The sequence below is a fragment of the Lissotriton vulgaris genome, unplaced genomic scaffold (genome assembly GCF_964263255.1).
Source record: "Lissotriton vulgaris unplaced genomic scaffold, aLisVul1.2 SCAFFOLD_5109, whole genome shotgun sequence".
Classification (NCBI taxonomy): domain Eukaryota; kingdom Metazoa; phylum Chordata; class Amphibia; order Caudata; family Salamandridae; genus Lissotriton; species Lissotriton vulgaris.
In genome coordinates this window covers 1,403-73,491 of record NW_028243774.1, presented here as the reverse complement: position 1 = coordinate 73,491, position 72,089 = coordinate 1,403, and the positions used below count along the sequence as shown (strand labels likewise).

Here is a 72,089-nt window from a genome sequence, read left to right as displayed (position 1 = left end):
TTCTTGATTATCTACAGTTTATAAAATGTTTCACCAAAACAAGACCTAAAACATGCTCCTAAACCCTGCATCTTTAGACCAAAAACCACCAAAAAAGCAGAAGAAAGAAGCAACAATAATTCAGTGACATTCCTAAACAACTAAACTCAAGAAGATAATGTTATACTATTATTCAGGGCCTTTGTGTTTGCCAAAAATGTGTTTGGATCAATAGTAATCTCCATTTAATTGAAATCGTGTTGGAGCATTGTTTTTGTTATATAACGTAAGCCCAGGCTCTGCTAGATCAAAGGCAGCCATTTTTTATTCAATACGAAATGAAAGGAAGCATATTGAATGATATAGAAGTGGCCTACTGCCAAAGATTTGGGGCAAAACTGGAATTGAAAATAGCATTGATTGTCCTTCCACCAATACATGGGACACCTTGCTAAATGCCATTTAGGTTGACGCTCTATCATTCCCATGGGTAATCAGGATCTTCTACTTAAGGTGGAATGATGCACTACCATATTGTAATTGCTGTGCATCTTAGGCAACTTGAGCTGTCAGTTTTTCCTGCTGCTACTCATTTGCTGCTGAGCCTATAGTTACTAAAGATTATGTTACCATTTAGTTTTATAAATACGAAACTTCTTATCCCACACATGAGCTGTTAGGCACCTTGCACTCAACAACACTAGTTGCAATCTCCTTCATTACCACAAAATACAGTACACAGGAATCATTACTATTTGTCTATTCTGTGCACTTTCTATCTCTTCTCTCGGACTGAAGTAGGTGTATTATTTGGCACTCTATCGTTCCCATGTGTGGCCATGGTCTCAACTACTTAAGGTGGACTGGAGAGTAGCAGTGTGCCTTGCAGGCATGCCATAGGTAAGTCTGTCTGTGCCTGTCCACGTACTGTGACAGCTATGCAAACAGTATACCCAGCCATCAACTTGCCTGGAATGGGAAGCTTTGTATTCTTTGGATCCAGTTATAAACTGGGTGGCAAAATGTTTAATGTTTTTGAGCATCAAGTGAAACACTGATTTTGTACAAATTATAGGACAATTGCACTAACGGTTCTATGTAGCCTCTTCCTCTTCAGGGAGGTAGCAATGAAGCAGAGGGTTAGTTTGAAACCTCTAACTGGTAATGGTTCTGGAACTCTACCAAAACCTGTACTTCCAAAAATGTCAAAATGCACAGTCATGGATAGAATATGTTAATGTGAGCTTCACTTAATGCATGATCCTTAGTCAAGCATGCATTCAACATTTCCTCAGGATCACTACTGGACCTTATTCCCACCGGCATCATTTGGCAGCTATGAAAGAACCACTTTCTGTCATTTGTAATCACGCCCTTTCAGAGGGTGTGGTTTCCCCGATTGATAAAAAGTGATCATAGATCATTTCTTAAAGAAGGTCCTGCTAACACTTCTCCCATAGGCAATGTTAGCTCCCCCTTTTCAGGCCACTATCTGGAGAAATTTGAGTAACGGGTACTTCAGGAGATGTGACGATGTTGAACCTGGCCTGAAATCCAAGTTTGGCCCGCTGAAGCGCCATAACTTTTCATCATCGCAGAGACTTTCAGAAATGCACTGAGACCTCCAGCTGGACCAAGCCGCCATCATGGAACCCAAACCAAGCCTGCTCAAGAGACCCTCATGTTGCCAAGAGAATAAGCTAAAACAAGTGACTAAGTCAGTAGGTATAAACTTGACTGGGGCCTACAATACACTGTATCTGATCCACGCTCAATCGCGTCAGCCTGAATCTTTGACTTTGTCACAGTTAAGCACGACCAGATGTCTCAAACTTGCACATTTCTAAAAATTTATATCTCTAATTCCCTACATTGGATGTTTGTTGTCTTGGTGTCATTTTAATCATAAAAATATTTCCTATTTGTATAATTTGGTGTTGGATTTTTATTTTTTTATTGTGTCTTACCTATTTAATGTATTAGTTTTTTTACATGCTGTACTCGCCTTTCTCCTAAGTTAAGCCAGCTGGCTCACAGCCAGCTACTAAGGGTTGTGCAATGGAAACATTTTATTGAGATATTGACTGTACCTTATATTGTGATTGTAGATGTATAACTAGAGGAATGCCCCTACTTAATCCCACTAATAAACCACCTTCCATCATTGCAGGTACCCAAAAGGATTATTTTTTAATCCTTATGTCCAGTGCATAAAAGCTTTAAAGGGGTTTGACCTCTGTACTTAAAGAAGACAAAAGTGCAGCGGTATTGTAAATGTAATGTAAATGTGTAAATGTCAAATGAGCAAATTACACTCTTCAGATGGCAATATTTTAGTGGTATCAAAGTTTACTCATACCTGAAATGGTGGCAGGGCCTTTTCGATCTAGGTGGAATATCTCAGGATCAAGCTGCCTATCTCCCTTTATTTCAGTTCTGGCCTAATCAATTTCAGAAAAGTTTAAAACCTGGCTCTATAAACTATATTTAGGCTGCATATTATCTAATTCTGACAATTATCATTACTAGGACACATTCCTAGGTAACGGTGTTCTCTAGAACTATACTAATAATAATAATAATAGTAATAATAATAATAAAGATCACTAAAATAGTTATTTTCTAGATGTAGACAAATTCAGATTTCTACTAATGTTGTGTGAACCACAGTAAATTTATTTTTTCTTGCTGTGTGAAAAAAGATGCCAACTACTACTTATTTATGAGTCTAAAATCATGTTCAAATGAGTTGCATGTGATTTCAAAGAGGTCATTGCTGAATGATGTCACAGTATGTCTCAAAACCCCACTGACATCATCAATCAAAACAACATTCTACAGTGTCTATTGCTGGCGATTATTTTTCAAGACTGGGCAAAGAGAACTGGTTTTCTCTAAACTAGATGAACCCTTGAAAATGCAGTGCAGTCCCAGGCACAATACATTTAGGGAATCACAATAGCTCTGGAATGTGGATTTTAGTTGTACAGGTGAATACAGCGACAGAACATTATTTGTGGAGAATTCTGAGAAAGGGGGTCACGCCCCTTTGAAGAAAGTCCAGGAACCCCATCATTCCATTTATATTTTTATTGTAAAGTTCATCCTATCACCCAAAACTGGGCATCAATATATAGGGAAAAATTCAAAACAGATTACAGATTATAATTTTCATATTTTTTAAAATGAACATCAAGGAGTCAGACAAACAGGTGTGTTGTGTCACTATTTAGAGCAGCTCTGTGTTCCAGAAGTGTTCCATTACTAGATATTACAGTAGCAAATAAACCATGCCCATTGCTGCATTATTGTCTTCTAGGTTCATCAGGTCAGCTCATCTGTGGATTGCCAGGTAAAAGAGGCTCAAGCCCAAAGGACTAAATAACAATAAAAACATCCTTTTGCATGTCACAGTACAAAGCAGACCTGTTATGACTTTTACAAAATAGCAACCTATTTTTCAAAGTTAGTGTTTGATCGTACTGCATCTTGGTCTGCTAGTTTTGCCAGAGCCTTCACTCCAAGGGAGATGATGGACTTTTCAAACCTAATATAACTAGACCAACTTGCCAGTCAGTATTGAGGCATCACCTTCCTTATACATTTGCACACCCACCCGGTGTGGAAAGCATTTAAATACGCCAGACAGTGAACTTTGTGGACAATGTGAGTTTCTGGCCAACTCCACTCTGTAAGTTAGATTGAAAGGAATATTCATTTCAAATATATTTGAATAACTTCATTTAAATTGTATTTGAATTCCCAAATCATTCAGACTGACAGCTGCCAATATGCATCTATGAATCCCAAATAAAAGTGTGTGAGCAAATTGAAGATGTAAACTTGAAAAGCATGGCTCCAAAGCTTGATTGAACCCTTAGTTTCATGGAATATGTGCTGCAATGGTGGATTCATCCTCCCATCACAAATGATGGGGCATTCTGCTGTTAGTACAAACAGTTGACTTTCCGTCACTTATTCCCTGCTTGAAATCTACATCCCTTCAACTCTGTATGACACATGTCCTCATGTGTGCAGTGCATCCATTTCTAATCAATACTAACTTCACATGTCTTCGTGAAGGCAGCACATCATGTGGAAACACATACATTGATATTATATGCCCTGGTAAATTTATCACAGAAAATATATGATAAAAGTGTGACAATCACTGACCATTTCTTCCAAACCAATCATTAGTAGCATGTTGTAATTGACGACCATGGCTGTACTAAGATGCAATGATGTTGGCAGATTGTGCTAAAATCAATGTGTGTAAAATGGCCTGATACAAGAGGTCAATGGCTGGTTGACCAAGAGACAATACTTCTAGAAGAGCATACTCAATAGATTCAGAAGTCTTAGGCGGAAAGTTCTTGCTGTGGAAAGGAAACCAATTGCTGATCTGGAGATGTTGACCTGCCGTTGCTTTAGGAATATTTCTCACCATCAGAACAGCTAAAGTGCTCAATCTCTACTGCTGGACCATCTGAACAATACATTATTGGTTGTTTACAAGGGTCTTCACTGACACAGGTCTTGGAGGCGACTATCAAGATCTGGTCTGTAAAGAAAAAAAGAGATGGGTCAAGAGAAGGGCTGGAGGTGCGGCTTACCATGCCTAACATCAAGGACATTGGCTTGGCCACGTCACTGAATCCACTAAACCTTAGCCAATGAATATGGATTGTGAAAGAGGTATTCTCAATGAAAGGATACTAGAATATAAGGGGCAGATTTATGATGCCCTTGTGCCTCTTTGCGCCGCAATTGCGTCACTTTATTTGATGCAACGGCGGCGCAAACAATGCGCCCTATTTACAATGTGAAGCATCTAGGAGATGTGTCACGTTGTAAAGCCCTGCGCCATAAGGAGGCGTTCCTGCGCAGGGGGTGGGGGGGACGTTCCTGTGCAGGAACGCCTCGCCTCCTGAAAGTGGCTGAGTGAAATCTATGACATTTCACTCAGTCACTTTCAGGCCAATGCTGCGTCAAAACCCTGCGCCTGCTTGAAGTAGGTCTTGACGCAGCATTGTGTAGAGGGGGCACCCCCGAGTCTTGGTGGAGCTGCGACGCAACTCCAGCAATGCGCCACACTTCCTGCCGTGCCGTTTTTGCACCATGGTGCGCCGCATTGTAAATGTGGCGCAACATGGGTGGCGTAGCTGTGGCGCACTGTGGCGCACATTAACTTGCCGCATCCCTGGGGATGCACCAGTTAATATAAATCTGCCCCTAAGTCTTTTCCACATATATTTCCAGATACACAATGTTTAATATTTACATGCTTCTCTCGAATTTGTTTAATATTTCTCTGGAATTTACAAGATAACATTAGACTAGAAAAGGACGTGTAACACAATTCTGCGCATGCAACAAAAAACACACACTGATTGTCCACATGCATACCAGCATTTATTCTTCTTACATCTCTATGATTCCATGCACTGGCTACAACCCTCCGCTTTCTTCATAAACTTCTCAATATTACAAAAACTAAGTGTAGAAATGTAAATGTCCCCAGAGTTTGGGATACCAGGTAGATGTTCTTCTTCTACTTTGCGCTATAATCAGACATCATTCCTCCCCATTTTTACCTGACGCTTAGCTCTTATAATGCAGACTTCCACTATAACCATGGGTGATGTGGAGGGGACTTGATAAAGTGATAAAAGGTACAACCCCTCTGTTCCAGGGAAGCCAGAGTGCTGAACATTTTTTACTCTTATAGAACCTATATTTTCCAATTTTATTCTGCCACAGTCTTCCATGAGCAAAAAACACTGGTGTGATTCAGAATGAGCAGGAACTTAATAGGAATAATTTAGATCTTCTACAGAATGGAAAGAAGTGATTATATGTAGGAAGAAATGTAAAAAGCAGCACGAGGTAGGCAATATTGAACGTTGGCAAATGGCCTCTAAGGTGTTGGGTGATAAAAAGAGTTAGGTAGTCTGCCTTACTGAGAGAAAGAATGATCTGACTCTATTTAGGAGTATCCATATGAGGGGGAGGAACATGTTCTCAAAAGAATAAAAGGTACAGATGTGAATCAATAAATATATCTCTGAGAGGTAATCATGTTCCTGCCACACAGTGCTTTTAAGGAAGGTCCTTGCCTGTGGGCCCACACTAATGGGCCAATCTTTCAGGGCACTGTTCAACATCAAAGCACAGCATTTTTCATTGTGAACCATGTGTTTGAGTAGATAGAGCCTTTCTGTGGCAAAACCTGTGGGTTCTGGGAAGAAGGTAATGTTCTTTGCCACCTGTCTGCTTCTTTCATAAGGAAAACCAGACTCAGACTCTTTAATGTAGTTCCCTATGTGACTTCCTGTATTTCATCTCACTTTAAATCACGCACTTTGATCACACGCCTGTCTGACTAACAGACTGTAGGTGATCCCTTCTCATACAAAGCCCCTTCTTAGTCAAATACCCCTAAAATCAGGATGGATTAGCATACCATATTGGCGTATCTTTCCTCCAAAATCCATGCATTTGGTCTCTAGGCCGGTGCATTCCATGGTTTCATTAGCCTGGCAGGTAGTGGCGTTTTCAGCATGACACACGGGGCATCGGACTCCGTTGGGCGTATTGTTCCTGGGTGGTACTGTGAAGCCAGAGAAAAGGAAAATTAAAATTTGTTTGGGTAAACCTGACTTTATTCTGTGCATTGCTGGGTGGGATGGATACTTACTCAGGTCACTTACAATATGGTACTAAGGCCTATATTTGATCTACTCCATTTTATATACCATGAACACCAAGCAGAATATCAGGCAACCACCCCTCACATAAAAGTGTGTGTGTGGGAAATGTTCATTTGTCAATTCTTTGCATACCTGTTTGTTTCTACGTGTACAGACACAGATGAGTGTGCCTGAATGTGAACACCGCTTTTATGTAAATACACATGTAAGCATTCTAATCTGTAAGGGGAAAGGGAAGTGCATTTCTCAAATGCATAACCACTCCAAAACCTCTGGGCAGCCAATTATAGGTTACTACCAATGTTCCCTCTGATTTTTTTCCTCTGTGTGCGGCACTGGAGGGTCTCTGTGCACTGTAACCATGGCTATGTGCGCCAGGAACCAAACCGCGCGTGTCTGCGGCACCAAATGGCACTCAAAGCGTTTACTTTAAAAAGTGAAAAGATGATGCATTTTCACACATACAGAGCCACAATAAGGGTCTTAAGAGCAGTTTGCAAATTTATTGTATTGCCTGTATTTTCATTGTGCCTCTGACTGCTGTTGTCTGTCTTCCCCGCTGCCTGTACGTGGTCCATGCCCCGTTTTCTTCCCGCTGTTCCCCTCGCTATCCCCATGCTCTCTCTGCACAGTCTTTCCTTCTGTACTCCTCGCTGCCCAGTTTTCCCTTCTGTTTCCCTCGCTGCACCCGGGCCTCTCTGCCCGCTCTGCCTTCTGTTCTTAGCTGCCCCTATATTTCTGTATTATGCCTCTATGCCATTAGTTTTTTGTGCCCGTCTGCCCTCTGTGCCACTCGTTTTTGTGCCCTTCTGCCCTCTGTTCCACTCGTTTTTCTGTGCCTTTCTGCCCTCTGTCCCACTCGTTTTTGTGCTTTTATGCTCTGTCCCACTCGTTTTTTGTGCCTTTATGCCCTCTGTCCCAGTCTTTCTGCCCTCTGTCCCAATCGTTTTTTGTGCCTTTATGCTCTCTGTCCCACTAGTTTTTTGTGCCTTTCTGCCCTCTGTCCCAGTCTTTCTGCCCTCTGTCCCAATCGTTTTTTGTGCATTTATGTCCTCTGTCCCACTCGTTTTTTGTGACTTTCTGCCCTCTGTCCCACTCGTTATTTTGTGCCTTTATGTACTCTGTCTGTGTCCCACTCGTTTTCTTGTACCTTTCTGTCCTCTGTCTGTGTCCCACTCGTTTTTGTGTGCCTTTCTGTCCTCTGTCAGTGTCCCACTCGTTTTTTGTGCCTTTCTGTCCTCTGCAGCCCTGCCAAGTATCACGCATCATGCGTTAGATTAACGCATTCCAGTGTGGTGATCTGCATCACCGCACTGAAATGCATTGTCACGCATATCTGATGTATCAACTGTCATTAGTGTGCTGGAAGTAAATAGGTGTGTGGCAGCTACCAGCACCCTACCTGTGACTGCCTCCGCTCTTCCCTCAGGCTTGGGGCACTCCCGTCGACTAACGCTGTGCTACAATGTATCTTAAATTTTGTGGCGCAGCGCCGCTCTTAGCGAGACAGCCTGACGTCACGGGCGCCCCTGGTAGTGCCCAATAGCAACTACTGAGACAGCCTGCAGGGCCCAGACTGTTTTATAATTTGTCCATGGTGCCGCGGGGAATTTGGGAGTAAGGCAGGCGTGGCGTCTCACACAGCGCTGCTATTGTGGGTATTTTAATAGGGCCCATGCAGTGTCAAATTAATTATTGCCGAGCGGCGGGATGAGGGATAATTACGTGCAGGGTAGGTCGCCGGAGTGATGGCTGACCGAACATCAAACTGACACTGACCGTACACTCCAGTTGCAGCTGCCTCCAGGACAGTCGCAGGACTCGCAGCAACAGGCAAAGCCTGGACAGCGGGCGGCATTGCAAGCTCACCCAAAACGATTGACGCAGGGGTGGTTTGGGCATGAACCTGGAGCCGGTTTCAGGAGAGTGACAGTCGCCACAGTCACGCACCTAACCGATTTGTATTGATGTTCTTGCTTTTCTGCATTCAGCAAAATGGGCTTGGTAAGTTTTCCATGTTTGTAACCCACCGGTGAACCCCCGCGGCGGCTGCTAGAGTGGTTCAGCAGCCCAGGGCACACCAGTCCACAATCGGATGCTAGACGGCCCGTGCAAATAGCTGCTTGCCTCAAACCAATTAAGTGAGTGCTGGGGTGTACTCTCACCCTACTTGAGCTATTTACTTTAAATTAATAGCGCTAGCAAGCGGTGATATTAAAGAGTCACACACGGGGATCTGAAACCTTGGCAGCTATGCCTCTGCCTGTGTCCCACTCGTGCCTTTATGCCCTCTTGCCTCCTGTTCCGCTCGTTCCCCAGCGCCTGTGGCCTTTTGTTTAAATATTGCTGATAATCAGAGCCCCTTCACGGGCTCCGATTAACAGCAATACTTAAACAAAATGCCACAGTCTGCCCCGAGCTTTACTAACAAAAGCGTAGATTCTTTCCAAACACAGCGCGAGCACACGCTGTGTTTGGAAAGTGTCTACGCTTTTGTTAGTAAAGCGCGGGGCAGACTGTGGCATTTTGTTTAAGTATTGCTGTTAATCGGAGCCTGTGAAGGGGCTCCGATTAACAGCAATATTTAAACAAAAGGCCACAGTCTGCCCCGCTCCCATACAGCCGCAAGCTCTATAATCAACATCATCCCCCCGCCTCCTTACCTGCATTCCTCACGCCAGCTCCACCGCAACCACTGAAAAAGTGCTCATGTTTGCGCCGCTCGCGTTTTAAAAGCAGCGAGCGGCGCAACCCTCTAGCAACGGCCTGTGTGCGCGCTCCACGCTAGGTGGTGCGCGCTGACTTGGGGGGAGGTGCGCGAGCGTACGCGCTCGCGGCCTAGAGGGAACGGTGGTTACTACCTACTAAATGTTATACATTTGAAGTAGTGAAATATTTCCATGACTCTGCCTCTCTAACCCAATTATATGTTCACATGCAGTGTGAATCAAATAGAGTTAGGGACACATTCCAATAAAAGCACCACACATTCTGTTAAACTACGTGAGTTTAGCTAGAACAGAGAAGCAAATTGTCACATTGAGATCTACCGTCCCTCAATTAATGGTGCTGAACTTTGTTGATGGTATAATGAAAGAAAACTTAGATATTGTAGGAGATACTACAGCAGTTGTACAGAACACATTTTTGGGAAAGTATGATGGGTCTTCTTAGTGCTTAATTTGAACCTGTGGTTTCCGGTAGCTGACATCGGTATTAAATTGTCAACATCAGCACGTTTGCCTTTCAGCCACATGGTGGTGCTCTTTGCCTAATTTTGTGATGAAGACAACAACAGTTGTTTAATAATTCTATAAACATTGAAAATGACTAAGGCCTATCATCCAGATGATAAAAGATTACCTTTAGGGGCAGACATTAGTAATTTTTATGTTTAAAATTCTGAATTGTTATTTGCAGCTCTGACACTTCCATTGGGTGGTAGAAACTGCAGTGGTCTCCAGACAAGAATCCTGGCACTTATTGTTTTACAAAATAAGTACTGGGTCTTCGATAAAGGTGATCTCCGCCAATGTTTGAGTAGTACTGTACCCATTACATTAGACATGTCCAGACTCATGGACAGACACAACACAAAGAAACAGAGGAGGATGGGTGCATGCTACTGATGAGAGTGATGAATACACAGAGGCCGTGGTGGAACAGGAGTTACACATTGTCTTGCTCCCTTTAGCCACTGAAATTAAAATGTGTGTCATTGAAACCTCCTGGCTAAGACCAGCACTTGAATGATGGTCATTTGTGATGAACTAGCTCAGAGTTGTCTTTTGATGAGGTCACCAGACCCTTTAGGTTTTGAATTGTGGATTCAGCTAGACCTTATGTAACACGAGGACACTTACTCCTTACACTCTTACTCCTGTTTCTTCTGGATCAGCCTCAAAGGCTCAATGTTTTACAGGTATGAGCTCTTCAAATAATTTGAAATGAAAAAGAGAATGTTTTGAGGCATTACCCTTAAAGCTAAGTACAGTATAATATTTGATGTCCACTTACCAACAAGATCTCTTGTGTTGCAGTTTTCCTGCTCACAGTAGTTCTTCTGCATCCGGAACTTGAAGCCTCTGATGCTCTCACTCATGAAGTAGTTGCTGCAGTTCTGGTTCTCTGCACAGCCCTTGAAGGTCATGGATGTTGTTTCGCCATCTGTGGAAACACAAAGTCAATAAGGTCACTCGGCTTAAAAAGCCAACAAAACACATTTCCATGATGAAGAATGCCCAGCAAATCAATGCTCGATCAAAACAAACAGGCTGTGATGCTCTCTCCTACAGAGACAGCTTTTAGCCACCACTTTGCAACTTTCTGCAGATACCATAGCCTGTGTTTGTAAAGCACACATTCACTCCTTGGGGTCATCTTGCATTTGTATAAGAGACATTTATTACTGCCCAACTCAACGGTACTCCCTTTATCTATCTTAAAAGATAACAGGCTGAGTAGACCTGTTCAAATGTGACCCTGCATCAGGAGGACAAACAAAGATTCATAGAGTAGATGCATTAGTCCACTGAAGCACCTTACATAGCTTGTCAGATGAGCCTTCTTGTGACAATTGAGGGTGCTAAGGTATTAACATCAGCAATGTGTATAGATGTTTGTTAATACGCAGCACGAATGTCATACAAGGGGTCTAAAGTGTGCAACACAGGGTGCTGTTAGTCTTCCTAGTTTGGAAAGTGCCACAAACTCGTACATTTATGGATATTCCAAATTCTAACCAAACCCTTTTTAGCCCTTGAAATGGTCAAAGCATTCATTACTCACCTTCCAAAATGTTGTAGATCAGTTTATCACCCCCAGATATGATAGGGATGTAGGCAAAGGGCCTTATGAATGGTGAACATATTTTCCCAAAAGAGAAACAAAGGGTAAATTTCTAAAGCAGGCTGAATTATCCATTTGCATAATTCTATGCTCTGTAGAACACCCATAAAGAATGCTTGTGTCTTGTTTCGGCCCCAGCACGGCCAAAGAGATGGGCAGCTCTAACACTGCTCTTACCTACCCCATGAAATTGGAAGTTTTTTTTTCTCATCACACAAATCACAATTTGTTTTACTGCAAATTTAAAAATGGCAAATAAAAACTTCAAATGTGATTCATAGGACACGCAATTACATATATCTGACTTTTAAAACAGCTTCAGCTGTCTTACTAGACTATTGTTTCTTCCAAAACCATAATGCAAAATATGCCCATCCACATTTGCCTGCTAGTGTCATCCATTGACCTGCTAAATAGTCATTTCCATTTTGCTTCCACCCAACACAGCATACAGCATGGGCCACCGGGACAGCCTTCATTTTGAGTCACTGCACAAACCCTGTGGACATTATTCACATCCACCTCTAAATAGTTCATTTTTCTTCAGCGATAAACGTGCTTCTAGGTGTGAGTTTTCACTGAAGTTATTTGTTCTATTGATTTAAAATATCTTCTATTTTCTTGCTTGTAATCCTAAATACATTTGGCCAGGAGCAAGTACATTTCTGCGGTTATGTGTATGCCTGAAACGTTGTGCTGGCACCTCTGTGTATGTCAAGAGTGTATGCACATGTAGTGTATAATTAAGCTAGTGGGATCCATGTTGGATACCCTTTTCCTGGCATAGGACAGATAAAGGGTAAAGGATGCATTGTAGTGCCTGAATTCTTTTGCTTGTTGAGTGGTGATCCAGACCCAGAAGTGAGTAGGTTGGAGACAGGCCTACCTTCAAAAATGTCATAAAGCCTTTTGATATTAAGGGACTGCTGATTACGTTTCCTGAACACTACCATTTGTTTGATGGCAGAAGGGAGGTGTGGGAGTAGAGTTTTGTTGTGTGGGGTGAGGGCATTTCTAGGTCAGTCCTGCCCCTTTGTCTGTCCTTTAATACTAATTCTCATGAATGCTCTTTCAATTTACATATCACTGGATGAAGTTCTGACTGCTGGGAGACAAGCACACACACACTTAATTTTAGTCTTAGAGAAAAAGCAAAGAGACAAGAACATGTAGGAATCCCTCGTGTATATAATCTTGTAAGATGATATTTGTTTTACTATTGTGTACCCATTTGTCCTGGGTGCCCTGACATGTACCTATCCACCCCACATCTGTTCTTAAACTAGCCGTAAATTGCCAAATGCTGCTCTTTCAAAATCCATACACATCTTCTAAATGTTCAGAACTTGTTTCATTGTAGGATATTTTTCCATTAGCTCACTGCTGTCTGTCACTGGGTCCTGTGATTACAACCCTAATGTTATATTGTAAACCAGGGACTCGTGAGGTGGACCATGCATTTAATATTTGTAGCCTCTGGGAATTGTTTGGACCTGCAATTCCCTATTAACTGTCAAGTATCCTTTCAGTTGAGCTCATGGATCTTTTAGAAGACTGGTCCCTGTTGTGGTCCCGCGATTAGATCAGCATCATTCATGAAGTCCTTTCAATGAATGAGTCTCTTCCACTAATTTGTAACAGAGACATGCCATTGGCTCTCGGTATTTCCTATCTGAAAATAGAGATTACTGAGTGAGCAGGTCAGTGACTGGTTATGCACTTTCCCACTGGCTACCTTTGAATTTATGAAAGCCTCTGATCAGTCCTTTAATGTGGTCCTGTGATTGAATGGTTCTTCTCCATTGGACCCTGAGATTAGGGCGTCATCTTCTCATTATCTGTTCATGAGTCCTGGTTTTGTTTCTTCCTTGTGTTGAATCTAGGGTAAAGTTCTTGGACCTTCGCCTTCTCACAGAATATCACTGGGGCATCAAAGTGAAGCTATCCCATCCCATTGTCTATACTGAGAAACGTTTCATTGGACCTTCTTATTATTATTTTCTATGGGAAATGATTCTATAATTTTCTCTGGAGGGCTGAGATTGGAAATGTATCATCTCATTGTCTATACCAAGATTTGAAGTAGGACCCTCTTCTTGTTATATTGCATAAACGGTTGTGATTGGACCTTTGTCTTCAGGTAGTGTATCACTGGAGAATACACAGGTTCCAATATAATGCACTTCTCTGTCCTGAGACACTTGCTAGGTCTGTCATTGTATTACTTTCTGTGAATAGCAGTGAATGGGGATGCATCTCATGGTAGTGGCCTCATCGTATTATTTTCTGCTGAGTGCTGGGATTGGCCCTGTGCCATGCCAAGGTCTACACCAAGGAACTTTGATAGGCTATTCATCTTATTATATCAATGGAGGATTGTGATTGGACCTGCACCTTCCCATCTTTAACCATTGCTCCCTCTCATTGGAGCTTCATTTGACTTCTGTATACCAGTATCCTATGGTTTGACCCTACCATCCATTAGCCTTCCATAAACCCTCAGAATATATCTGTCAACAGGTTTGGCTTCCTGGACTACATTTCCCTGTCCTAAAGAAGACCAAAGCATCCAGTTTCTCCCTCACTGGCCTCTCACGTGCCACACCCCTACCTCATCAGACAGGCCCATTGATACCCCTGGATCCCTTTCAAAGAAGCACCCCATACTGCTGTGTTGCACCTGTTATCCACACAAGAGGAACCCTTTACCGCAGCCCTGGCACGCGTCCCCGTGACACCTACCGTATGTAAACTCCAGGTAGGTGTTGTCGCACCTGGTCGCGTAGCCTTCACAGACGGTCTGGTTGCCGGAACATGTTGTGCCGTTGAGGTTCGAACAAACTTCGCAGCTCAGTGACTCTCCTGCAAGAAAAAGTCCTAATTCATTAATGTATTAGGACGAGGGAGGAAATGCACAACAGATAAAAGTACCAAATGCCCACCCACCAAAAAATATATCGTATTGCTACTTGAACAGAAGAGAAGCATAGCCTAGCAGTGGGATAGCCAATAGGATTGGATTTGTATCAGCTTAAGTGCTGCTGTATCGATGGGTGAGGTAGTGAATATAATGTAATGGTTCAATAGTTAGGTGAACACAGCAATGTTTGAGTTGGTGAATTATCGAATGCATGAGTGGTCGAGTACATGGATTAAATGTTAATAGCCAATGCCGCTGGAAAAAGCTTGATTTTGCTGTGCAGATTTATTTCAGCATAACTGTGGATCAACCCACATAATATACCCTCTGCTGCTGAATAAGTATATTTAAAATAACATTATAAAATGTGTTTAAAATAAAGCTGCAACTTGTGGTAACTAAGCTTAGATGCAGAAACTTTGTTGAGTTGTTAATTGCTGTATTAATGTCTCTCCTACTAAAAATGTGAAACCATTGTCCAGACAGTGGCAATTTATTGGCCTCGGTGCTGCCTTTTGTCAGGAGCCTGAAATAACTCCTAATGCATTTAGGATACATTTCAAACAGGTTAGAAATCAAGATTCTTTCTATGTCAATGAGGAAAATGTAAAGCACTCAAAGTAAAAAAAGCACAGAAAGTTAAGAAAAGTCAAAGACGTATTCATTATTCATTGGGCCGCTTCATGGGCGTCCGAGCTTCTGCAGGGGGCAAACATGGGATCTTGTGTATCTAAGCACATGAAGGAAAACAAGAGAACCTTTTCTCCACATTGTGCTTTGTGCATTGTTTGGGATGGTCCACTGTGCATTGTTTGGGATGGTGTGCAACCATCCCAAACAATGCACAGCACTACGTTATTCTGCAGGGCTATTTAAATACCAAATCATACATGTGTGTAAAGACACCCAAGGGCTGAAAACTGGGCACAGGGGTTGACGCACTGTGACATCGATCATGAAAACACGAACAGCAGGGGGCCTGGAGGAAAACAATAACATTGAGACAATATTTTTTTACAGGAGAGTCAGAAATAAATATGTATCTCAGACAATATTTCTGTTGATGATATTTTGAAATACAACAACAGGTTCACCAGAAACCAGGGTAAAGCTTGGAGGGAGTATTTTGGAAACAGAATACTCATTTTGAAGAAGTTGATGGAGTTACAAACAAAATGTCATTAAAAGAGTTCATCTCAGGCTAGTGAGAGGAGGCAGTGGAATTTGTAGGCTGGATGGCCCTATCTGTCGTTCAAAAAAACAGATACTAAAGTGCCTATAATCTGGAAGAATTCAGCTTTTTATGCAAGATGGCAGAATTCCTCTGGGCAGTGTCAGTTGACGCGTTTGTGTTGCCAGTGACCGGAACCTAAAACGTGCCTGAAAATCCAAAAAGCCCTGGAGGTGTCCAGGAGTTTGTTGTAAACAATCTGCATTTCTCCTTCAAGGACCTCTCAAGTTAACAAATTAAAGATTTGTTAGTCAAATAATCAAGAAATGAATATCTCTAAGTGCATCAATCAATGATCCTGTAATTGAACCTAGAAAACATCATATCCATATCAAAATCTCCCCTGGTCAATTCTTACCATGACACACATACCAAGAAAATCATGGAAGAAACCACTGCAGACTACATGCAATATCACATCTCTGTATTGCAGTGGTTCAAAATCTGAGGGATTTAACTGACCTCTAGATAGGAAAGCAAAGAGGATGCTGAGGCTTGCAAGGAGTGCCTTCATGGCGATGAAGAGTTTGAAGATTGATGTGACGCGGCTGAGGATCTGATCGTCGTCTTCTACAGGGTGCTGTAGAGCAGGCTATTTATTCCCTGGTGTATATGTTGGAATATCCCCAGTTTGCATAATGAGATTGAGAAATGCTTTTCCTGGCACACCCTGCCCTCATCTTCCACCTCCTCGCCCTCCTCGCAGATGAAACTACCTGTTCTCGATTGCCAAAATCCGTCCTTTAATCATGACCATTATACTGTGCACTGTTAGTAAATTTACACCATGTGCTAATCAAAAGGTAAAATTACCTCCGGAGAAAGAGGAGCCCATTAAATAGTCGGACACGCTAGCCCCAACTTGTCCATTCCCTCAGCACAGGTACCGTTCATCTTCTCTGTGCTGGGAAAGGACCAAGAGTTCATATGAAGAATTCAATGAAGAAAGAACCTGCAGAGTAGGTTGGATTGTGAAGGCAGCTGTAGTCTGCTGAGGCCAGCTCGCCCTACAGTGTGAGTTCTACACACAGGGATGCCCATTCCTATTTCTACAAAGAAGACAGACTCAATTCTTAACCAGCATTTCACTGGCTACCACTGTGTGGAGTCCATGAATACAAAAAATTATTATTATGGTCTTGTTTTTCACTTTGTTATGTACTTTACAAGGGACCTGTGATGCCTTGTTTCCTAAGCCAGGTAGCTGTAGATGGTTCAGTGCCTGAGGGCAGCCACGTGGGCCAAATACAGGTTCTTTGTTGTGAAGCCAACAGTGAGTCACCTTTGGTCCAAGCCCATCTGCCGGGAAGCCTTGCTACATATGGAGGAAGCTGAGTGGCACCGGTGATTACCTCATCCCTTTCCGATCACATGATAAGTGGGAAAGGATAGGAAAAAGAAGGATCTCTGTGATGCAAACACTGTGTCCAGTCATTTGAGAAATAAATATTCTCTTATTCATGGATGACATTACTAATATTAATCTGTCTCCTCCAGAAAATTTAACTTCTTGCCATGATTTGCATCTTTAAAGATTGCAGTTACAGAAGACTGCTTAAAGGTAAGAAGGGTGGTTTAAGAGCACGGAGATCGAAAAAAGCGCTTTCGTCAGCGAAATCATCTTAGCAACTCCTGTATCTAGGTTTAATTGTCACACTAAACAATGCATCTAATGAGTTACAAATCTCAATACTAACCCAGAGCAGATGGAGTTAGTCGTTTCCCTGCTTGTAACATGGAAGAGCAAATCCTAGAAAGAGTCTGACATCAGTTAGTGAGCAACCTCTAATAAAGGGCCTGAAGCGGTATACACCCGTTACAACGCATCTTTTACTCCGCACTACCATTACAACGTGACTTTTACTCCGCATACCATTACAACGCATTGCGCTGGGGGGCGCTCTAGGATAGGGAATAAGTATAATTTACTATCCAACACCTTCCCTAGGGTCCACGGGGACTGGAGATAGAATAGTAAATTATACTTACCACTATCCAGCACCTCAAAGCGCTATGCGTTGTAATGGTATGCGTTGTAAAAGTCGCGTTGTAACGGTATGCGGAGTAAAAGTATGCGGAGTAACGTCATACATCCGCCTGAAGCTCATACCGGTAACCTCTCACCAGGTGTGCAACCATCGCTGAAAGAGGTGACCTCGGTGAGCCACTGATCTGGTAAGCATGGTACTTTTGTCTTGTTAGGTGGCTTAGTAGTAATATCTGAGGACAACAAAAAAATCGGGCAGCTATTTCTGTGTGAATCTTCCTGGCGTAACCACAGATTTGGCTTGAATATCACTACTTTTGTAGATGACATGAATTGACCTAGCTGGTCCCGCTATCGCACAGTTTAGGGTATACAATTGTAACCCACAAAAATAGGATTAGATGTATCCTCCCATGGATGAAACTGCTGCTAAGAAACTATGTTAAAAGTGAGACATGAAGAAAGTTCTAATATGAGAACGTGAGCCCTTACTGGGCTTTCACCGGAATATACTGAGTTAATATCCTGCAGCTATATTAACATTACAACAAGATATTAGCTTGGTATTTAGTGGTTCAACGGTGAGCACAGCGAAAATCCAAAGGTAAACTGGTGCTTCCTTAGTTCTGGTGGTATTTGTGGCACTTTAGACTCTCTTTGATAATTTCTTCTCAGATTCCTTACCTTCAGGTATAGGGTAATCTGTAGGCGCTACCAGGAAGGCTTGGAATTGTGAATATTTCGGGACGTTTGCAGTAGAAATGAGTGAGTTAGATTCATTTCATTAATTGTGACATTTCCATACCCAACTCTTCTGTAACCTCTTGACCTGTGGAAGAGTCAGGAATGCTGTGCTGCTTTGCGGCAAGTCAGACGGCTTCCTAAGTGGGAGGGACTGGAGCTTCAGCCTGAAGCCAGGACCACCATGTTGTTTCCAAGGGCTTGTTTGCTAGCCTCCTGATCAGAGCCTCAGGGACAGCAAAGGCTCCAACCACTTAGAACACAGTATCTGAACTCTGGCTACTGTAAGTCTTACCCACCCCTCCTGGACTCTCAGAAGTGGGCCGGAAAGGGCTCTGACAGCCCAGATATGGACTTTTGGGCAGAACCAATGCAGTGTGGTGCGTTTCCTTGTAGCGCCGCTTCCAAAACTGCTGCTGCACTATGCATCTCCGACACAGGTCCTCGTATCACAGCATACTGCTCCTCTGAACCATCGCTGCATGATGCATCCCTGACGCAGGACCTCATATCGCACTTCTATGTCGACAGTATATTCAACGATGATGCAGGACCTCACATCATAAGCAGAATTTGACAGCTTCATCATGATAAAACTCCAACACAGCACCTCACATTGCAGCCCGCGGCTTCTTTGAAACTGCTGCCTGAAGAGGTATCCTTGATGCAGGATCTTGCAGCACTTTGCAACTAGGATTTTAGGTACTTTGTTCAGCACGCACAACTTGGTCCATGTACCCGGCCCGTGCTTTATCACGGTTCGGCCTGAACATGAGACTTTGTCCTGGTCCAGTGCTAAGATAATCACAGTTGGCTCATTGTGCTTTTAGGCACTATTCTCACTTAAATCTTCAAAATGTCATTTTGGTGTCAAATAATTTATTAAATGCTAATCTATTTGTTTAAAATTGGTGTGGAATTTGTCTTGTGTTGTGTTTTCACTTTATTACTGGAAGAAGTGCTGCATGAGTACTTTATACATTGCCTCTAAGTTAAGTCTGACTGCTTTTGTGTCTAGGTACCAGAGGATTGAGCATAGGATATTTTGGGGTTTGCTTGTGTTTCACTTTGACAAGAGAATTGGCAATTGACAAGAATTGTGGGTGCTGCTTGAGTAGAGTCCCCTCAGCCACTAATCCATATTCCTAAATGTCCATTTGCAAAGCAAGATTTTTTGAAACTTAGGAGCAGTCTATGCTGTTCCATTATGGGATATGCATAAATACCAACCATTAAATAAAAAATAAATGTGTTTACCTTTTATTTAACAACTGTATGGCATGTTCCCACTGGAAAAAAACAAAAAGAGAGATGTTAAACAGAATAAAGAGAAGCATGTAGATCTATATATTCACTGAAGAAAGCAAACGTTAAAGTAACATTATAGTTAGGTACATTTCTAAGTGACAACTAAAAAAACACACAGAAATTCAGCAGTTAGAGTTAGTAGCACTAATTATTGCTAAATCCCCCACCATGCACTGCTTAAGAACTCACATATGACATCACTCATGGCATGTTCTATGACATCAGGTATTACATCACTGAGGACATCGCAAATGACATCATTGATGACATCACTGATGACATCATCCACGCTTAATTTTTCCACATATTGCTATATAAATTGCTATGGATTAACACAAAGCATATTTCACAATAACAATCAAACCTAGATGGAAGGGAAACCCTCATTGAGTACAATGTACTCTGTACACAACTATTCAGAGAAAGCCAAAATAGTGAATACCAAATGCAATACAAATAGCCTACTACGGACAGCATTTAACTCTATCAAACAGTGCTTCATTTATGTTGGTGGTTCCCGGTGCTCAGCACAGGCATTTATTTGAGAAGGCTGGGATTCTAAGGGGGTCAGTAGGATGACGGGCAGACTTAGTCCCCCCGCCATCCTATCGGATTACAGGACCGCCCGATATAAGGGCGGGGTCCTGTGGGGGGTATTAGGATGCGCTCGCCACACTGGCTGGCACATCCTGTATTTTTAACATTGTGGCGGGTGGTGCTCTCTGCACCGCCCGTCACAATGCTAAAAATGCATGTAATGCATTTGCATACACAAAGCGGCAGGCACCGCCCGGTGCCTGCCATATTGTGTATGCAAATGCAGGGGTGAATCACAGGTACCCCCCATGTGCACCCCCCACCTCGCCTTCACCATGGGGGCCCACAGGGGAACCCTAAAGTGAAGACCGCCTGCCTTTCCGTGGCTACATTGCCGCCACGGAAAGGCATCTCCCAAGTTCCATACTAATATGGATGGTGGGTCTGATAGACACTGCCACCATATTAAACCTTTTCTGTCCTGGTTGCAAGGCGGCCGGGGCGGAAAAGCATTTCCGTCCGCCGCGGTCCCCCCCGCCATAGTAATATGGCAAGGGGAAATGGGTGGCGGGCAAGGATGTCTGGCAGATCGCCAATGCCCATATGGCGGTGGCGATCTGCAAGACATACTAATGGGCCCCTAAATCTCTTCTCCCTTCTCCCAGTCAGAATGTCTGTTAATTTTCCAAAATGAATATGTCTGACTGGATAACTGCCTGATATGTCTTCACAGCTTGTCCATGCCTGATTCAGGTTTGATGAAAGTGTATTCTTCATCAAATCAGTGATGCCATCACACCTTATTTTCATGACCTTTCAATCACTGAATAAACAGTACAGTGCTCTTTCATACAAAAATCACAGCACCAGCTTGATGCAAGCCTGTCTTAGTCTCCATTTGGATAGTATCAGGTGGGGGCTGGCTCATCCCCAAACCAGTAAAGATAAGCTGTGAAAGTAAAGGCAAACAAGGGCATGTCAGTAATAAATTAAAGCACAAACTTTGCACATTGTTTGCTGTTTAGCCCAGTGCTCATTAATGGACACAAATCTGCTGTGGACTTGTCATGCTCGTGGCCCTCTAGCACCCCCACTCCACTTAATAGTAGCGTGACTGCCCATCCCCACACATCAATTGGTGAGCTGCATACAGGGGAAACTACTGTGCAGGGCAAGGTGAACAGTGGACACAAGGCTGCCATATCTGGATTGATTAATGGCATCATCAGTGCCCAAGTGACCTGTGATGACCCGGCATCATCCCGATGTTCCGCATGCAGTGGGAACCAGTGTTGACACCATTGGGAACCATTGTTGGCACTGAGTCTTCAAATCTGAGCCTACTGTAGTGAAGTGATTCCTCCACACTGTATCAGCAGCAGTAACATGTGTGCAACCCTTGCCTGTATGACATCCAGACATTAGAAGCTATCCGTAGAGCCACAGCAAGGAGATTAGTAGATGCTTTCCAAGGTTGGTGTAAGCTAGGAGTAGTTGACAATGTCAGATGTCATGGAGGTTGGCCACAGCTGCCAGTGATACAGAGCTGTCAAGAGTAATACATTCACTTCAGGAGTTGTGCATACATTCTAGTATTTGTAGGCCTGTTGATCCATATTATGAACACAGCATTATAAGTGTGTAACTGTTGCATGCTGTGATATACGTTCTGAGATGCTGTTGTATGCTGTACATGTTGGCATTTGTGAGATGTTCCCAGTTACTCTTTGTGGCGAGTAGGTGTTACTACAACAGGATGAGGAGAAGGTCCAGCAGGGGCATAACCCAGTCCCCACTTTGCGGGGGGCTCCCAAGCTCCAGGGGGCCCCCTCACTGCCCAGTGATGTATGCCACCTGACATCAGAACACAGCACATGCAAAGGAAACAATTGATGGACGGAATGCTAGACAATGCAAACATTCACCCCCAGTCACAAGGATCTTGGTTTAATCCATCATTCTTTTGCTCACCACTCCACCTCACTTTGGATATCACCCTTCATCAGCCAGGCTACCTTGAATCCAGTGGTGTATTGAGCAAGGGACCCACGTCTGGGCATACATTACCCACTTAGGGCGGCATATGCAAAAGAAACAATTGATGGACAGAATGCTGGACAATGCAATCATTCATCCCCAGTCACAAGGATCTGGGTTTAATCAGAACAAAACACAACACAATTGGTAGAAGACTCGTCCCAGCAGTCTGCTTGTGCAGTGCTTTGCTGGCTGGTGCAGACTAGAATTTAACATGAAAGCAACGCAGTGGGTTGCGCCGTCCTGGGTGATCTGGTGCGCAGGTGGCATATTCAACATTCGCAGTCAGCTGGTGCTTAGACTGACCCAGCTAGAGCCAGCTGCGTCGGCCTCACGTTACGTGGCGTCACCAGGAAGAGCCACTAGTAGAAAGGCGGCCATTAAACGCGGGCAGTAATGATTCTTGGGCGCCCTACTTCTAGCCTGTGTGCCACCAGTAGTTTGCTGCCCCATCATCATGCGGGACCACAGGGTGAGCACTCAGCAGAGGTCGCACAGTCATCTGTGCAGAGGGAAGATCCCTAGAAATCTGAGCTCCTCCAAAATGCAGTGCTGAAAGAAGAGAGCACTATCGCCCCATCCGCAACTCGAATCTCACAATTCATATTGCTTTCTGATATTATGATGTCGATTTACAAGATTAATAATAATGTAAGTTTAGCAGGCTGCCCGAGCCTGCAAGTTAAGTCGAACTGTGAGCTGGAGACGCTGCAGATTGGGCGCAGAGCTGAGCTAAGTGACATTGATGAAGATCAACTGAGACCCTGCAGAGCCCCGTCATGGGGCGTCTGTACCTGGGACCCTTTGCATATGTACATTAATCGGCTGGGGTGGCACCGTCCCTGATGCCAGCAGCTGATCTACAGCATGCAGCGCTCACTATCCCTACTACTTTGGGACAGTTTAGAAGAGAACAGGAGAACAGGGGCCCTGAATGAACTATTGCTACCAAAGTACTGGTGAGGAAACATTACGACAACAAAAAATACTATGAAAAATGCAGAGGTTTTTATTGTGGGAATTGCAGCTAATGTAATGTAAATAGCAATGCACTCGAAAACTGGATCCATTAACACTGAGATACTATCAAATGCAATGTATTTTTTGTATTATAGAAATCACTAAATTTACTCAATGCCTTCAACTTCAAATACAGAACGCCATTTCATTTTCAAGTGAGTGTTAGGGAGAGACCAAAAAGTCCTCTCAGTATAGGTTCGATTATTATTTTTAATTGAAATTAAAACATTCTTGAGTCAAAGGTTAGTGGTTATGGCAGTGGTGTTTTTTGTTTATTTGTGCCTCTGCCGTTTGTTGCTGGGTGCATGAACCAACCAAAGCACTAGACCACCACAGATTATAGTGGGCAATGCCATCACTGCCGCAGAAGTAGACTAAAGGACTGAGAAAGAAAAGATGCAGGAGGAATCAAGGGAGAGGGGAGAGGACAGAACTAGGTAAGAGAGCATGGGAGAAAGACAGTGAGGATAGAGGAGGGAGAGAGAGAAAGGAACATGCATGGAAGAGGAGGAAAAGCAAACAGTGAGAGAAGATTGAGAAAGAAAGAGCGGATGAAAGAGCAAGGGAAGAGAGTGCAAGTGAGAAAATGGGTGAGGAAATCGGACAGAACGAGTGGGGAGAACTAGACCAGCTTCAGTGCATCCAGCTCGTTCCAGTTAGCAAGTGTGCTGATCTCTGAAGGTGGCATTTATTTACATTATCTGCACTCTATAAAGCACTGCTCTTTTACCCTGTTAACTAAGGCTGAACCATTACCTTGCAATGCTAGGACAGAACTAATGGGCAGAATAGCACATAATTAGTGATTGTGCTGGCCTGTGTTAGACCTGGCACCTTGGCGTGAGTCTCCCTTCCACTTTTTTCTGATGTGCCTCAGATGTTTTTGCTGGTGTTCGATGCTCAGGGCACTGCGCCACAGCCAACCCGTGCGGCACTGCAAGTGCTCCCTATATAAAGTGTATCCGTAATTGATTTCCATGATTGGCTTATTTGGTTTACTCTCAGTCCCCAGTAAGGTGCACCGGGAGTGCCTGGGCTTGTAGATACAAATGCCGTTAGTGGGCCTGCAGCGCTGGTTGCGCCACCCACCGAAGCGGCCTCGCCATTGCAGACCCTGCGTACAGTCTGGTACTGTCACTGTGCCCACACTTGCCAGTCCCTAAACCTTCCCTAACCTTCATATCAGTCACCCCCATGGTAGGCCCACGGGCAGGGTGCATTGTAAGCGTAAGGTAGGACAAGCCTGATGTGTGTGGCATATCCTAGTAGTGAATTACCGCCTTTTTTGTTCTTCACTATTGAAGGGCTGCCGGTTCTCTTAGGCCAAGGTGAGTGGCTGGAACTATTAGACGCGATAGTCCCGGCCGGCTCAGGGAACGCGGTGGCATGTCGAGTTTGGTATGCCTGAACTCAGAATAATAAAATACTTCCTTTAGCAAGGTTTATTTTAATATCCTGTGTTTGCAAATGCTACTTTTAGAAAGTTAGCATTTGCTCACCTGACTATTTCAGCCGGCCTCTTCCAGGATGTGTATCTGCTGTCTGGGTTTGTTTGAGTGACCGGGCTGAAGAATTCCCGGGGACAGTCGGGGTGACCAGGTGGTGAATAGAGTGCTTACACCAGGATGGGTGGGCGGAGTAGTCCTTGACTCTGAATAGAGTTGTCCTCCACCACCACAATGCTGTCTCCACCGTCTGATGTCCCTGCCCTGCACCCTGAAATAAGACAGCAGCGTCCTGTCAACAGAGTACTCCAAAACCGAGTTGAACCAGGCTCAGGCCCCCTGGCCTTCCAAGACAAAGGAAACCGAGTATAAAGGTAGGAGCCCTGCTCCTAAGAAATTAGATTTGACCAGTTTTGACCATGACAAACCTCTGCCTGACTAGAAGGACCAAGAGAAGCTGAGGAGAAGGAATCCTGCAGTGGTGCCTTGCTGAGGACGGAGAGGAAAAGACCAGAAAGGATGTTGAAGACTTGTGCCTGGAACTATCTCCAAGGGCTTGATCACAAGCTTGCCCCTGAACTGAACCCCAGGATCATTGGGTTCTATTCTGCCTGTGGTACAAAAGGGGGTGGTGATGGACGGAGCATCTGAATCAATCAAACACTCACACCCAGTCAAAAGATCTGGGTTTAATCCATCACCGTTCTTTAGCCCACTCTGCCACCCCAGTTCAGACATGGCTATATGGAAATCAGTCTGACCCTGTGCCTCATGGGAACAGTCCAGCCCGAACTGCCAAACCATGTCTTCCCTGGACCGGAAACAAGCTTCCGAGGACCGGTTTCTGGCATTCCAGCCATCTTCAGCCTGGCCTGCTTGAATCCAGTGGCAAAGTGAGCAAGGGACTCACGTCTGAGCATACCCTGCCACACTTATGGCAGCCAAAAGCGGTACAAAAGGGGGAGGTGATGGACGGAGCATCAGAATCAATCAAACACTCATACCCAGTCAAAAGATCTGGGTTTAATCCATCACCGTTCTTTAGCCCACTCTGCCACCCCAGTTTAGACATAGCTACATGCAAATCAGTTCGACCCTGTGCCTCATGAAAACAGTCCAGCCCGAACTGCCAAACCATGTCTTCCCTGGACCGGAAACAAGCTTCCGAGGACCGGTTTCTGGCATTCCAGCCGTCTTCAGCCCGGCTTGCTTGAATCCAGTGGCAAAGTGAGCAAGGGACTCACGTCTGAGCATACCCTGCCACACTTATGGCGGCCAAAAGTGGTACAAAAGGGGGTGGTGATGGACAGAGCATCTGAATCAATCAAGCACTCACACCCAGTCAAAAGATCTGGGTTTAATCCATCACCATTCTTTAGCCCACTCTGCCACCCCAGTTCAGACATGGCTATATGCAAATCAGTCTGACCCTGTGCCTCATGGGAACAGTCCAGCCCGAACTGCCAAACCATGTCTTCCCTGGACCGGAAACAAGCTTCTGAGGACCGGTTTCTGGCATTCCAGCCATCTTCAGCCTGGCTTGCTTGACTCCAGTGGCAAAGTGAGCAAGTAACTCACGTCTGAGCATACCCTGCCACACTTATGGCGGCCAAAAGCGGTACAAAAGGGGGTGTGATGGACGGAGCATCTGAATCAATGAAACACTCACACCCAGTCAAAAGATCTGGGTTTTATCCATCACCGTTCTTTAGCCCACTCTGCCACCCCAGTTCAGACATGGCTATATGCAAATCAGTCGGACCCTGTGCCTCATGGGAACAGTCCAGCCCGAACTGCTAAACCATGTCTTCCCTGGAACGGAAATAAGCTTCCGAGGACCGGTTTCTGGCATTCCAGCCGTCTTCAGCCCGGCTTGCTTGAATCCAGTGGCAATGTGAGCAAGGGACTCACGTCTGAGCATACCCTGCCACACTTAAGGCAGCCAAAAGCGGTACAAAAGGGGGTGGTGATGGACGGAGCATCTGAATCAATCAAACACTCACACCCAGTCAAAATATCTGGGTTTAATCCATCACCGTTCTTTAGCCCACTTTGGGGTCAAGCAGGAGAGCACTCCTTTCCAGTGAGGTGCAATGCTATTTGGCCACTGCCTACAAAGTCTGGCATAATCTTCTTCCAGAAAGTGCTATTCCTTCAAAGTTTAACACAGCTGAAATCTCAGCACAGTAATAATGAAATAAATAAACCTTCAGTATGATTCATTTCCATAGCTCTCCTCCCCCTAACACCAGCAGATTCCTTCCTTAAGACTGCAGTCTGACTGGGTCAGAGGGGATGATGGTAGGCGGACCTTGCATTGCATGCCTGTCCTGTTCTTACTTTGAAACTTTATCAAAGCAGCCTGGCTAAGCCTGTTAACTCTGGCCAATCGGCGACGACTACAGCAAGGCTGAATTTTAGCTTTATTGACAATAAAGAGTTATAACATATTTTCTGTACATTTTAGGATAAACCCAATAATAGCATTTTGTTTGATTTGTCAATAGCATTCTACTGAGTCTTTAAATTATATTTATGTAATTCTTATCAATATTTATTTATTCATAAACTATTGCAATGTTATCCTATGTTGCTTGAATCTACAATGGGAACATGAAAAAATATAATGTAGATCCACATTCCACAGTGCTCCTAGCACCAAAGTATATTTTGGGAGACACTTTACCACAATGGAGATAATGAAATGTGCAATTTCTATATCCCCAGGACAAATGCAACATCTTTTTTAAGGGCCCTCCTTATTACATTACTTCCCACACCTGGGACATCTAGGGGAAACTCTGGGGAAACCTAATATGCAACAATATTGTAGATATTACCACCAAAGTTGAGTGTGTAGTGAATTTACTTTTAAAAGCAGGGCTGCAGCACAGAGCTGGGTTTAAAATGACAACAGGAACTCATCAGTGCACACATTCAAGTGCAGGATAGTCTGCTGGCCCCTAAACCCCCCATGTCCTGTTATTAACTAGGGACTAATAGGTAGTTTTAATCCTTCTGCCCAATTATCTACTATGGATGAATAGGGTAGGTTGTGCCAATTGTAATAGTACCCAAATATATAGTGTACCCTAATGCCTGAATAGAAATAGCCCAGGGAAAGTCAGTTACCACAAGTACCAGGGGGTTAACGGGATTCACATGATGACTTTGCAATACCTCTTTTATGCCCTCGGGCATCTTAAGATTGGCAGCCTGCTCATTTGTATTATGAAGTACATTCTAGTCATTGCAATAAAACTAACTCTATCTGTTCTATTGATGTGCAGGATGTTTTTTTACAAAGATCGGAAAATAATTGGTGGAATACTCTTGTCACTTTCTCATGGTCTGTCTTCAAAATTTGATTAAAGGGTTCCTCAATTCTTATATCTTCTTTGGCTTTTTTTATCCATAGCAAGCCTGTGAGGAATTCCCCTATTTTATTCTCCACCCCATAAACCTTTTGTCTGATGAGCAGTTCCTGCTGTTAGAAGGTGTGTTTAGCTACCAACATCTTCCACATCTTTAGATATAGTTGTGTTATCTAATCTAAAGAATTTTTCATTTATGATCCACCTTTGTTTCAAATTTTCTGCCACTTCATAAGTGGAACAATGACTTCTCAATACAGCCTTGAACTTATCTCCTCCTCGTATTTTGACATACAACTGTTTTTAAAATATTACTATCACCATTAAAAGATGACTGCCTGTTTATGCGTATCTGTATGAGTAGCAATGGCTAGGTCACTGTGTCTTTGAAGATGCTGGGCCCACCAGTCCCTGGCACTAAAGAAAACTACTTTTCTGGCACATGTGGATATTTATGTGCATCAAAATGCCAGGCAGCTGAATGGCTCAGGTGGGCTTACCCACTGTCCTATATTGTGGTGGGTGGACACAAAATATAAATGACACTACAACATGAATTCTGATGGATGGTTGAAAGGTCCTCTATTATGGAAAAACTAAAGACCCTGTCAAATCTCAAACCAAAAAATCAGAAAGTTAAAATCCAAAGTTAACACAACATAGGGCAGCAAGCAAAGTTACTGTGCCTCATCATGGAAGACAACTGAAGTAGCAGATACATATCTCTTCAGCTCCTTCCTAGAGCTGGCAGAGTTGCGGCTGCCTATACCCACTGCACTTTCCCTTGTAATATGCTGCAAGGGTGCCTGCCTTATAGGCAGGATTGTTTTTGCAGGAGGGGGTACCTTCCAACACGAAAATAATCTTGTAAGGCAATTTACTCTTTCAATTTGTGACGCATCATTCATAGAAAGATGAATTTATGAGGAGAAATAAAGTTATTTATCCTCAGTTGCACCTCACCAGGGAAGGCATAGCATTTTGACACATTCACACTTTTACTAGCTTCAGTTAGTATGGGAATGCACAAAAATCCATGGGTGGATGCATGGGAATGCTCATGCTGCCCTCATGAAAAGGCTACTGGACACAGCTGTTATATTCCTTATAGGAACCCAATACAGGCTCAGGTAGTCATCTATCCTTTCACCTAAATACTCCCCTACCATTACACTGCATAACGGTTCTTAGTACTGACCTTTTACCTAGTTACGGTAATGTCCAAAGACGAATTGGGTTTTCTCCCAAATGCTTAAGACTCATTCATTATGCATGAGGATTGTCTGAATTACAGTAGGAAAGCAGGCCTACAATCTCCTGAATAAGAACTATGTATAATGGTCATTCCACCCCTAATCCTATCCGACTTGACACAACAAGGTATATGCCCAGGGGGTACCACTTTGGGTATATATACACCATATCTTGTTGAGATAGTGAGAGAAGAAAAGGACTTCCATGCTGACACACTGAGGCAAGACGCCTAGGCTCCTGCAAGCAGACACTCCAGCTCTCAGTGGTCTGACATCCCTTGCAGGGTATCCATCTCGAGGCCAAGACATAGTCCCACAGTCTATCACTGCAGGTAATGGGGCTGACTTTATCCTAGAGGGATACATGACTTTACACCCAAAACATGCTAGATAGTTCTAGTTAGGGTCGCATCGTAGGAGTATGCATTTACTACTGTCATGTATTTTATATACTTGTCTGTATTTATTGTTTTAGCACGATCGTATACATTTTCCATTCTTTTACTGTGTTGGTGCTTATACTCATTTATATCCGTTACTGTCTAATGGTTCTTTCAGCACCCCTATTTTACTCTAGAATGATGCTGGTTCAATAAATGCTTTATGAAAACATCCCCACCGGTTATTCTATGTATCTCTCTGAGAAGAACCAAGCACGAGTGACTGAGGGAAAAGTAGTACACTGTTTCCACGGTCCTGAGGGATTAGGGTTGTCGAGATCGATAGTTGCCAAGAACTATTCTCTCCTTGGTAAGGGGGGTTTCTAGTGGCACTGTGAGCTAGTTGGTATACTGGCTAAGATACCCGGTTGGGGTGTCTAGAATCAGTCTGACACAAATCCTATAGTGTATTTTGTCTAAACGTTCAGATCCTATATAGGTTTTTAGGAACTACACGACACAGTGAAATACAACAAAGGTCAAAGAGCTGCATTTCGTCACAATTTCTTTACTAAGTCATGCATGGTAATGCAAGTCAGCCCTCATAAGGTTTAGTAAATACCAACTAACATTTTGTATTGTGGCTGCACCAGAAAAGTTTTGAAAACTAAGGAGTTAGGTCCGTACAAGGAGTGGGGGAGGCTGGACCCTATTTATAAATTGACAAAATACAATTTGCCAACACCCACTTATTTCTTTAGAAAGAAGCCAATTATTTATGAGCAATAGGACAAACACAGTTTCTTTATATTTGACCTGGTATATTTATTTATACCCATCAACTTTTGTATTTCTATTATTTCATACTTTTTTATCAAAGAAGGAAAAAATACATTCACCTGTTCACAATAAATCTGTACAATACTATCTACAAAACACTTAATATATACAATTCGATTATACAATTGACAAACATTCTACATGTAATACAAAACACAAACAAAAATTAATTCAAGATACTGTTATACAAAATGATCAAATCAATGCTCATACAGAAGAAGAAGAGACAAAGTCAATGAAGGAAGGAGTGATAGCTTATTTTTTGAAACGTTTAGTGTTACAAATAACTCCCTCCAATGTGCCGACGCGTTCGGTAGAGGACGGTCCCAATTTGATTCGGGGCATCTGCCGCGCAGCGCACGCCACGCTTCTGTTTAGAAACAACTGATGTGATATCAGTATTGAGTGAACTCGTCCTGGAGAGGCTGTAGTGATTCCGATACCGCTACGGAGGACTGGAGAGTGTTGAACGAGCCAGCAGTTGTTTCTAAACAGAAGAGCGACGCGCGGCAGATGCCCAGAATCAAATGGCAGAACTAAGCTAAACAAAAAAAAATCCAAGTATTGTTTGAATGAAGATTAATTCTTAAAAAGCGGACACAAAAGTCGATCGACAGCCACAATTGAAATTAATCCGTTGATGAGAAAGGTTGGGATCGTCCTCTACCTAAAGATAATACAACAGTATAGAAGTTTCAGACCTGGAGAATACCAAGTGTGGCCAGGATTTAGAAACCGACAGATAAGTGACAGAGTCCTGATGACAGTCCAGAAATTGAGTTCTTTGGACTAGAAACGCGTCGGCGCATTGGAGGGAGTTATTTGTAACACTAAACGTTTAAAAAAATAAGCTATTACTTCAGCCAGCATGAGCTTGATAATTTGTGCTCTTGTAGAATTTGCCAGCCAGTAGGCTGATTTCCTCCAGCAACTAGTCAGTTGGCCATCCACCTCTCAAGTAAGGACAATTCAATCATCACTCTTGGTGCCTTTATTTTTGTAGTTAGTGCTCAGGAAAGGATCCGTGTTATTTGCAAGCTTACACAATTCATAGGCTTTCCGGTCTTTAGTTTCTCTTTTTTAGTAAAATCTAGTGGGGCTATTTCAGTGATTTCAAAATCATAAAAAAACAGTGGTTTTCAGTGGTTACAAATTTTCATACCATCAAAAACAACAGAAAGAGTGTTTTTACCATGTTTATGGAGCGTTTTGCTTTTATTATTGCTTGCAGCATTAATTGTGCATGGTACAAAGACAGTGTAGTTACAGTGTATATGAGGTCCAAATGCATTTCTACTAACCAAACTTATTGTAGTGCACCATACAATGCTTCTTCAGTGAGTCTTTGGTTATGCACGCACATTGTTACTTGAGACAGGTAACACCAAAACAGCCAGTTGACAATTTGCTAACTCTGGCCACTGAATTAGCTTTCCATGCCAATACTCGTACACATGAAGTTTGCGGTTCTCTGGGAAATGTTCTGCAACTAATGCATTGAACTGGGTGCATATGCCCTAGGAGATATTGAAGTGGTAAAAAATAAAGCAGCACTTTTGAAAGTCTGGAGAAAATTCTCCTTTATGGATGGGATCTACAACTTGTGCAGAGTACCAAAGCGAAGTTTCATTGACTTCAAATGCCATGTTTGTTGGAGGGACATTTCTGTGCAGTATTGCAAGCCATCTCTCATACATTGTAAAATAGAATTTCCAGAATTTCTCATCAACATTTCTTTGCTTATCAAGTGCCAAAGTCATTAAACTTGTTGCCCAGCCTGCTCCAGGAGTTGTTTCTCATCTACACCAATTATGGTACTTGGTAGACAAGGGTGTTTTCATTATATTCACTACAGCAGTCATGTTTTCCTATAAAAATCTAAGAATGCAGTGAAGTGCACTTTTTCAAATCTCGATCAATGTGCCACCAAAGATCCTTACATTTCTTGCCTTTCAGCAAAATTTCGGTAAATGGTTGTCACATGGATAATTTATCACTCACGGCCTCATTGACTAAGAATCCCTAACTAAATTATGACTCTTTCTTTGATGACACACAAAGCACAAAATTATAAATATTTGTATTTTAGTTTCTACGCATAAAAAAGCAGTGCATCAGAATGGACTAAAAAGTCAATAGCATTCTATTAATTCTGAAGATTGTAAAGATGCTTTTAGCATACCTTCTAGAAAGTAGCAAAGATCTCTTAACTGGTATCGATTTGGACAGGAAATCATTCAACTTTTTTAATGTACGTAGCTGAGTAATTGCAAATATAAAGAATATCACTGCAATCTTTGTTGAACATAGTAAGAACGTTTTACGGCAGCATTCCAATTGACACTCACTGCATTCCATGTTTTCCAAAAGTCTAGTGTCATGTTTTTACCACTATCTTACATGCTGGGAGACAGCACTCTTTTCAAATACACCTGTCACTACCCCTTGCATTGAATGTTTGAAGCCTGGGGTGTTTAGCAATACACCCACAATCTAGACTGACTAGCTAGAAATGTTGCTGATGTATCAGGGGATTTTACCCATTCTCTGTGGGTAAATGTGATGGTATATATTGGGAAAAAAGTCTTATGAAACCAGCCATTTAATCTATCTGTGAAACTATCAAATGTATGATTTTGGTATTTCTTGATTATCTACAGTTTATAAAATGTTTCACCAAAACAAGACCTAAAACATGCTCCTAAACCCTGCATCTTTAGACCAAAAACCACCAAAAAAAGCAGAAGAAAGAAGCAACAATAATTCAGTGACATTCCTAAACAACTAAACTCAAGAAGATAATGTTACACTATTATTCAGGGCCTTTGTGTTTGCCAAAAATGTGTTTGGATCAATAGTAATCTCCATTTAATTGAAATCGTGTTGGAGCATTGTTTTTGTTATATAACGTAAGCCCAGGCTCTGCTAGATCAAAGGCAGCCATTTTTTATTCAATACAAAATGAAAGGAAGCATATTGAATGATATAGAAGTGGCCTACTGCCAAAGATTTGGGGCAAAACTGGAATTGAAAATAGCATTGATTGTCCTTCCACCAATACATGGGACACCTTGCTAGATGCCATTTAGGTTGACGCTCTATCATTCCCATGGGTAATCAGGATCTTCTTGTTAACCTAAGGTGGATTGATGCACTACCATATTGTAATTGCTGTGCATCTTAGGCAACTTGAGCTGTCAGTTTTTCCTGCTGCTACTCATTTGCTGCTGAGCCTATAGTTACTAAAGATTATGTTACCATTTAGTTTTATAAATACGAAACTTCTTATCCCACACATGAGCTGTTAGGCACCTTGCACTCAATAACACTAGTTGCAATCTCCTTCATTACCACAAAATACAGTACACAGGAATCATTACTATTTGTCTATTCTGTGCACTTTCTATCTCTTCTCTCGGACTGAAGTAGGTGTATTATTTGGCACTCTATCGTTCCCATGTGTGGCCATGGTCTCAACTACTTAAGGTGGACTGGAGAGTAGCAGTGTGCCTTGCAGGCATGCCATAGGTAAGTCTGTCTGTGCCTGTCCACGTACTGTGACAGCTATGCAAACAGTGTACCCAGCCATCAACTTGCCTGGAATGGGAAGCTTTGTATTCTTTGGATCCAGTTATAAACTGGGTGGCAAAATGTTTAATGTTTTTGAGCATCAAGTGAAACACTGATTTTGTACAAATTATAGGATAATTGCACTAACGGTTCTATGTAGCCTCTTCCTCTTCAGGGAGGTAGCAATGAAGCAGAGGGTTAGTTTGAAACCTCTAACTGGAAATGGTTCTGGAACTCTACCAAAACCTGTACTTCCAAAAATGTCAAAATGCACAGTCATGGATAGAATATGTTAATGTGAGCTTCACTTAATGCATGATCCTTGGTCAAGCATGTATTCAACATTTCCTCAGGATCACTACTGGACCTTATTCCCACCGGCATCATTTGGCAGCTATGAAAGAACCACTTTCTGTCATTTGTAATCACGCCCTTTCAGAGGGTGTGGTTTCCCCGATTGATAAAAAGTGATCATAGATCATTTCTTAAAGAAGGTCCTGCTAACACTTCTCCCATAGGCAATGTTAGCTCCCCCTTTTCAGGCCACTATCTGGAGAAATTTGAGTAACGGGTACTTCAGGAGATGTGACGATGTTGAACCTGGCCTGAAATCCAAGTTTGGCCCGCTGAAGCGCCATAACTTTTCATCATTGCAGAGACTTTCAGAAATGCACCGAGACCTCCAGCTGGACAAAGCCGCCATCATGGAACCCAAACCAAGCCTGCTCAAGAGACCCTCATGTTGCCAAGAGAATAAGCTAAAACAAGTGACTAAGTCAGTAGGTATAAACTTGACTGGGGCCTACAATACACTGTATCTGATCCACGCTCAATCGCGTCAGCCTGAATCTTTGACTTTGTCACAGTTAAGCACGACCAGATGTCTCAAACTTGCACATTTCTAAAAATGTATATCTCTAATTCCCTAATATTGGATGTTTGTTGTCTTGGTGTCATTTTAATCATAATAATATTTCCTATTTGTATAATTTGGTGTTGGATTTTTATTTTTTATTGTGTCTTACCTATTTAATGTATTAGTTTTTTTAAATGCTGTACTCGCCTTTCTCCTAAGTTAAGCCAGCTGGCTCACAGCCAGCTACTAAGGGTTGTGCAATGGAAACATTTTATTGAGATATTGACTGTACCTTATATTGTGATTGTGGATGTATAACTAGAGGAATGCCCCTACTTCATCCCACTAATAAACCACCTTCCATCATTGCAGGTACCCAAAAGGATTATTTTTTAATCCTTATGTCCAGTGCATAAAAGCTTTAATGGGGTTTGACCTATGTACTTAAAGAGGACAAAAGTGCAGCGGTATTGTAAATGTAATGTAAATGTGTAAATGTCAAATGAGCAAATTACACTCTTCAGATGACAATATTTTAGTGGTATCAAAGTTTACTCATACCTGAAATGGTGGCAGGGCCTTTTCGATCTAGGTGGAATATCTCAGGATCAAGCTGCCTATCTCCCTTTATTTCAGTTCTGGCCTAATCAATTTCAGAAAAGTTTAGAACCTGCCTCTATAAACTATATTTAGGCTACATATTATCTAATTCTGACAATTATCATTACTAGGACACATTCCTAGGTAACGGTGTTCTCTAGAACTATACTAATAATAATAATAATAATAATAGTAATAATAATAATAAAGATCACTAAAATAGTTATTTTCTAGATGTTGACAAATTCAGATTTCTACTAATGTTGTGTGAACCACAGTAAATTTATTTTTTCTTGCTGTGTGAAAAAAGATGCCGACTACTACTTATTTATGAGTCTAAAATCATGTTCAAATGAGTTGCATGTGATTTCAAAGAGGTCATTGCTGAATGATGTCACAGTATGTCTCAAAACCCCAACTGACATCATCAATCAAAACAACATTCTACAGTGTCTATTGCTGGCGATTATTTTTCAAGACTGGGCAAAGAGAACTGGTTTTCTCTAAACTAGATGAACCCTTGAAAATGCAATGCAGTCCCAGGCACAATACATTTAGGGAATCACAATAGCTCTGGAATGTGGATTTTAGTTGGACAGGTGATTCCAGCGACAGAACATTATTTGTGGAGAATTCTGAGAAAGGGGGTCACGCCCCTTTGAAGAAAGTCCAGGAACCCCATCATTCCATTTATATTTTTATTGTAAAGTTCATCCTATCACCCAAAACTGGGCATCAATATATAGGGAAAAATTCAAAACAGATTACAGATTATAATTTTCATATTTTTTAAAATGAACATCAAGGAGTCAGACAAACAGGTGTGTTGTGTCACTATTTAGAGCAGCTCTGTGTTCCAGAAGTATTCCATTACTAGATATTACAGTAGCAAATAAACCATGCCCATTGCTGCATTATTGTCTTCCAGGTTCATCAGGTCAGCTCATCTGTGGATTGCCAGGTAAAAGTGGCTAAAGCCCAAAGGACTAAATAACAATAAAAACATCCTTTTGCATGTCACAGTACAAAGCAGACCTGTTATGACTTTTACAAAATAGCAACCTATTTTTCAAAGTTAGTGTTTGATCGTACTGCATCTTGGTCTGCTAGTTTTGCCAGAGCCTTCACTCAAAGGGAGATGATGGACTTTTCAAACCTAATATAACTAGACCAACTTGCCAGTCAGTATTGAGGCATCATCTTCCTTATACATTTGCACACCCACCCGGTGTGGAAAGCTTTTAAATACGCCAGACAGTGAACTTTGTGGACAATGTGAGTTTCTGGCCAACTCCACTCTGTAAGTTAGATTGAAAGGAATATTCATTTCAAATATATTTGAATAACTTCATTTAAATTGTATTTGAATTCCCAAATCATTCAGACTGACAGCTGCCAATATGCATCTATGAATCCCAAATAAATGTGTGTGAGCAAATTGAAGATGTAAACTTGAAAAGCATGGCTCCAAAGCTGGATTGAACCCTTAGTTTCATGGAATATGTGCTGCAATGGTGGATTCATCATCCCATCACAAAAGATGGGACATTCGGCTGTTAGTACAAACAGTTGACTTTCCGTCACTTATTCCCTGCTTGAAATCTACATCCCTTCAACTCTGTATGACACATGTCCTCATGTGTGCAGTGCATCCATTTCTAATCAATACTAACTTCACATGTCTTCGTGAAGGCAGCACATCACGTGGAAACACATACATTGATATTATATGCCCTGGTAAATTTATCACAGAAAATATATGATAAAAGTGTGACAATCACTGACCATTTCTTCCAAACCAATCATTAGTAGCATGTTGTAATTGACGACCATGGCTGTACTAAGATGCAATGATGTTGGCAGATTGTGCTAAAATTAATGTGTGTAAAATGGCCTGATACAAGAGGTCAATGGCTGGTTGACCAAGAGACAATACTTCTAGAAGAGCATACTCAATAGATTCAGAAGTCTTAGGCGGAAAGTTCTTGCTGTGGAAAGGAAACCAATTGCTGATCTGGAGATGTTGACCTGCCGTTGCTTTAGGAATATTTCTCACCGTCAGAACAGCTAAAGTGCTCAATCTCTACTGCTGGACCATCTGAACAATACATTATTGGTTGTTTACAAGGGTCTTCACTGACACAGGTCTTGGAGGCGACTATCAAGATCTGGTCTGTAAAGAAAAAAAGAGATGGGTCAAGAGAAGGGCTGGAGGCGCGGCTTACCAGGCCTGACATCAAGGACATTGGCTTGGCCACGTCACTGAATCCACTAAACCTTACCCAATGAATATGGATTGTGAAAGAGGTATTCTCAATGAAAGGATACTAGAATATAAGGGGCAGATTTATGATGCCCTTGTGCCTCTTTGCGCCGCAATTGCGTCACTTTATTTGATGCAACGGCGGCGCAAACAATGCGCCCTATTTACAATGTGAAGCATCTAGGAGATGCATCACGTTGTAAAGCCCTGCGCCATAAGGAGGCGTTCCTGCGCAGGGGGGAGGGGAGGGGGGCGTTCCTGTGCCTCGCCTCCTGAAAGTGGCTGAGTGAAATCTATGACATTTCACTCAGTCACTTTCAGGCCAATGCTGCGTCAAAACCCTGCGCCTGCTTGAAGTAGGTCTTGACGCAGCATTGTGTAGATGGGGCACCCCCGAGTCTTGGTGGAGCTGCGACGCAACTCCAGCAATGCGCCACACTTCCGGCACCGATACGTCACGCATCTGTGCCGTTTTTGCACCATGGTGCGCCGCATTGTAAATGTGGCGCAACTTGGGTGGCGTAGCTGTGGCGCACTGTGGCGCACATTAACTGGCGCATCCCTGGGGATGCGCCAGTTAACATAAATCTGCCCCTAAGTCTTTTCCACATATATTTCCAGATACACAATGTTTAATATTTACATGCTTCTCTCGAATTTGTTTAATATTTCTCTGGAATTTACAAGATAACATTAGACTAGAAAAGGACGTGTAACACAATTCTGCGCATGCAACAAAAAACACACACTGATTGTCCACATGCATACCAGCATTTATTCTTCTTACATCTCTATTGATTCCATGCACTGGCTACAACCCTCCGCTTTCTTCATAAACTTCTCAATATTACAAAAACTAAGTGTAGAAATGTAAATGTCCCCAGAGTTTGGGATACCAGGTAGATGTTCTTCTTCCACTTTGCGCTATAATCAGACATCATTCCTCCCCATTTTTACCTGACGCTTAGCTCTTATAATGCAGACTTCCACTATAACCATGGATGATGCGGAGGGGACTTGATAAAGTGATAAAAGGTACAACCCCTCTGTTCCAGGGAAGCCAGAGTGCTGAACATTTTTTACTCTTATAGAACCTATATTTTCCAATTTTATTCTGCCACAGTCTTCCATGAGCAAAAAGCACTGGTGTGATTCAGAATGAGCAGGAACTTAATAGGAATAATTTAGATCTTCTACAGAATGGAAAGAAGTGATTATATGTAGGAAGAAATGTAAAAAGCAGCACGAGGTAGGCAATATTGAACGTTGGCAAATGGCCTCTAAGGTGTTGGGTGATAAAAAGAGTTAGGTAGTCTGCCTTACTGAGAGAAAGAATGATCTGACTCTATTTAGGAGTATCCATATGAGGGGGAGGAACATGTTCTCAAAAGAATAAAAGGTACAGATGTGAATCAATAAATATATCTCTGAGAGGTAATCCTGTTCCTGCCACACAGTGCTTTTAAGGAAGGTCCTTGCCTGTGGGCCCACACTAATGGGCCAATGTTTCAGGGCCTTGTTCAACGTCAAAGCCCAGCATTTTTCATTGTGAACCATGTGTTTGAGTAGATAGAGCCTTTCTGTGGCAAAACCTGTGGGTTCTGGGAAGAAGGTAATGTTCTTTGCCACCTGTCTGCTTCTTTCATAAGAAAAACCAGACTCAGACTCTTTAATGTAGTTCCCTATGTGACTTCCTGTATTTCATCTCACTTTAAATCACGCACTTTGATCACACTCCTGTCTGACTAACAGACTGTAGGTGATCCCTTCTCATACAAAGCCCCTTCTTAGTCAAATACCCCTAAAATCAGGATGGATTAGCATACCATATTGGCGTATCTTTCCTCCAAAATCCATGCATTTGGTCTCTAGGCCGGTGCATTCCATGGTTTCATTAGCCTGGCAGGTAGTGGCGTTTTCAGCATGACACACGGGGCATCGGACTCCGTTGGGCGTATTGTTCCTGGGTGGTACTGTGAAGCCAGAGAAAAGGAAAATTAAAATTTGTTTGGGTAAACCTGACTTTATTCTGTGCATTGCTGGGTGGGATGGATACTTACTCAGGTCACTTACAATATGGTACTAAGGCCTATATTTGATCTACTCCATTTTATATACCATGAACACCAAGCAGAATATCAGGCAACCACCCCTCACATAAAAGTGTGTGTGTGGGAAATGTTCATTTGTCAATTCTTTGCATACCTGTTTGTTTCTACGTGTACAGACACAGATGAGTGTGCCTGAATGTGAACACCGCTTTTATGTAAATACACATGTAAGCATTCTAATCTGTAAGGGGAAAGGGAAGTGCATTTCTCAAATGCATAACCACTCCAAAACCTCTGGGCAGCCAATTATAGGTTACTACCAATGTTCCCTCTGATTTTTTTCCTCTGTGTGCGGCACTGGAGGGTCTCTGTGCACTGTAACCATGGCTATGTGCGCCAGGAACCAAACCGCGCGTGTCTGCGGCACCAAATGGCACTCAAAACGTTTACTTTAAAAAGTGAAAAGATGATGCATTTTCACACATACAGAGCCACAATAAGGGTCTTAAGAGCAGTTTGCAAATTTATTGTATTGCCTGTATTTTCATTGTGCCTCTGACTGCTGTTGTCTGTCTTCCCCGCTGCCTGTACGTGGTCCATGCCCCGTTTTCTTCCCGCTGTTCCCCTCGCTATCCCCATGCTCTCTCTGCACAGTCTTTCCTTCTGTACTCCTCGCTGCCCAGTTTTCCCTTCTGTTTCCCTCGCTGCACCCGGGCCTCTCTGCCCGCTCTGCCTTCTGTTCTTAGCTGCCCCTATATTTCTGTATTATGCCTCTATGCCATTAGTTTTTTGTGCCCGTCTGCCCTCTGTGCCACTCGTTTTTGTGCCCTTCTGCCCTCTGTTCCACTCGTTTTTCTGTGCCTTTCTGCCCTCTGTCCCACTCGTTTTTGTGCTTTTATGCTCTGTCCCACTCGTTTTTTGTGCCTTTATGCCCTCTGTCCCAGTCTTTCTGCCCTCTGTCCCAATCGTTTTTTGTGCCTTTATGCTCTCTGTCCCACTAGTTTTTTGTGCCTTTCTGCCCTCTGTCCCAGTCTTTCTGCCCTCTGTCCCAATCGTTTTTTGTGCATTTATGTCCTCTGTCCCACTCGTTTTTTGTGACTTTCTGCCCTCTGTCCCACTCGTTATTTTGTGCCTTTATGTACTCTGTCTGTGTCCCACTCGTTTTCTTGTACCTTTCTGTCCTCTGTCTGTGTCCCACTCGTTTTTGTGTGCCTTTCTGTCCTCTGTCAGTGTCCCACTCGTTTTTTGTGCCTTTCTGTCCTCTGCAGCCCTGCCAAGTATCACGCATCATGCGTTAGATTAACGCATTCCAGTGTGGTGATCTGCATCACCGCACTGAAATGCATTGTCACGCATATCTGATGTATCAACTGTCATTAGTGTGCTGGAAGTAAATAGGTGTGTGGCAGCTACCAGCACCCTACCTGTGACTGCCTCCGCTCTTCCCTCAGGCTTGGGGCACTCCCGTCGACTAACGCTGTGCTACAATGTATCTTAAATTTTGTGGCGCAGCGCCGCTCTTAGCGAGACAGCCTGACGTCACGGGCACCCCTGGTAGTGCCCAATAGCAACTACTGAGACAGCCTGCAGGGCCCAGACTGTTTTATAATTTGTCCATGGTGCCGCGGGGAATTTGGGAGTAAGGCAGGCGTGGCGTCTCACACAGCGCTGCTATTGTGGGTATTTTAATAGGGCCCATGCAGTGTCAAATTAATTATTGCCGAGCGGCGGGATGAGGGATAATTACGTGCAGGGTAGGTCGCCGGAGTGATGGCTGACCGAACATCAAACTGACACTGACCGTACACTCCAGTTGCAGCTGCCTCCAGGACAGTCGTAGGACTCGCAGCAACAGGCAAAGCCTGGACAGCGGGCGGCATTGCAAGCTCACCCAAAACGATTGACGCAGGGGTGGTTTGGGCATGAACCTGGAGCCGGTTTCAGGAGAGTGACAGTCGCCACAGTCACGCACCTAACCGATTTGTATTGATGTTCTTGCTTTTCTGCATTCAGCAAAATGGGCTTGGTAAGTTTTCCATGTTTGTAACCCACCGGTGAACCCCCGCGGCGGCTGCTAGAGTGGTTCAGCAGCCCAGGGCACACCAGTCCACAATCGGATGCTAGACGGCCTGTGCAAATAGCTGCTTGCCTCAAACCAATTAAGTGAGTGCTGGGGTGTACTCTCACCCTACTTGAGCTATTTACTTTAAATTAATAGCGCTAGCAAGCGGTGATATTAAAGAGTCACACACGGGGATCTGAAACCTTGGCAGCTATGCCTCTGCCTGTGTCCCACTCGTGCCTTTATGCCCTCTTGCCTCCTGTTCCGCTTGTTCCCCAGCGCATGTGGCCTTTTGTTTAAATATTGCTGATAATCAGAGCCCCTTCACGGGCTCCGATTAACAGCAATACTTAAACAAAATGCCACAGTCTGCCCCGCGCTTTACTAACAAAAGCGTAGATTCTTTCCAAACACAGCGCGAGCACACGGTGTGTTTGGAAAGTGTCTACGCTTTTGTTAGTAAAGCGCGGGGCAGACTGTGGCATTTTGTTTAAGTATTGCTGTTAATCGGAGCCTGTGAAGGGGCTCCAATTAACAGCAATATTTAAACAAAAGGCCACAGTCTGCCCCGCTCCCATACAGCCGCAAGCTCTATAATCAACATCATCCCCCCGCCTCCTTACCTGCATTCCTCACGCCAGCTCCACCGCAACCACTGAAAAAGTGCTCATGTTTGCGCCGCTCGCGTTTTAAAAGCAGCGAGCGGCGCAACCCTCTAGCGACGGCCTGTGTGCGCGCTCCACGCTAGGTGGTGCGCGCTGACTTGGGGGGAGGTGCGCGAGCGTACGCGCTCGCGGCCTAGAGGGAACGGTGGTTACTACCTACTAAATGTTATACATTTGAAGTAGTGCAATATTTCCATGACTCTGCCTCTCTAACCCAATTATATGTTCACATGCAGTGTGAATCAAATAGAGTTAGGGACACATTCCAATAAAAGCACCACACATTCTGTTAAACTACGTGAGTTTAGCTAGAACAGAGAAGCAAATTGTCACATTGAGATCTACCGTCCCTCAATTAATGGTGCTGAACTTTGTTGATGGTATAATGAAAGAAAACTTAGATATTGTAGGAGATACTACAGCAGTTGTACAGAACACATTTTTGGGAAAGTATGATGGGTCTTCTTAGTGCTTAATTTGAACCTGTGGTTTCCGGTAGCTGACATTGGTATTAAATTGTCAACATCAGCACGTTTGCCTTTCAGCCACATGGTGGTGCTCTTTGCCTAATTTTGTGATGAAGACAACAACAGTTGTTTAATAATTCTATAAACATTGAAAATGACTAAGGCCTATCATCCAGATGATAAAAGATTACCTTTAGGGGCAGACATTAGTAATTTTTATGTTTAAAATTCTGAATTGTTATTTGCAGCTCTGACACTTCCATTGGGTGGTAGAAACTGCAGTGGTCTCCAGACAAGAATCCTGGCACTTATTGTTTTACAAAATAAGTACTGGGTCTTCGATAAAGGTGATCTCCGCCAATGTTTGAGTAGTACTGTACCCATTACATTAGACATGTCCAGACTCATGGACAGACACAACACAAAGAAACAGAGGAGGATGGGTGCATGCTACTGATGAGAGTGATGAATACACAGAGGCCGTGGTGGAACAGGAGTTACACATTGTCTTGCTCCCTTTAGCCACTGAAATTAAAATGTGTGTCATTGAAACCTCCTGGCTAAGACCAGCACTTGAATGATGGTCATTTGTGATGAACTAGCTCAGAGTTGTCTTTTGATGAGGTCACCAGATCCTTTAGGTTTTGAATTGTGGATTCAGCTAGACCTTATGTAACACGAGGACACTTACTCCTTACACTCTTACTCCTGTATCTTCTGGATCAGCCTCAAAGGCTCAATGTTTTACAGGTATGAGCTCTTCAAATAATTCGAAATGAAAAAGAGAATGTTTTGAGTCATTACACTTAAAGCTATGTACAGTATACTATTTGATGTCCACTTACCAACAAGATCTCTTGTGTTGCAGTTTTCCTGCTCACAGTAGTTCTTCTGCATCCGGAACTTGAAGCCTCTGATGCTCTCACTCATGAAGTAGTTGCTGCAGTTCTGATTCTCTGCACAGCCCTTGAAGGTCATGGATGTTGTTTCGCCATCTGTGGAAACACAAAGTCAATAAGGTCACTCGGCTTAAAACGCCAACAAAACACATTTCCATGATGAAGAATGCCCAGCAAATCAATGCTCGATCAAAACAAACAGGCTGTGATGCTCTCTCCTACAGAGACAGCTTTTAGCCACCACTTTGCAACTTTCTGCAGATACCATAACCTGTGTTTGTAAAGCACACATTTACTCCTTGGGGTCATCTTGCATTTGTATAAGAGACATTTATTACTGCCCAACTCAACAGTACTCCCTTTATCTATCTTAAAAGATAACAGGCTGAGTAGACCTGTTCAAATTTGACCCTGCATCAGGAGGACAAACAAAGATTCATAGAGTAGATGCATTAGTCCACTGAGGCACCTTATATAGCTTGTCAGATGAGCCTTCTTGTGACAATTGAGGGTGCTAAAGTATTAACATCAGCAATGTGTATAGATGTTTGTTAATACGCAGCACAAATGTCATACAAGGGGTATAAAGTGTGCAACACAGGGTGCTGTTAGTTTTCCTAGTTTGGAAAGTGCCACAAACTCGTACATTTGTAGAAATTCCAAATTCTAACCAAACCCTTTTTAGCCCTGGAAATGGTCATAGCATTCATTACTCACCTTCCAAAATGTTGTAGATCAGTTTATCACCCCTAGATATGATAGGGATGTAGGCAAAGGGCCTTATGAATGGTGAACATATTTTCCCAAAAGAGAAACAAAGGGTACATTTCTAAAGCAGGCTGAATTATCCATTTGCATAATTCTATGCTCTGTAGAACACCCATAAAGAATGCGCGTGTCTTGTTTCGGCCCCAGCACTCCAAAAGAGTTGGATAGCTCTAACACTGCTCTTACCTACCCCATGAAATTGGAAGTTTTTTTTCTCATCACACAAATCACAATTTGTTTTACTGCAAATTTAAAAATGGCAAATAAAAACTTCAAATGTAATTCATAGGACACGCAATTCCATATATCTGACTTTTGAAACAGCTTCAGCTGTCTTACTAGACTATTGTTTTTTCTAAAACCATAATGCAAAATATGCACATCCACATTTGTCTGCAGGTGTCATCCATTGACCTGGTAAATAGTCATTTTCATTTTTCTTCCACCCAACACAGCATACAGCATGGGCCACCGGGACAGCCTCCACTTTGAGTCACTGCACAAACCCTGTGGACATTATTCACATCCACCTCTAAATATTTCCTTTTACTTCAGTGATAAACGTGCTTCTAGGTGTGAGTTTTCACTAAAGTTATTTGTTCTATTGATTTATAATATCTGCTATTTTCTTGCTTGTAATCCTAATTACATTTGGACAAGAGCAAGTACATTTCTGCGTTTATGTGTATGCCTGAAACGTTGTGCTGGCACCCTCTGTGTATGTCAAGAGTGTATGCACGTGTAGTGCATGTAAGACGTTTAATATTTGGGCTGAGTGTATAATTAAGGCAGTGGGATCCATGTTGGAATCCCTTGTCTTGGCTTAGGACAGATAAAGGGTAAAGGATGCATTGTAGTGCCTGCATTCCTTTGCTTGTTGAGTGGTGATCCAGACCCAGAAGTGAGGAGGTTGGAGACAGGCCTACCTTCAAAAATGTCATAAAGCCTTTTGATATTAAGGGACTGCTGATTACTTTTTCTGAACACTACCATTTGTTTGATGGCAGAAGGGAGGTGTGGGAGTAGAGTTCTGTTGTGTGGGGTGAGGGCATTTCTAGGTCAGTCCTGCCCCTTTGTCTGTCCTTTAATGCTACTTCAGTTGAACAGATAACAGCCAGATGAAAATACCTCATACATCCTTGTGCATGTGTGCTCCAATTAGAAAGAAAGCCACAGAGCCATCTACTATGAGAAGCATCACTCTACACTTAGTCTGTGTCTGGAGAGCAGCCTGAAGACAAAGCTTGAAATAAGACCCACCTCAACCAAGTTCTATGGTTTGAGCCAGGGGATCCACATTCCCTATCTGGAAAATGTGTATGACAATGTGACTCAAACCACTCCACTTTGTTCCAGTTCCATGACCTTCATGACCAATGAAGGGAGTGCTCTGCAGAGTACTACAAAGACTGCTGTGAAACCAAGGCTGATGTCTAACTGACTGCCAGAAGTTTACCTGAAGTTTATTATTTCTGCTGTGGGAGCTGCAGATCTTCCTGAGATGCCTAAACATCGACCGCTCTTCACACTCGACAATAGTTAAAAACTAGCATATTGCACTCTCTGCATCTGCTGTTGTCACCACTACTCATTTTTTGGAATGGGGAATTTATTTTCCTGCAAGATAGAGAGAGGAAGAGCAGAATAGGATGCAGAAAATTGTAAAGGGGAGAAAGTAGGGATGAAAAGAGTCTGCCGGAGCCAAATAGGGTGTCGTAAGTGTAGGGTGTTGGAAGAAAGAGGCATCGGATGGGTTCAAGATTAGAATTCTTTGGGGTTTGGTAACCACAGCTTACAACATTATTGGCGGCAAAACATTACAAAGATCAGGAAATAAACATTATGATTACTAATTATTTAAGGATATTGTTTATGTTCTTTTATGTTTCTCTTGAGTCTCTCATGAATGCTCTTTTAATTTACATGTCACTGGATGAAGTTCTGACTGCTGGGAGACAAGCACACACACACTTAATTTTAGTCTTAGAGAAAAAGCAAAGAGACAAGAAAATCTAGAAACCCCTCGTGTATATAATCTGTAAGATCATATATTTTTTTTAACATTATGTACTCATTTGTCCTGGGTGCCCTGACATGTACCTATCCACCCCACATCTATTCTTAAACTAGCCTTAAATTGCCTAATGCTGCTCTTTCAAAAGCCATACACATCTTCTAAATGTTAAGAACTTGTTTCATTGTAGGATATTTTTCCAGTAGCTCACTGCTGTCTGTCACTGGGCCCTGTGATTACAACCCTAATGTTATATTGTAAACCAGGGACTCGTGAGGTGGACCATGCATTTAATATTTGTAGCCTCTGGGAATTGTTTGGACCTGCAATTCCCTATTAACTGTCAAGTATCCTTGCAATTGAGCTCATGGATCTTTTAGAAGACTGGTCCCTGTTGTGGTCCCGCGATTAGATCAACATCATTCATGAAGTCCTTTCAATGAGTCTCTTCCACTAATTTGTAACAGAGACATGCCATTGGCTCTCGGTATTTCCTATCTGAAAATAGAGATTACTGAGTGAGCAGGTCAGTGACTGGTTATGCACTTTCCCACTGGCTACCTTTGAATTTCTGAAAGCCTCTGATCAGTCCTTTAATGTGGTCTTGTGATTGAATGGTTCTTCTCCATTGGACCAAGAGATTAGGGCTTCATCTTCTCATTATCTGTTCATGAGTCCTGGTTTTGTTTCTTCCTTGTGTTGAATCTAGGGTAAAGTTCTTGGACCTTCGCCTTCTCACAGAATATCACTGGGGCATCAAAGGGAAGCTATACCATCCCATTGTCTATATTGAGAAACTTTTGATTGGTCCTTCTTATTATTATTTTCTATGGGAAATGATTCTATTATTTTCTCTGGAGGGCTGAGATTGGACATGTATCATCTCATTGTCTGCACCAAAACTTGTGGTAGGACCCTCTTCTTGTTATATTGCATAAACGGCTGTGATTGGACCTTTGTCTTCAGTCTTTGTCTGGAGAATACACAGGTTACAATATAATGCACTTCTCTGTCCTGAGACACTTGCTAGGTCTGTCATTGTATTACTTTCTGTGAATAGCAGTGAATGGGGATGCATCTCATGGTAGTGGCCTCATCGTATTATTTTCTGCTGAGTGCTGGGATTGGCCCTGTGCCATGCCAAGGTCTACACCAAGGGTCTTTGATAGGCTATTCATCTTATTATATCAATGGAGGATTGTGATTGGACCTGCACCTTCCCATCTTTAACCATTGCTCCCTCTCATTGGAGCTTCATTTGACTTCTGTATACCAGTGTCCTATGGTTTGACCCTACCATCCATTAGCCTTCCATAAACCCTCAGAATATATCTGTCAGCAGGTTTGGCTTCCTGGACTACATTTCCCTGTCCTAAAGAAGACCAAAGCATCCAGTTTCTCCCTCACTGGCCTCTCACGTGCCACACCCCTACCTCATCAGACAGGCCCATTGATACCCCTGGATCCCTTTCAAAGAAGCACCCCATACTGCTGTGTTGCACCTGTTATCCACACAAGAGGAACCCTTTACCGCAGCCCTGGCACGCGTCCCCGTGACACCTACCGTATGTAAACTCCAGGTAGGTGTTGTCGCACCTGGTCGCGTAGCCTTCACAGACGGTCTGGTTGCCGGAACATGTTGTGCCATTGAGGTTCGAACAAACTTCGCAGCTCAGTGACTCTCCTGCAAGAAAAAGTCCTAATTCATTAATGTATTAGGACGAGGGAGGAAATGCACAACAGATAAAAGTACCAAATGCCCATCCCCCCAAAAATATATTGTATTGCTACTTGAACAGAAGAGAAGCACAGCCTAGCAGTGGGATAGCCAATAGGATTGGATTTGTATCAGCTTAAGTGCTGCTGTGTCGATGGGTGAGGTAGTGAATATAATGTAATGGTTCAATAGTTAGGTGAATACAGCAATGTTTGAGTTGGTGAATTATCGAATGCATGAGTGGTCGAGTACATGGATTAAATGTTAATAGCCAATGCCGCTGGAAAAAGCTTGATTTTGCTGTGCAGATTTATTTCAGCATAACTGTGGATCAACCCACATAATATACCCTCTGCTGCTGAATGTGTATATTTAAAATAACATTATAAAATGTGTTTAAAATAAAGCTGCAACTTGTGGTAACTAAGCTTAGATGCAGAAACTTTGTTGAGTTGTTAATTGCTGTATTAATGTCTCTCATACTAAAAAGGTGAAACCATTGTCCAGACAGTGGCAATTTATTGGCCTCGGTGCTGCCTTTTGTCAGGAGCCTGAAATAACTTCTAATGCATTTAGGATACATTTCAAACAGGTTAGAAATCAAGATTCTTTCTATGTCAATGAGGAAAATGTAAAGCACTCAAAGTAAAAAAAACACAGAAAGTTAAGAAAAGTCAAAGACGTATTCATTATTCATTGGGTCGCTTCATGGGCGTCCGAGCTTCTGCAGGGGGCACACATGGGAGCTTGTGTATCTAAGCATATGAAGGAAAACAAGAGAACATTTTCTCCACAGGCTGTCTCCCACACAATGCATAGCACTACGTTATTCTGCAGGGCTATTTAAATACCAAATCATACATGTGTGTAAAGACACCCAAGGGCTGAAAACTGGGCACAGGGGTTGACGCACTGTGATGTCGATCATGAAAACACTAACAGCAGGGGGCCTGAGTTGTCTGGAGGAAAACAAGAACATTGAGACAATATTTTTTTACAGGAGAGTCAGAAATAAATATGTATCTCAGACAATATTTCTGTTGATGATATTTTGAAATACAACAACAGGTTCACCAGAAACCAGGGTAAAGCTTGGAGGGAGTATTTTGGAAACAGAATACTCATGTTGAAGAAGTTGATGGAGTTACAAACAAAATGTCATTAAAAGAGTTCATCTCAGGCTAGTGAGAGGAGGCAGTGGAATTTGCAGGCTGGATGGCCCTATCTGTCGTTCAAAAAAACAGATACTAAAGTGCCTATAATCTGGAAGAATTCAGCTTTTTATGCAAGATGGCAGAATTCCTCTGGGCAGTGTCAGTTGACGCGTTTGTGTTGCCAGTGACCGGAACCTAAAACGTGCCTGAAAATCCAAAAAGCTCTGGAGGTGTCCAGGAGTTTGTTGTAAACAATCTGCATTTCTCCTTCAAGGACCTCTCAAGTTGACAAATTAAAGATTTGTTAGTCAAATAGTCAAGAAATGAACATCTCTAAGTGCATCAATCAATGATCCTGTAATTGAACCTAGAAAACATCATATCCAATGGAAAGACTTGTATCAAAATCTCCCCTGGTCAATTCTTACCATGACACACATACCAAGAAAATCATGGAAGAAACCACTGCAGACTACATGCAATATCACATCTCTGCATTGCAGTGGTTCAAAATCTGAGGGATTTAACTGACCTCTAGATAGGAAAGCAAAGAGGATGCTGAGGCTTGCAAGGAGTGCCTTCATGGCGATGAAGAGTTTGAAGCTTGATGTGACGCGGCTGAGGATCTGATCGTCGTCTTCTACAGGGTGCTGTAGAGCAGGCTATTTATTCCCTGGTGTATATGTTGGAATATCCCCAGTTTGCATAATGAGATTGAGAAATGCTTTTCCTGGCACACCCTGCCCTCATCTTCCACCTCCTCGCAAGCCTCAGGTGAAACTACCTGTTCTCGATTGCCAAAATCCGTCCTTTAATCATGACCATTATACTGTGCACTGTTAGTAAATGTACACCATGTGCTAATCAAAAGGTAAAATTACCTCCGGAGAAATAGGTGCCCATTAAATAGTTGGACACGCTAGCCCCACCTTGTCCATTCCCTCAGCACAGGTACCGTTCATCTTCTCTGTGCTGGGAAAGGACCAAGAGTTCAGATGAAGAATTCAATGAAGAAAGAACCTGCAGAGTAGGTTGGATTGTGAAGGCAGCTGTAGTCTGCTGATGCCAGCTCGCCCTACAGTGTGAGTTCTACACACAGGGATGCCCATTCCTATTTCTTCAAAGAAGACAGACTCAATTCTTGACCAGAATTTCACTGGCTACCACTGTGTGGAGTCCATGAATACAAAAAATTATTATTATGGTCTTGTTTTTCACTTTGTTATGTACTTTACAAGGGACCTGTGATGCCTTGTTTCCTAAGCCAGGTAGCTGTAGATGGTTCAGTGCCTGAGGGCAGCCACGTGGGCCAAATACAGGTTCTTTGTTGTGAAGCCAACAGTGAGTCACCTTTGGTCCAAGCCCATCTGCCGGGAAGCCTTGCTACATATGGAGGAAGCTGAGTGGCACCGGTGATTACCTCATCCCTTTCCGATCACATGATAAGTGGGAAAGAATAGGAAAAAGAAGGATCTCTGTGATGCAAACACTGTGTCCAGTCATTTGAGAAATAAATATTCTCTTATTCATGGATGACATTACTAATATTAATCTGTCTCCTCCAGAAAATTTAACTTCTTGCCATGATTTGCATCTTTAAAGATTGCAGTTACAGAAGACTGCTTACAGGTAAGAAGGGTGGTTTAAGAGCACGGAGATCGAAAAAAGCGCTTTCGTCAGCGAAATCATCTTAGCAACTCCTGTATCTAGGTTTAATTGTCACACTAAACAATGCATCTAATGAGTTACAAATCTCAATACTAACCCAGAGCAGATAGAGTTAGTCGTTTCCCTGCTTGTAACATGGAAGAGCAAATCCTAGAAAGAGCCTGACGTCAGTTAGTGAGCAACCTCTAATAAAGGGCCTGAAGCTCATACCGATAACCTCTCACCAGGTTTTCAACCATCGCTGAAAGAGGTGACCTCGGGAGCCACTGATCTGGTAAGCGGGGTACTTTTGTCTTGTTAGGTGGCTTAGTAGTAATATCTGAGGACAACAAAAAAATCGGGCCGCTATTACTGTGGGAATCTTCCTGGCGCAACCACAGATTTGGCTTGAATATCACTACTCTTGTAGATGACATGAATTGACCTAGCTGGTCCCGCTATCGCACAGTTTAGGGTATACAATTGTAACCCACAAAAATAGGATTAGATGTATCCTCCCATGGATGAAACTGCTGCTAAGAAACTATGTTAAAAGTGAGACATGAAGAAAGTTCTAATATGAGAACGTGAGCCCTTACTGGGATTTCACCAGAATATACTGAGTTAATATCCTGCAGCTATATTAACATTACAACAAGATATTAGCTTGGTATTTAGTGGTTCAACAGTGAGCACAGCGAAAATCCAAAGGTAAACTGGTGCTTCCTTAGTTCTGGTGGTATTTGTGGCAATGTAGACTCTCTTTGATAATTTCTTCTCAGATTCCTTACCTTCAGGTATAGGGTGATCTGTAGGCGCTACCAGGAAGGCTTGGAATTGTGAATATTTCGGGACATTTGCAGTAGAAATGAGTGAGTTAGATTCATTTCATTAATTGTGACATTTCCATACCCAACTCTTCTGTAACCTCTTGACCTGTGGAAGAGTCAGGAATGCTGTGCTGCTTTGCGGCAAGTCAGACGGCTTCCTAAGTGGGAGGGATTGGAGCTTCAGCCTGAAGCCAGGACCACCATATTGTTTCCAAGGGCTTGTTTGCTAGCCTCCTGATCAGAGCCTCAGGGACAGCAAAGGCTCCAACCACTTAGAACACAGTATCTGGACTCTGGCTACTGTAAGTCTTACCCACCCCTCCTGGACTCTCAGAAGTGGGCCGGAAAGGGCTTTGACAGCCCAGATATGGACTTTTGGGCAGAACCAATGCAGTGTGGTGCGTTTCCTTGTAGCGCCGCTTCCAAAACTGCTGCTGCACTATGCATCTCCGACACAGGTCCTCGTATCACAGCATACTGCTCCTCTGAACCATCGCTGCATGATGCATCCCTGACGCAGGACCTCATATCGCACTTCTATGTCGACAGTATATTCAACGATGATGCAGTACCTCACATCATAAGCAGAATTTGACAGCTTCATCATGATAAAACTCCAACACAGCACCTCACATTGCAGCCCGCGGCTTCTTTGAAACTGCTGCCTGAAGAGGTATCCTTGATGCAGGATCTTGCAGCACTTTGCAACTAGGATTTTAGGTACTTTGTTCAGCACGCACAACTTGGTCCATGTACCCGGCCCGTGCTTTATCACGGTTCGGCCTGAACATGAGACTTTGTCCTGGTCCAGTGCTAAGATAATCACAGTTGGCTCATTGTGCTTTTAGGCACTATTCTCACTTAAATCTTCAAAATGTCATTTTGGTGTCAAATAATTTATTAAATGCTAATCTATTTGTTTAAAATTGGTGTGGAATTTGTCTTGTGTTTTGTTTTCACTTTATTACTGGAAGAAGTGCTGCATGAGTACTTTATACATTGCCTCTAAGTTAAGTCTGACTGCTTTAGTGTCTAGGTACCAGAGGATTGAGCATAGGATATTTTGGGGTTTGCTAATGTTTCACTTTGACAAGAGAATTGGCAATTGACAAGAATTGTGGGTGCTGCTTGAGTAGAGTCCCCTCAGCCACTAATCCATATTCCTAAATGTCCATTTGCAAAGCAAGATTTTTTGAAACTTAGGAGCAGTCTATGCTGTTCCATTATGGGATATGCATAAATACCAACCATTAAATAAAAAATAAATGTGTTTACCTTTTATTTAACAACTGTATGGCATGTTCCCACTGGAAAAAAACAAAAAGAGAGATGTTAAACAGAATAAAGAGAAGCATGTAGATCTATATATTCACTGAAGAAAGCAAACGTTAAAGTAACATTATAGTTAGGTACATTTCTAAGTGACAACTAAAAAAACACACAGAAATTCAGCAGTTAGAGTTAGTAGCACTAATTATTACTAAATCCCCCACCATGCACTGCTTAAGAATCACTCATGGAATGTTCTATGACATCAGGTATTACATCACTGAGGACATCGCAAATGACATCATTGATGACATCACTGATGACATCATCCACGCTTAATTTTTCCACATATTGCTATATAAATTGCTATGGATTAACACAAAGCATATTACACAATAACAATCAAACCTAGATGGAAGGGAAACCCTCATTGAGTACAATGTACTCTGTACACAACTATTCAGAGAAAGCCAAAATAGTAATACCAAATGCAATACAAATAGCCTACTACGGACAGCATTTAACTCTATCAAACAGTGCTTCATTTATGTTGGTGGTTCCCGGTGCTCAGCACAGGCATTTATTTGAGAAGGCTGGAATTCTAAGGGGGTCATTAGGATGACGGGCAGACTTAGTCTGCCCGCCATCCTATCGGATTACAGGACCGCCCGATATAAGGGCGGGGGTCCTGTGGGGGGTATTAGGATGCGCTCGCCACACTGGCTGGCACATCCTGTATTTTTAACATTGTGGCGGGTGGTGCTCTCAGCACCGCCCGTCACAATGCTAAAAATGCATGTAATGCATTTGCATACACAAAGCGGCAGGCACCGCCCGGTGCCTGCCATATTGTGTATGCAAATGCAGGGGTGAATCACAGGTACCCCCCATGTGCACCCCCCACCTCGCCTTCACCATGGGGGCCCACAGGGGAACCCTAAAGTGAAGACCGCCTGCCTTTCCGTGGCTACATTGCCGCCACGGAAAGGCATCTCCCAAGTTCCATACTAATATGGATGGTGGGTCTGATAGACACTGCCACCATAATAAACCTTTTCTGTCCTGGTTGCAAGGCGGCCGGGGCGGAAAAGCATTTCCGTCCGCCGCGGTCTCCCCGCCATAGTAATATGGCAAGGGGAAATGGGTGGCGGGCAAGGATGTCTGGCAGATCGCCAATGCCCGTATGGCGGTGGCGATCCGCAAGACATACTAATGGGCCCCTAAATCTCTTCTCCCTTCTCGTAGTCAGAATGTCTGTTAATTTTCCAAAATGAATATGTCTGACTGGATAACTGCCTGATATGTCTTCACAGCTTGTCCATGCCTGATTCAGGTTTGATGAATGTGTATTCTTCATCAAATCAGTGATGCCATCACGCCTTCTTTTCATGACCCTTTAAAATCACTGAAAAAACAGTACAGTGCTCTTTCATACAAAAATCACAGCACCAGCTTGATGCAAGCCTGTCTTAGTCTCCATTTGGATAGTATCAGGTGGGGGCTGGCTCATCCCCAAACCAGTAAAGATAAGCTGTGAAAGTAAAGGCAAACAAGGGCATGTCAGTAATAAATTAAAGCACACACATTGCACATTGTTTGCTGTTTAGCCCAGTGCTCATTAATGGACACAAAGCTGCTGTGGACTTGTCATGCTCGTGGCCCTCTAGCACCCCCACTCCTCTTAATAGTAGTGTGACTGCCCATCCCCACACATCAATTGGTGAGCTGCTTACAGGGGAAACTACTGTGCAGTAGGCAGGGCAAGGTGAACAGTGGACACAAGGCTGCCATATCTGGATTTATTAATGACATCATCAGTGCCCAAGTGACCTGTGATGACCCGGCATCATCCCGATGTTCCGCATGCAGTGGGAACCAATGTTGACACCATTGGGAACCATTGTTGGCACTGAGTCTTCAAATCTGAGCCTACTGTAGTGAAGTATCAGCAGCAGTAAAATGTGTGCAACCCTTGCCTGTATGACATCCAGACATTAGAAGCTATCTGTAGAGCCACAGCAAGGAGATTAGTAGATGCTTTCCAAGGTTGGTGTAAGCTAGGAGTAGTTGACAATGTCAGATGTCATGGAGGTTGGCCACAGCTGCCAGTGATACAGAGCTGTCAAGAGTAATACATTCACTTCAGGTGTTGTGCATACATTCTAGTATTTGTAGGCCTGTTGATCCATATTATGAACACAGCATTATAAGTGTGTAACTGTTGCATGCTGTGATATACGTTCTGAGATGCTGTTGTATGCTGTACATGTTGGCATTTGTGAGATGTTCCCAGTTACTCTTTGTGGCCAGTAGGTGTTACTACAACAGGATGAGGAGAAGGTCCAGCAGGGGCATAACCCAGTCCCCACTTTGCGGGGGGCTCCCAAGCTCCAGGGGGCCCCCTCACTGCCCAGTGATGTATGCCACCTGACATCAGAACACAGCACATGCAAAGGAAACAATTGATGGACGGAATGCTAGACAATGCAAACATTCACCCCCAGTCACAAGGATCTTGGTTTAATCCATCATTCTTTTGCTCACCACTCCACCTCACTTTGGATATCACCCTTCATCAGCCAGGCTACCTTGAATCCAGTGGTGTATTGAGCAAGGGACCCACGTCTGGGCATACCTTACCCACTTAGGGCGGCATATGCAAAAGAAACAATTGATGGACAGAATGCTGGACAATGCAATCATTCATCCCCAGTCACAAGGATCTGGGTTTAATCAGAACAAAACACAACACAATTGGTAGAAGACTCGTCCCAGCAGTCTGCTTGTGCAGTGCTTTGCTGGCTGGTGCAGACTAGAATTTAACATGAAAGCAACGCAGTGGGTTGCGCCGTCCTGGGTGATCTGGTGTGCAGGTGGCATATTCAACATTCGCAGTCAGCTGCTGCTTAGACTGACCCAGCTAGAGCCAGCTGCGTCGGCCTCACGTTACGTGGCGTCACCAGGAAGAGCCACTAGTAGAAAGGCGGCCATTAAACGCGGGCAGTAATGATTCTTGGGCGCCCTACTTCTAGCCTGTGTGCCACCAGTAGTTTGCTGCCCCATCATCATGCGGGACCACAGGGTGAGCACTCAGCAGAGGTCGCACAGTCATCTGTGCAGAGGGAAGATCCCTAGAAATCTGAGCTCCTCCAAAATGCAGTGCTGAAAGAAGAGAGCACTATCGTCCCATCCGCAACTCGAATCTCACAATTCATGTTGCTTTCTGATATTATGATGTCGATTTACAAGATTAATAATAATGTAAGTTTAGCAGGCTGCCTGAGCCTGCAAGTTAAGTCGAACTGTGAGCTGGAGCCGCTGCAGACTGGGCGCAGAGCTGAGCTAAGTGACATTGATGAAGATCAACTGAGACCCTGCAGAGCCCCGCCATGGGGCCTCTGTACTTGGCACCCTTTGCATATGTACATTAATGGGCTGGGGGTGGGACCTTCCCTGATGCCAGCAGCTGATTTACAGCAAGCAGCGCTCACTATCCCTACTACTTTGGGACAGTTTAGAAGAGAACAGGAGAACAGGGGCCCTGAATGAACTATTGCTACCAAAGTACTGGTGAGGAAACATTACAACAACAAAAAAAAATATATGAAAAATGCAGAGGTTTTTATTGTGGGAATTGCAGCTAATGTAATGTAAATAGCAATGCACTCGAAACCTGGATCGATTAACACTGAGATACTATCAAATGCAATGCATTTTTTGTATTATAGAAATCACTAAATGTACTCAATGCCGTCAACTTCAAATACAGAACGCCATTTCATTTTCAAGTGAGTGTTAGGGAGAGACCAAAAAGTCCTCTCAGTATAGGTTCGATTATTATTTTTAATTGAAATTAAAACATTCTTGAGTCAAAGGTTAGTGGTTATGGCAGTGGTGTTTTTTGTTTATTTGTGCCTCTGCCGTTTGTTGCTGGGTGCATGAACCAACCAAAGCACTAGACCACCACAGATTATAGTGGGCAATGCCATCACTGCCGCAGAAGTAGACTAAAGGAGTGAGAAAGAAAAGATGCAGGAGGATTCAAGGGAGAGGGGAGAGGACAGAACTAGGTAAGAGAGCATGAGAGAAAGACAGTGAGGATAGAGGAGTGAGAGAGAGAAAGGAACATGCATGGAAGAGGAGGAAAAGCAAACAGTGAGAGAAGATTGAGAAAGAAAGAGTGGATGAAAGAGCAAGGGAAGAGAGTGCAAGTGAGAAAATGGGTGAGGAAATCGGACAGAACGAGTGGGGAGAACTAGACCAGCTTCAGTGCATCCAGCTCGTTCCAGTTAGCAAGTGTGCTGATCTCTGAAGGTGGCATTTATTTACATTATCTGCACTCTATAAAGCACTGCTCTTTTACCCTGTTAACTAAGGCTGAACCATTACCTTGCAATGCTAGGACAGAACTAATGGGCAGAATAGCACATATTTAGTGATTGTGCTGGCCTGTGTTAGACCTGGCACCTTGGCGTGAGTCTCCCTTCCACTTTTTTCTGATGTGCCTCAGATGTTTTTGCTGGTGTTCGATGCTCAGGGCACTGCGCCACAGCCAACCCGTGCGGCAGTGCAAGTGCTCCCTATATAAAGTGTATCCGTAATTGATTTCCATGATTGGCTTATTTGGTTTACTCTCAGTCCCCAGTAAGGTGCACCGGGAGTGCCTGGGCTTGTAGATACAAATGCCGTTAGTGGGCCTGCAGCGCTGGTTGCGCCACCCACCGAAGCGGCCTCGCCATTACAGACCCTGCGTACAGTCTGGTACTGTCACTGTGCCCACACTTGCCAGTCCCTAAACCTTCCCTAACCTTCATATCAGCCACCCCCATGGTAGGCCCACGGGCAGGGTGCATTGTAAGCGTAAGGTAGGCCAAGCCTGATGTGTGTGGCATGTCCTAGTAGTGAATTACCGCCTTTTTTGTTCTTCACTATTGAAGGGCTGCCGGTTCTCTTAGGCCAAGGTGAGTGGCTGGAACTATTAGACGCGATAGTCCCGGCCGGCTCAGGGAACGCGGTGGCATGTCGAGTTTGGTATGCCTGAACTCAGAATAATAAAATACTTCCTTTAGCAAGGTTTATTTTAATATCCTGTGTTTGCAACTGCTACTTTTAGAAAGTTAGCATTTGCTCGCCTGACTATTTCAGCCGGCCTCTTCCAGGATGTGTATCTGCTGTCTGGGTTTGTTTGAGTGACCGGGCTGAAGAATTCCCGGGGACCGTCGGGGTGACCAGGTGGTGAATAGAGTGCTTACACCAGGATGGGTGGGCGGAGTAGTCCTTGACTCTGAATAGAGTTGTCCTCCACCACCACAATGCTGGCTCCACCGTCTGATGTCCCTGCCCTGCACCCTGAAATAAGATGGCAGCGTCCTGTCAACAGAGTACTCCAAAACCGAGTTGAACCAGGCTCAGGCCCCCTGGCCTTCCAAGACAAAGGAAACTGAGTATAAAGGTAGGAGCCCTGCTCCTAAGAAATTAGATTTGACCAGTTTTGACCATGACAAACCTCTGCCTGACTAGAAGGACCAAGAGAAGCTGAGGAGAAGGAATCCTGCAGTGGTGCCTTGCTGAGGACGGAGAGGAAAAGACCAGAAAGGACTTTGAAGACTTGTGCCTGGAACTATCTCCAAGGGCTTGATCACAAGCTTGCCCCTGAACTGAACCCCAGGATCATTGGGTTCGATTCTGCCTGTGGTACAAAAGGGGGTGGTGATGGACGGAGCATCTGAATCAATCAAACACTCACACCGGGTCAAAAGATCTGGGTTTAATCCATCATCGTTCTTTAGCCCACTCTGCCACCCCAGTTCAGACATGGCTATATGGAAATCAGTCTGACCCTGTGCCTCATGGGAACAGTCCAGCCCGAACTGCCAAACCATGTCTTCCCTGGACCGGAAACAAGCTTCTGAGGACCGGTTTCTGGCATTCCAGCTGTCTTCAGCCCGGCTTGCTTGAATCCAGTGGCAAAGTGAGCAAGGGACTCACGTCTGAGCATACCCTGCCACACTTATGGCGGCCAAAAGCGGTACAAAAGGGGGAGGTGATGGACGGAGCATCAGAATCAATCAAACACTCATACCCAGTCAAAAGATCTGGGTTTAATCCATCACCGTTCTTTAGCCCACTCTGCCACCCCAGTTTAGACATAGCTACATGCAAATCAGTTCGACCCTGTGCCTCATGGGAACAGTCCAGCCCGAACTGCCAAACCATGTCTTCCCTGGACCGGAAACAAGCTTCCGAGGACCGGTTTCTGGCATTCCAGCCGTCTTCAGCCCGGCTTGCTTGAATCCAGTGGCAAAGTGAGCAAGGGACTCACGTCTGAGCATACCCTGCCACACTTATGGTGGCCAAAAGTGGTACAAAAGGGGGTGGTGATGGACAGAGCATCTGAATCAATCAAACACTCACACCCAGTCAAAAGATCTGGGTTTAATCCATCACCATTCTTTAGCCCACTCTGCCACCCCAGTTCAGACATGGCTATATGCAAATCAGTCGGACCCTGTGACTCATGGGAACAGTCCAGCCCGAACTGCTAAACCATGTCTTCCCTGGACTGGAAACAAGCTTCCGAGGACCGGTTTCTGGCATTCCAGCCGTCTTCAGCCCGGCTTGCTTGAATCCAGTGGCAATGTGAGCAAGGGACTCACGTCTGAGCATACCCTGCCACACTTAAGGCAGCCAAAAGCGGTACAAAAGGGGGTGGTGATGGACGGAGCATCTGAATCAATCAAACACTCACACCCAGTCAAAAGATCTGGGTTTTATCCATCACCGTTCTTTAGCCCACTCTGCCACCCCAGTTCAGACATGGCTATATGCAAATCAGTCGGACCCTGTGCCTCATGGGAACAGTCCAGCCCGAACTGCTAAACCATGTCTTCCCTGGACCGGAAACAAGCTTCCGAGGACCGGTTTCTGGCATTCCAGCCGTCTTCAGCCCGGCTTGCTTGAATCCAGTGGCAATGTGAGCAAGGGACTCACGTCTGAGCATACCCTGCCACACTTAAGGCAGCCAAAAGCGGTACAAAAGGGGGTGTGATGGACGGAGCATCTGAATCAATCAAACACTCACACCCAGTCAAAAGATCTAGGTTTTATCCATCACCGTTCTTTAGCCCACTCTGCCACCCCAGTTCAGACATGGCTATATGCAAATCAGTCTGACCCTGTGCCTCATGGGAACAGTCCAGCCCAAACTGCCAAACCATGTCTTCCCTGGACCGGAAACAAGCTTCCGAGGACCGGTTTCTGGCATTCCAGCTGTCTTCAGCTCGGCTTTCTTGAATCCAGTGGCAAAATGAGCAAGGTACTCATGTCTGAGCTTACCCTGCGACACTTATTGCGGCCAAAAGCAGTGCATGTGCTCGTTTGCTGTTGGGCCTTTAGTTCTTATTCCCTCACCAGAGTTGTGACTCGGGTGCCTTCGCTCTCCAAGGTCATGATAGCTCGGAGCCTGGTCACCCCGCCGCAGAGAGCCCCGCTCAAGCTTGAGTCGCTCTCTGCTTCAGTGCCTGGCCACCCGCTCTCTTGTCACCTCGTCTGCTACGGGGCACGCTGTGCGCCTCTCATCTTCTCTCGCCGGAATCTGCAAGGAGTGCATCTGATAGCCTCGGACGGTCCGTATGTCGTAACGTACCCGAATCTCTCGCTTTGCGCCCCTGCATACCATGGCCGTGCCGCACCTCAAGAAGGTCTTCCGTACTGTGGGACCGAAGGCCCGGTGATGCACCCGTCTGCCCGAGAACGCGAAGCCCCACACAGATCCACAGGTACGAACTGGTGTGCTAAGAAGTAGTACGCCCCGCAGGCCTGAACGGCACCTCGCCCCGTGAGCTGCATCAGATCCCGGATCGCCACAACCCTCCACACCGTCCCGCTCACCCGCCTCGCACCTCGAGTAGGCTCCAAGCCGGATAGATCCTTTGGAGAACCGTTGGCCTCGTCCAGGGTCCGCCCTCACCAGTAGCCGCGCCTGAAACGCCTCGGACAATCATCACAAGGTACATTGGAACTCTATCCCGAGTTCGCATCGGATCCAGGATCCGCAACGTTTGTTTTCCCTGTCATCGTACCTTGCTAACCAAGAACACTTAAGAACAATTGCCTATTTAAATCTGGAGGCCTTCATTCGCTAAACGTTATATTGTCTTGTGATAATTCTGCAATTTTTTTTACTTAAAGTCGGCGTATTTTTGATACAATCCTACGACTGGTGTCCGTTTGTGGTGGGTCAGTGGGTTTCCTGTATGTGATCATAAATGCTTAACTAACTATCGCCCTGAAGATTAGCCTTGTCTGCTCGCGCCACACTACCTAGAGGGTGAGCTAGGGTTATTTCTAAAGGAGTAGTTCTCTTACCCTGACTAGAGGAGAGGGTCCCTGTTTGTCACAAGTGCATACCTGTGCCAACCAGAGACCCCCGAGTCTAACAGCCTGTAATAGACCAGCACTGTTTTTCTCTTGCCTGCTGCGCATTGCACACCTCTCGTTTTGTCACCATACTACATACATTATTTTAAAATTTTCAAGGGCAGGGGACATAATCTCAAGCGGTCTCTAAATAACACCATTCTGTTTTTGTTTCAGAACAAACTCTTTTTAAAAAATTTCAGGCTTATGTCATTGAAAGAAGGATTTAAGATATAGCCCTTAAACGAGCAAATGAAAGACATTGTTCTCTGTTATGGTCTTTTCTAGTCCATTACAATTTCTATAATTTATCTCAATGCGGGTGGGATAATTCATTTGTTCTTGCAATGAAGTCTCGCTCATAGTTGACTTATGGCATTGGAATGTCATTCATGAGGACACTGAATACATTTAAATGTCACTTATGAGGCAGCAGAGCATTTGGCAGCTATGGCTGAGGGCTCTACTTTGCAGCAATCGCATTGTCTTCAGTCTGCTCAAAATTGTGTTCAGATTCATAAGTGAAGTTAATACAGCTGAGAGCTGTGCATTGCAGTGAGTCGCTGTCTGCAGTACGATGATGTGCTTTGCAAGCCTGTTTAAGATCCTAGAGTTTCTTGCTGCTCAAATAGGCGTTGTTTCTGTTATTTAAACGTTTCCCTCACATTCTTTCCTTGATTTTGTCACTCATATTCACTAAATGTCACTTGTAATGCCACTGGAATTATGAAAATGTCACACATAAGCAGTCTGAAACCTTGGCAGCTATGGTTGGTTGTGGTGCGTGACGTAACCCGGCGTCTGCACACGTGTCATTCAAAGTTCTGGTTGTTCAGTCGTGCCTCTTTTTTTGCACATGCTGCACTGTAACTAAATGAAAATTAATCCACCATGTCGATTTGCAGAGGGAAAGAAAAGTGTGGTATTATGGGTCGTGGATACATGATACATATCCATGGGTTGCTTTCAGTGTAAGTTAGCTGAGCCATCCGTTTCCAAAGAGCTTGGAAGGGGAAGGCTAAAAAACAGAATGAAAACTGAAGATAATATAGACACTTATTGCTGAGGCCCTTTATGTAATATATGTATTTTTTTAGGTCTAGTTTACATGATTTAGATTGCCAATGTTTTACTCGATCTCTTACTCTGTTTTCATCCATCCAAAGGTACTCTTAAATGACAGTGCTACAAAAATACAGACACACACTCTTCACAATATGCATATTAATGAGGCTCCAACACAATCAATCATTCTCAGGACTTATGTAATGATTTGACAATATTTTTAAGGATAAAATCCTAAAAATTTAGTCGAGTTTTGATTCGACTGCAACGGTTTGTTACTTCCTATAAGCCTAGATTATATTTGACGGAATATCCTCCTGAAACTACAGACACATCGAGACCCCCAATGAATACTGTTAAATAAAGCTCACCTTTTGACCATTGCACCCCTGGTGGCATATTCACAAGCCCCAATCACCACCACAACGTCACTTTCAGTGACGTTGTGGTTGTCATAGGGGCCTGACAATTTAACGTGGCTTAACACTACCTTGTGAATAAGGCCCCCTTTCACGCTGTGTTTAGCTTAAAAGGGGGATGCAGTGGGTGTTGTGGTGGGCATTCCAAAGCAACACCCATTGATTTTGACGCTACCCCCTATTCACAAGGGCAGCGTAAATAGGAGGCAGTGCCAAAATTAATACCAGGAAAACCCTGGTCTTAAGTTGGCGAAACTAGAGGAAATGCTTTATATCTCCTCCTTTTTGCTTTTTCCATGTGTACTGCCTTGTGCAGCACACATGGAAAAAGCAAAATGCCACAGTATATTTATGTACCGGAAGGTATCCCTTACTGTACATAAAGAATCCTTTTTTAAACGTGTCGTTTTGTAGCTTTCGTGTGTGCTACAGGAAGCAGCACATATGTAAGTTACAAACTGGCATTTTAGGTTTGTTTATGTGCAGGAACGGACACCTTCCTGCATATTAACAAACCAGTTGGTTGTTCCGGGCTGTGGATGTGGACGCTTTAGGTTTTCACCGCGGGCAGTCGCCCGGAAGCAAATACTCTGGTCGTGAAGAATTCCCCCTGCCACAAGCCTAAGGGGCGTCACCATGAATAATTAATTATTCCCCGTCTCTCACATCTTGGAGAGGTCGCACGAGGCAGCATCTGTGCAACTTTTACACTTAAGGTTGTAAAGTTTCTTTGTCCCACACCATTTGGTTCTGGCGCCTTAGTGTGCGCCAACCGCGGAGTCAGGATAATTTTTTGGTCCTGATGTATGCTGAGCTGACTATTGGCTCATTAGCAGAAACATGTCAACCTCTTTTCTTTATTAATCTATAGGACTTTATGGTTCAAATTAACATAACCATTCACACATCCGCTAATTCACTGGTTTTAATGGAGTTAGAACTACCCTCTTATTAAAAGAATGTTTTAGTTTGGGGAGTAGTCCACACTCCTTTTAATTCACCTTTTTCACTACACTTTTTGATACTATTCTTTCTATAAGGACCCAATGAAGACAACTGGCTACCGACTTTCAGTTGGTGCCTGAGGGTTCTTTTTTTCCCACAATGCATGCTTACTTTACCTCCCTACTGTCTTTGAACTTGTTTTGGTGTTAGAAACTAAACTACTCCATGACCTTTTTCCTCTTCTAAAGTATTTCCGTCACTCTTTTGTTGATTTGAATGAATTTATTAACAAACCACCCTGCTTGCAGACACCCTTGCACTCTCTGGTGCAAGGGTGCCTCCGTTGGTGCTAAACAATGATATATGTTTTAGAAATTATGGTTAATGACCTCTAAAGTACTTGTATGTCTCTATTTTAAAGTCCATCTGGCCTGGTACTCAGTCAAAGACAATTTTTTAATTGCATTGTGTTGGCAAGTGGGTTATTCATATTGGTAAATATGCATCTACCACTGTCAATAAGACCACTAACACAGTTTAGGTCTCAGTACAGATCTCAATAAAGTATTCCCTTGCTCAACCCTGGGTAGCTTGGCTGCAAGCAGGCAAGCTTCAGCGTGGAGACAGGTATGTAAAGCATTTAAAAACAGCAATTGAATAAATAATTAAGATACAATGTACAATAAAAATCCAACACCACTTTATAAAAATAGGAGCTATTTTTATCTTTAACATCACACCAAAATGACAAAACTCCAACGTAGGGATCCAGAGATTAGAATTTTTAAAGAATAACCTCTCTATCACTTAGAAACCTATAGAACCACACTGGGTCTATTGGTTTTGCTTGACTGGTACAAAGTCAAACTTTTAGGCCAACCACGATGGAGTACTACGGTTGAGCTGGAGACCCCAGCGTCAAGGAGGGTGTAGTCACAGGGTGGTTCCCAGTACTTCAAGGAAGCAGAATGATGCACAGATCCCAACTTCAACCTGGAACCCCCTCCGGCCCTCATGATTAAATGAAGTGCTAAGTGAACTCCGAAGGGGAAAGGAGATTGGAACAGAGAGAAGAGACTGCCTCTACTTTTAGAGGTCCCATGCAGTCTTTGCACCTTAAATCAATCTTACAGTTCTATCATCAAAAGGCATTCATTATGAATAACAATTGACTTTGAGTTAATAATGTTAACTTATATTTTTTCTTTTTCAGGGCTTGGTACTCACGTGAACCCAGACGCGAATTGCTGCAGATAATTCTCTCTTCAGCTGAACCGCTAAACTCTGGTAAGATTCTTCGCTTCTACTGGACAGCAATACTCAGGTAAGGTTCTTCTCTTCAAGGAGGGTTGCTATTGGGAATGGAAATTCTCTAACTTCTCGATTCCGATGAGTTTGACACCTAATAAGACACTATCTCCCTACGCATGAGCACTTCGAACGTAACTACTCTGACTGAACTAACAAACATGTGCATGCGTAAAGACACGACCTTGCTGCGGACCTATTTGAGGTGAAGTGTGCCTCTCAGCACATTATGAGCACACTTCACTGCCTCACTTGAACTTTTGAAAGATCTTGGCAGGGTAAAACACTAGACCCACAACTCTCGCTGCCACCTCCCTCATCAATGGAGGTAGCCTGTAGCTCAAGATAGGTAAATTACAGCATCTTGCAACTGCTGAATAACTAGAACTTGATCTTTCCAATATTAAAAAAATTCTCTGCGAGGTAGGTATCCTATTTTTTGGGGGAGCCCTGACACCCAGTCAAAATGTTACCTTTAGACTTAGAAACGTTTCTGGAGGTTTTTCTGCAGAGGTCACTCAATGGTCTTCACCAGTCTGGATTCGGTGAGGGTTGGCCTCCATGACTATTAGGGAGATCCTGGTCAAACTCTGTAAGTCAGACCTCTGGAGCTCTTAAGCTTGACAAACCTGAAATCCAGACTAGGTCAATGTTGAAGGTGCCAGCTTGCCTCCCCCCTTTTAGTCAGTCACCTTATGACCTTTTTTCCAAAGTTGCTCCAGACTTCTTCAAACGTTTGGAACTTCTGCCTTAAGTTCCTGTTGAGGATCCAAAGGGTCCAAATCACAATCCAAGGGTCTGGAATCTCCAAGACAGTCCTTGAAGGTTTGGGACCACAATTCCTACATTTCACATGGCCAAAACACTGAAAACTCCACTGGACATACTCCAGGCAGTGGACTCTTAGTGGAGATGATGCAGATGAGCTCTGTTAACCTGTAGCTTGCAGGGAGTCCACTACTCAATCATTTTAGAAGCAAGGTACATCCACAGGACTGTAGGTCCAGATAGTATAGCAGGCACTGTCAGTCAGAATGCAGGGCGTCTTGGTGCAACTCAAGTTTCTAGCATGGTAATCCTTCTTATTCCCTTAGTTTCAAGCAGTAGATCTCAGAGACTCTGCACCTCTCACATATTCATTCAATGTCCTCTGGGGTCAAGCAGGAGAGCACTCCTTTCCAGTGAGGTGCAATGCTATTTGGCCACTGCCTACAAAGTCTGGCATAATCTTCTTCCAGAAAGTGCTATTCCTTCAAAGTTTAACACAGCTGAAATCTCAGCACAGTAATAATGAAATAAATAAACCTTCAGTATGATTCATTTCCATAGCTCTCCTCCCCCTAACACCAGCAGATTCCTTCCTTAAGACTGCAGTCTGACTGGGTCAGAGGGGATGATGGTAGGCAGACCTTGCATTGCATGCCTGTCCTGTTCTTACTTTGAAACTTTACCAAAGCAGCCTGGCTAAGCCTGTTAACTCTGGCCAATCGGCGACGACTACAGCAAGGCTGAATTTTAGCTTTATTGACAATAAAGAGTTATAACATATTTTCTGTACATTTTAGGATAAACCCAATAATAGCATTTTGTTTGATTTGTCAATAACATTCTACTGAGTCTTTTAATTATATTTATGTAATTCTTATCAATATTTATTTATTCATAAACTATTGCAATGTTATCATATGTTGCTTGAATCTACAATGGGAACATGAAAAAATATAATGTAGATCCACATTCCACAGTGCTCCTAGCACCAAAGTATATTTTGGGAGACACTTTACCACAATGGAGATAATGAAATGTGCAATTTCTATATCCCCAGGACAAATGCAACATCTTTTTAAAGGGCCCTCCTTATTACATTACTTCCCACACCTGGGACATCTAGGGGAAACTCTGGGGAAACCTAATATGCAACAATATTGTAGATATTACCACCAAAGTTGAGTGTGTAGTGAATTTACTTTTGAAAGCAGGGCTGCAGCACAGAGCTGGGTTTAAAATGACAACAGGAACTCATCAGTGCACACATTCAAGTGCAGGATAGTCTGCTGGCCCCTAAACCCCCCATGTCCTGTTATTAACTAGGGACTAATAGGTAGTTTTAATCCTTCTGCCCAATTATCTACTAGGGATGAATAGGGTAGGTTGTGCCAATTGTAATAGTACCCAAATATATAGTGTACCCTAAGGCCTGAATAGAAATAGCCCAGGGAAAGTCAGTTACCACAAGTACCAGGGGGTTAACGGGATTCACATGATGACTTTGCAATACCTCTTTTATGCCCTCTGGCATCTTAAGATTGACAGCCTGCTCATTTGTATTATGAAGTACATCCTAGTCATTGCAATAAAACTAACTCTATCTGTTCTATTGAAGTGCAGGATGTTTTTTTACAAAGATCGGAAAATAATTGGCGGAATACTCTTGTCACTTTCTCATGGTCTGTCTTCAAAATTTGATTAAAGGGTTCCTCAATTCTTATATCTTCTTTGGCTTTTTTTATCCATAGCAAGCCTGTGAGGAATTCCCCTATTTTATTCTCCACCCCATAAACCTTTTGTCTGATGAGCAGTTCCTGCTGTTAGAAGGTGTGTTTAGCTACCAACATCTTCCACATCTTTAGATATAGTTGTGTTATCTAATCTAAATAATTTTTCATTTATGATCCACCTTTGTTTCAAATTTTCTGCCACTTCATAAGTGGAACAATGACTTCTCAATACAGCCTTGAACTTATCTCCTCCTCGTATTTTGACATACAACTGTTTTTAAAATATTACTATCACCATTAAAAGATGACTGCCTGTTTATGCGTATCTGTATGAGTAGCAATGGCTAGGTCACTGTGTCTTTGAAGATGCTGGGCCCACCAGTCCCTGGCACTAAAGAAAACTACTTTTCTGGCACATGTGGATATTTATGTGCATCAAAATGCCAGGCAGCTGAATGGCTCAGGTGGGCTTACCCACTGTCCTATATTGTGGCGGGTGGACACAAAATATAAATGACACTACAACATGAATTCTGATGGATGGTTGAAAGGTCCTCTATTATGGAAAAACTAAAGACCCTGTCAAATCTCAAACCAAAAAATCAGAAAGTTAAAATCCAAAGTTCACACAACATAGGGCAGCAAGCAAAGTTACTGTGCCTCATCATATGAATGGAAGACAACTGAAGTAGCAGATACATATCTCTTCAGCTCCTTCCTAGAGCTGGCAGAGTTGCGGCTGCCTATACCCACTGCACTTTCCCTTGTAATATGCTGCAAGGGTGCCTGCCTTATAGGCAGGATTGTTTTTGCAGGAGGGGGTACCTTCCAACACGAAAATAATCTTGTAAGGCAATTTACTCTTTCAATTTGTGACGCATCATTCATAGAAAGATGAATTTATGAGGAGAAATAAAGTTATTTATCCTCAGTTGCACCTCACCACCGAAGGCATAGCATTTTGACACATTCACACTTTTACTAGCTTCAGTTAGAATGGTGAATGCACAAAAATCCATGGGAATGCTCATGCTGCCCTCATGAAAAGGCTACTGGAAACAGCTGTTATATTCCTTATAGGAACCCAATACAGGCTCAGGTAGTCACCTATCCTTTCACCTAAATACTCCCCTACCATTACACTGCATAACGGTTCTTAGTACTGACCTTTTACCTAGTTACGGTAATGTCCAAAGACGAATTGGGTTTTCTCCGAAATGCTTAAGACTCATTCATTATGCATGAGGATTGTCTGAATTACAGTAGGAAAGCAGGCCTACAATCTCCTGAATAAGAACTATGTATAATGGTCATTCCACCCCTAATCCTATCCGACTTGACACAACAAGGTATATGCCCGGGGGGTACCACTTTGGGTATATATACACCATATCTTGTTGAGATAGTCAGAGAAGAAAAGGACTTCCATGCTGACACACTGAGGCAAGACGCCTAGGCTCCTGCAAGCAGACACTCCAGCTCTCAGTGGTCTGACATCCCTTGCAGGGTATCCATCTCGAGGCCAAGACATAGTCCCACAGTCTATCACTGCAGGTAATGGGGCTGACTTTATCCTAGAGGCATACATGACTTTACACCCACAAAATGCTAGATAGTTCTAGTTAGGGTCGCATCATAGGAGTATGCATTTACTACTGTCATGTATTTTATATACTTGTCTGTATTCATTGTTTTAGCACGATCGTATAAATTTTCCATTCTTTTACTGTGTTGGTGCTTATACTCATTTATATCCGTTACTATCTAATGGTTGTTTCAGCACACCTATTTTACTCTAGAATGATGCTGGTTCAATAAATGCTTTATGAAAACATCCCCACCGGTTATTCTGTGTATCTCTCTGAGAAGAACCAAGCACGAGTAACTGAGGGAAAAGTAGTACACTGTTTCCACGGTCCTGAGGGATTAGGGTTGTCGAGATCGATAGTTGCCAAGAACTATTCTCTCCTTGGTAAGGGGGGTTTCTAGTGGCACTGTGAGCTAGTTGGTATACTGGCTAAGATACCCGGTTGGGGTGTCTAGAATCAGTCTGACACAAATCCTATAGTGTATTTTGTCTAAACGTTCAGATCCTATATAGGTTTTTAGGAACTACACGACACAGTGAAATACAACAAAGGTCAAAGAGCTGCATTTCGTCACAATTTCTTTACTAAGTCATGCATGGTAATGCAAGTCAGCCCTCATAAGGTTTAGTAAATACCAACTAACATTTTGTATTGTGGCTGCACCAGAAAAGTTTTGAAAACTAAGGAGTTAGGTCCGTACAAGGAGTGGGGGAGGCTGGACCCTATTTATAAATTGACAAAATACAATTTGCCAACACCCACTTATTTCTTTAGAAAGAAGCCAATTATTTATGAGCAATAGGACAAACACAGTTTCTTTATATTTGACCTGGTATATTTATTTATACCCATCAACTTTTGTATTTCTATTATTTCATACTTTTTTATCAAAGAAGGAAAAAATACATTCACCTGTTCACAATAAATCTGTACAATACTATCTACAAAACACTTAATATATACAATTTGATTATACAATTGACAAACATTCTACATGTAATACAAAACACAAACAAAAATTAATTCAAGATACTGTTATACAAAATGATCAAATCAATGCTCATACAGAAGAAGAAGAGACAAAGTCAATGAAGGAAGGAGTAATAGCTTATTTTTTGAAACGTTTAGTGTTACAAATAACTCCCTCCAATGTGCCGACGCGTTCGGTAGAGGACGGTCCCAATTTGATTCGGGGCATCTGCCGCGCAGCGCACGCCGCGCTTCTGTTTAGAAACAACTGATGTGATATCAGTATTGAGTGAACTCGTCCTGGAGAGGCTGTAGTGATTCCGATACCGCTAGGGAGGACTGGAGAGTGTTGAACGAGCCAGCAGTTGTTTCTAAACAGAAGCGCGGCGTGCGGCAGACGCCCAGAATCAAATGGCAGAACTAAGCTAAACAAAAAAAAATCCAAGTATTGTTTGAATGAAGATTAATTCTTAAAAAGCGGACACAAAAGTCGATCGACAGCCACAATTGAATTTAATCCGTTGATGAGAAAGGTTGGGATCGTCCTCTACCTAAAGATAATACAACAGTATAGAAGTTTCAGACCTGGAGAATACCAAGTGTGGCCAGGATTTAGAAACCGACAGATAAGTGACAGAGTCCTAATGACAGTCCAGAAATTGAGTTCTTTGGACTAGAAATGCGTCGGCGCATTGGAGGGAGTTATTTGTAACACTAAACGTTTAAAAAAATAAGCTATTACTTCAGCCAGCATGAGCTTGATATTTTGTGCTCTTGTAGAATTTGCCAGCCAGTAGGCTGATTTCCTCCAGCAACTAGTCAGTTGGCCATCCACCTCTCAAGTAAGGACAATTCAATCATCACTTTTGGTGCCTTTATTTTTGTAGTTAGTGCTCAGGAAAGGGTCCGTGTTATTTGCAAGCTTACACAATTCATAGGCTTTCCGGTCTTTAGTTTCTCTTTTTTAGTAAAATCTAGTGGGGCTATTTCAGTGTTTTCAAAATCATAAAAAACAGTGGTTTTCAGTGGTTACAAATTTTCATACCATCAAAAACAACAGAAAGAGTGTTTTTACCATGTTTATGGAGCGTTTTGCTTTTATTATTGCTTGCAGCATTAATTGTGCATGGTACAAAGACAGTGTAGTTACAGTGTATATGAGGTCCAAATGCATTTCTACAAACCAAACTTATTGTAGTGCACCATACAATGCTTCTTCAGTGAGTCTTTGGTTATGCACGCACATTGGTACTTGAGACAGGTAACACCAAAACAGCCAGTTGACAATTTGCTAACTCTGGCCACTGAATTAGCTTTCCATGCCAATACTCGTACACATGAAGTTTGCGGTTCTCTGGGAAATGTTCTGCAACTAATGCATTGAACTGGGTGCATATGCCCTAGGAGATATTGAAGTGGTAAAAAATAAAGCA

General features: G+C 43.2%; 2 protein-coding genes across 3 annotated transcripts; both read right to left on the bottom strand.

Annotated features, from left to right (window-relative positions):
* Positions 1-3,054: 3,054 nt before the first annotated feature.
* On the bottom strand, positions 3,055-16,257 carry LOC147668235 (phospholipase A2 inhibitor and Ly6/PLAUR domain-containing protein-like). 2 transcript variants are annotated; one of them, XM_086948680.1, is made up of 5 exons: positions 16,154-16,257; positions 14,283-14,402; positions 10,710-10,859; positions 6,446-6,592; positions 3,055-4,543 (listed from the first exon to the last, which is right to left on the bottom strand). In XM_086948680.1, exons 1-5 carry the CDS (start codon positions 16,203-16,205, stop codon positions 4,410-4,412), a joined length of 603 nt encoding a protein of 200 aa, XP_086804806.1. In that variant the 5' UTR covers positions 16,206-16,257; the 3' UTR covers positions 3,055-4,409. The 2 variants fall into 2 exon arrangements, with proteins under 2 accessions (XP_086804806.1, XP_086804807.1); XM_086948681.1 differs by lacking the exon at positions 14,283-14,402 and having other exon boundaries at positions 16,154-16,256.
* A 20,066-nt stretch (positions 16,258-36,323) lies between these two features.
* LOC147668234 (phospholipase A2 inhibitor and Ly6/PLAUR domain-containing protein-like) lies at positions 36,324-50,336 on the bottom strand. The gene is made up of 5 exons (XM_086948679.1): positions 50,232-50,336; positions 48,393-48,512; positions 43,993-44,142; positions 39,729-39,875; positions 36,324-37,812 (listed from the first exon to the last, which is right to left on the bottom strand). Exons 1-5 carry the CDS (start codon positions 50,281-50,283, stop codon positions 37,679-37,681), a joined length of 603 nt encoding a protein of 200 aa, XP_086804805.1. The 5' UTR covers positions 50,284-50,336; the 3' UTR covers positions 36,324-37,678.
* Between the last annotated feature and the right edge of the window lie 21,753 nt (positions 50,337-72,089).

Excerpts from the sequence above, each read along its gene's own strand:
- LOC147668235 (XM_086948680.1), bottom strand. The coding sequence starts at position 16,205 with ATGAAGGCACTCCTTGCAAGCCTCAGCATCCTCTTTGCTTTCCTATCT. Across the intron at positions 14,403-16,153 it reads CTTTGCTTTCCTATCTAGAG|GAGAGTCACTGAGCTGCGAA; the intron begins GTCAGTTAAATC and ends TTTTTCTTGCAG. Across the intron at positions 10,860-14,282 it reads CTACCTGGAGTTTACATACG|ATGGCGAAACAACATCCATG; the intron begins GTAGGTGTCACG and ends GTGTTTCCACAG.
- LOC147668234 (XM_086948679.1), bottom strand. The coding sequence starts at position 50,283 with ATGAAGGCACTCCTTGCAAGCCTCAGCATCCTCTTTGCTTTCCTATCT. Across the intron at positions 39,876-43,992 it reads CAACACAAGAGATCTTGTTG|TACCACCCAGGAACAATACG; the intron begins GTAAGTGGACAT and ends CTGGCTTCACAG. Across the intron at positions 37,813-39,728 it reads AGGAAAGATACGCCAATATG|ACCAGATCTTGATAGTCGCC; the intron begins GTATGCTAATCC and ends TTTTCTTTACAG.